Here is a 65,525-nt window from a genome sequence, read left to right as displayed (position 1 = left end):
TGAGGGCTCCCTTGGACAAAAAAATCAAGGACACCAGCCAGGAATACCAGAGCAAAACAGCAGCCAGTAGGCTTAGTCTTTATTGAAGACTGTCGCAACAGGACTCACGCCTGCCACAAGGTGGAACAAGATGGAAGCCCCGAACAAAAGAGCCCCCAAACTTTTATTAGCTGCTAATCCCCATGTTACACCCCCCAAACTACATCACTAATAAATAATAATAATAATAATAATAATAATAATAATAATAATAATAAAATTTTTTATTTATACCCCGCCCTCCCCAGCCAAGGCCGGGCTCAGAGCGGCTTACAAGCAATAATAAAAACAAGATGAATGATTACAATTTAAAAACAAAATTAAAATACAACATTAAAATAATGGAACATTAAAATATTAAAATGTAGCCTCATTGCAGGAGGAGAAGGAAAGGAAAAAAGAAAGAGAGGGAGGGAGGGAATCAGATTGGCTCCAAGCCAAAGGCCAGGCAGAACAACTCTGTCTTACAGGCCCTGCGGAAAGAAATCAGATCCTGCAGGGCCCTGGTCTCATGAGACAGAGCGTTCCACCAGGCTGGAGCCAGAGTTGAAAAGGCCCTGGCTCTGGTTGAAGCCAATCTAACTTCCTTAGGGCCTGGGACCACTAGGGTGTTGTTATTTATGGACCTTGAGGCTCTCCGTGGGGCATACCAGGAGAGGCGGTCCCGTAGGTACGAGGGTCCTAGGCCGTGAAGGGCTTTAAAGGTCAAAAGCAGCACCTTAAATCTGACCCTGTACTCCACCGGGAGCCAGTGCAGCTTGAAAAGCACTGGGTGAATATGCTCCCATGGCAGAGACCCCGTGAGGAGCCTCGCTGCAGCATTCTGTACCCGCTGGAGTTTCTGGGACAGCTTCAAGGGCAGCCCTGCGTAGAGCAAATTACAGTAGTCAAGCCTGGAGATGACCGTCGCATGGATCACTGTGGCCAGGTCGGGGCGGGAAAGGTAAGGGACCAACTGCTTGATGCGGCGAAGGTGGAAAAATGTCGCCTTGGCTGTTGCTGTAACTTGCGCCTCCATGGAAAGGGAGGCGTCAAGGATTACACCCAAACTCTTTATGGAAGGCAATGGCACTAACTGGGTCCCCGCAAGAGAAGGGAGTTGGTCCCTCATCCCCATGCCATCCCGACCTAGCCATAGGACCTCTGTCTTCGAAGGATTTAGTTTCAATCGGCTCCCACGAAACCATCCAGCCACAGCTTCCAAACATCTGGCCAGTATGTTCGGGGCCGAGTCGGTGTGGCCATCCATCAACAGATAGAGCTGAGTGTCATCAGCATATTGGTGACAGCCCAGCCCAAAGCTCCGGATAAGCTCTGGGAAAGGGGGCGCATAAAGATGTTAAAAAGCATCGGGGAGAGAATTGCGCCCTGTGGCACTCCACACACCAAGGAGTGGCGCGATGACATTTCCCTCCCTAGTGCCACCCTCTGTCCCCGACCAGAGATAAAAGAGCACAACCAGTTACGGGGTATGCCCTGTATCCCCACGTCTGCGAGGCGGTGGTCCAGAAGATCATGAGCGACCATGTCAAAGGCTGCTGACAAATCTAAAAGGATCAGCAGTCCTGACCCGCCTTGATCTAGTTGTCTACGGAGATCATCTGTTAGGGCAACCAGAGCCGTCTCCGTCCCAAAACCAGGACGAAAACCGGACTGAAATGGATCTAATGCCGATGTTTCCTCCAGAAACCTACCAAGCTGTTCAGCAACCGCTCTCTCAATTACCTTACCCAGGTATGGAAGATTTGAAACTGGGCGGTAATTGGATAGGTCTAAGGGATCTAATGAAGTTTTCTTTAAGAGTGGACACACCACTGCTTCCTTCAGTTCCCCTGGGAATGTCCCCGTGTCAAGGGACAAATTGATAATTTCAGCCAGGGCAGTCCGCACAACATCTGGACACTCCCTAATCAGCCAAGACGGGCACGGATCAAGGAGGCAGGTGGTGGGCCTATTAACTTGGAGGAATCTATCCACATCAGTAGGGAGTATCCGATCGAAATGGTCCAACACTGGACCCGAAGTCAGTTGAGGGGCCTCCAGTTCAGTCACTGTATCTAAATTGGCAGGGAGGTCACGGCGGAGCAACAGGACTTTCTCCGCAAAAAAGCTCGCGAATGCCTCACAGCTGTGGGTCGAATTTGTGCTTAAATTTGGTTGTCCTCCTAAGGACGTTAATGACCTAATTATTCTAAAAAGTTGTGCTGGGCGAGAGCTAGCGGATGCAATGGAAGCTGCAAAGTAAGATTTTTTAGCAGCTTTCATAGCCATCTCATAGGCTTTCATAAGCGTCCTATAACATGTTCTTGAGGCTCCGTCACGAGTCCGTCCCCATACTCGCTCTAGCCGTCTGAGATCCCGCTTCATTTTCCGGAGCTCCTCAGTAAACCAAGGTGCCCGGTTTCGACGGGGTCGCAGAGGGCGCTTAGGCGCGATCTCATCAATGGCTGCCAGGAGCCGGTTATTCCAGTCCTCAACAAGGTCATCTAATGAGTCGCCAGGAGGAGCAGGGTTCCGCAAGGCTTGTCGGAATCTATCAGGATCCATCAGTTTTCGCGGACGAGCCCAAATAGGTTCGCCACCCGAGCCAGGGAGGAGCGGGAAGTCAATCTTGGCTTTCAGAGCGTAGTGATCAGACCATGGCACTTCCACAGTGGGGAGCATGATCACATCTATGCCAGCCCCAAAGATCAGATCCAGCGTGTGGCCTGCTTGATGGGTGGGGCCCAAAACAAACTGGGAGAGCCCTAGTGTTGCCATGGAAGTCACTAGGTCCAGAGCCTGTGAGGAGGGAGTGGCATCGGCATGAACGTTGAAGTCTCCCAAAACCAGTAGCTTTGGGAACTGCAAGGCCCAGCCCGCCACCACCTCCAGCAGGTCTGACAGGGTGGCTGCAGGTGTACTGGGTGGTCGGTACACCAGCCAGACAGCCAAGCTCTCCTTGGTGCCCCACACGAGACCAATACATTCAATGCCGGAGATCGCCGGTGATGGCAGAGTTACATCATGGTTACATCATGAAAGGGGAGGTCTGGTGGCAGTAATCTGAGCATCCTGGACCCTGCCCCATGGTTCTCCTTGCCCTCCACCAAACACCCATCAAGTGTAACAAAAGAGATATTTACATTTCCCTGTTTCCCAGCCAAGTTAATCACACCCTTTTGTCTCCATCTTGGTTTGTTATTTCTGGAATGGCTACCTGTTTGGCACTCAGGTATCAGGATGCCAGGAATTATTACTCAGGCAGAGGGGCTGCTGAGTAGCTGAGCTCACATGTCTATATGAATTTCTGAAGTTTTCCTTGTGAGCCAGTGAATTGTTACATTTGGTATCGTGCAGCAAAGGCCCTTTGAATAGATAGGAAGAAACTGTGATGAAGTGTTTTGTGGGGACAAATCACAAAAGTCACAAAAGTGATTCTGCTGATTTTGGTAGTGGGCTGCATGTGCATGATATCTGCTGGAGGGGCAACCCCCCCAACCTATACATAAATTCCTGCAACATTTCTAGGAAGTGCTTTTCAGAAGCAGTGCTCCCTCCAACTGTGGAGACTGAGCATAACGATCATGGATAGCTGCCTTGGATAGGCCTCTCCTCCACGCAGTTGTCTCACCCTCTTTGAAAGCCATCTCATCCAAGATGCTCTGCGTCTGGTTCTCATTGGCTTCCTTACTCCTGCTCTGCTGAGAATGGCTGTGTGTTGTTGCTGTCTCACCCTGAACACAAACAGGGATGTCCAACTCCCAAGGGACTGAGATCTACTCACAGAAAAAAATACTGCCAGTGAGGTACCATTTTTTGGGGGGAGGGGAAGTCAAAGTTGTTGACCTTTTTTTCTTTTTCAAATAATCTTTATTAGTTTTTCAATTAGATACTCCACGTACACATATTGTATTACATTTTACATTTATACTTGCTCTCCAGAGCTGACTTCACTGCTTCCTTCTAGTTTTTTAATCACATGCAATTTTATCGCATTATTTTATTCCATTTTATATATTGTTATTCGTTTTCCATATTGGTCCATAGTGTATCCATAACAAAATAAGTCCTCATGTTTATACAATTCTTGTTGTCTGTCTGTATTCATTTACCACTACTGTTAGTTATATTAGTTTCCTTATACATTTTGCTTATTATTATTTTCATTATCCATCACTTTTCTTAATCTTTCTTAAGATTGCAGGAAGACTCTTCGCATAACAGCCTTGCTTGCGTCCCACGCTACATTGATGTGAGTACCTTTATTTAAGTTTAGTTCAAAATATGAATTTAGATGTTTCTTAGTTCTTTCAAATATCTCTGTATTGTCTGGCAGGCTGTCATTCATTCTTCACGTTAGCATTGTTAAATCTTTACTCTTCCATTCAATTACAGTGGCATCTTCTGTTTTAGCGATCATGCAAAAATGAAAAACACCACTAGGGGGCGGATAAATTCCTTCTATAGCCAGCGATCGACTGCTGTCACCCGGGGATCGATCTGTCGATCCCAATCAACCACTTGGACATCCCTGCACCACAGGATTGCCAGGATTCTCCAAGAATGTGAAAGTGGAGTGAGAAGTTATAAGGGTGCCAAGGGCTTATTTTTCGGCTTACACAGCGTTTGCGCCTCCAAACGTTGCAGGGGGCAATTTGCAGGTGATTGGCACCATTTCCGAGTGAATTGGATGACATCATATTTTGGCAAAAACCATGACACCGTTAGCTTATTATTATTATTATTATTATTATTTTATTTAAAAAATGGAAATGTGGGTAAACTTCTTTTTAAGGACTTCTTATTACTTGTGTCTTTATTTTTTTTAAGAGGGATCAAGGGGGACACCAGGAATAACCCATCTGGACCTAGGACCCTCGTACCTAAGGGACCGCCTCTCCCGGTATGCCCTACGGAGAGCCTCAAGGTCCACAAATAGCAATACTAGAGGTCCCGGGCCCTAAGGAAGTTAGATTAGCCTCAACCAGAGCCAGGGCCTTCTCAGCACTGGCTCCGGCCTCATGAGACCAGGGCCCTGCAGGATCTGCTTCCTTTCCACAGGGCCTGTAAGACAGAGTTGTTCCGTCTGGTCTTTGGCTTTGAGCCAATTTGATTCCCTCCCCCTCTTTCTTTTTTCTTTTCCTTTCTCCTCTTGCGATGAGGCTACATTTTAATATTTCAATGTTTCAATATTTCAATGTTGTATTTTACTTTTGTTTTTAAGTTGTAATCATTCATCTTGTTTTTATTATTGCTTGTAAGCCGCTCTGAGTCCGGCCTTGGCTGGGGAGGGCGGGGTATAAATAAATATCATCATCATCATCATCATCATCATCATCATCTGGCAAAGCCAGATTGGATTACTTAACTAAAGAGATTCAAGCGAATCTGCAAACTAGCTTCCTGCTATATTGAGGAATCTGCTTTGCCAGAGAAACCAAAAGAATGATGTTCTTGTGCCTTTCCCTATGTTTTAGCCAGTGCTTTTTTTCTGGGGGGGACGCATACTCCCAAACATTTTGTGAATCTAACTTTGGCCTCATTGAGGGGCAGTATTTCAAAATGAGTAGGAAAATGAGAGTACGCCTAAACATTTTTTTTAAAGAAAAAAAGCATTGGTTTTAGCTATAAGCACCTTTAAACAAAAAGCAAACAACCCCAGCAACTGTGTTTTTTGTTGTATTTTTGGAAGAGTTTGACAAACGTTTTCACTATGTCTGTCAAGAAAAGGCCACTCGACACAACAGCGAATGCTGGAGAAGAAAAACTTTGCTTGCTGCAGAAAGAGCGTCGGCTGAAAAGGATTGATTTTAGCTGCTGAAACATTGATTTATTTATTCTTTTCACTGGCTAAAGCCTTGCTCCTGCTTTATCCCACACTGCAGGGCTGGTTTGGTTTTTAAACCCAGGAGACTGTGTTTCCCTGGTTGGATATTTCTAATCTGTGTTTTTATTTTATTTTTTAAACCTTGTATTTCATGTCAATCCTTTGGAACTTTTAAAAGTTGCACTTGATATGGCTGTTCTTAAGGGTCTGTCAATAAAACACCAAGATTTTACAAAAAAACACTAGTATGATGGGCATAGGTGCTCTTAATGTTCTGAACTGCCAATTCTTAAAAGTGTAGAGAAATACGACCAATTCCATGTTCCATGTTCAGAAACAGCATCTGAATACCAGACTAGGAACCTCTAAAACGGTAGCTTCCTCTGTCTCATTTCCTTCTTTCAAGTTCAAGAAGTTGTGCAACCCTGGATTTCACCCCGCTGCAGAAATCCAAGGCTGTTACAGGAAAAACACACCTTGCACAGAAGAATCGAATTGCACAATTTGTGCACTGGGCTTGACCATGTGAAACTTGGCTTGTGGTTTTCTTTTCCTTGTGATCAGGGTGGAGTAAATATCATTCAGTCTTAAACGACTTGAGTAGGTTTGACATGTTAAATATGGCTTCTTCCACATTTGACATTATAATAGCCTTCAGAATTTTAGTATTATTATTATTATTTGTTTGCAAGCAGTAGCAGATCTTGGCATCTCAAATTTCAGATCCACCTATGTTGCAAGGCTTCCAGAAACTCTTTTGTCAAAATCTAGATGCCACTAGATACCAGAAGGCAAACCTGCGTTGTTTCATGAATTGAACTGGAACAACAGCACTCCTTCTCTGCCCTAAACCTTTCCTGTTCTTTGCTTGTAGGTTATTTTCACTAATATCTACATTTTTTAATGCACATTCCCCCCTAATACAGTGGTACCTCGCAAGACGAATGCCTCGCAAGATGAAAAACTCGCAAGACGAAAGAGTTTTTTGTTTTTTGAGTTGCTTCGCAAGACGAATTTCCCTATGGGCTTGCTTCGCAAGACGAAAACGTCTTGTGCCTTTTTAAAAAAACCGTCAATGCATTCCTATGGGAAACCGTCAATGCACAGTGGTGCTTCGCAAGATGAAAAAATTCACAAGACGAAAAAACTCGCAGAACGAATTAATTTCGTCTTGCGAGGCACCACTGTATATGCATTTTTGTGAACATTGTTTGGAGAGCTGTGTTGCAAAATTTGGAAAAGTGGATTTCAAAGGAAAGCTGTGCTGTGGTTCACACAGTGTTTCGGAAAGGGCAAAGTCAACAGATTTGGCTTCAAGTGTGTACTGAACTGAATTTCTCCTCTATTTCAGTAACTATTATTATAGTCTAATAGCTCATCATTTATATATTGCTGAGCTGTAAAAATGTGGTGTATTCAAAAATTGCCAGTTCACCGTGTCTGTGATTTTCCCCAGGCTTCTTTTGCTGTTGCGACTCTATAATGCAATATTTTCAGAGTCATATGCTCTCGGAGAATTGGCCGTTATACTCATCTTTTTCTAATTTGTTTTTAAAAGTACAGATAACGCCACAGGGTGGGGAGCAAAGTAGCAGAAAAAGCAGAGACTGGACTATAATGCTGAGAGAGTGTAATAGATCTGTCTGAAAATGACTTCCTGCATCTGAAGCTAGTATTACTGTTCTATTTTTTCAATAATTTTTTATTGGTTTTACATAATTTTATACATTTTAACTTTAACCATTTCAAAACATTAAAATAAAAAGGTTCTATCGAACCTTCGGACCTCCCCCCTCCTTCTATGGGTTCCATTTTCAAAGAAAATATATTCTTCTGCATTTTTTACAGTTGTCTATCTGTTTTATATTCATAGTTTCCAAAGTTCTTTTCACACTACAAGTGTCATGCCAATCATTTTAACAGTTTACAGTGGTCTTTTAAGTATGTTAAAAAGTTATTTCCAGTCTTTTAGAAATACTTGATCTTCCTGGTTTCTGATCTTTCCCCGTCAGTCTTGCCATCTCTGCTCTTATCTCTCTCTCTCTTAAAAAACCACAACTCCTTTAAACATTTCCAAAATTGCCCACAGTCATTGGAAAATATGTGGTTGAATTCTTTATCAGTCTTTCTTTCTGTACATCAGTTGCTACCAACTTTCATTGATTGATACAAAGAGTCATTTGGAACTAAAAACATTGCGATGGGAACATTGTATTGACCATCCGGATATGAAAATATTGCTCCATAATCATGTATTTGTTTGGAATGCAGGGCGCTGTGGGTTAAACCACAGAGTCTAGGACTTGCCGATCAGAAGGTCGGCGGTTCGAATCCCCGCGACAGGGTGAGCTCCCATTGCTCGGTCCCTGCTCCTGCCAAACTAGCAGTTCGAAAGCACGTCAAAGTGCAAGTAGATAAATAGATACCACTCCAGCGGGAAGGTAAACGGCGTTTCCGTGCGCTGCTCTGGTTCGCCAGAAGCGGCTTAGTCATGCTGGCCACATGACCTAGAAGCTGTATGCCGGCTTCCTCGGCCAATAAAGCGAGATGAGCACCGCAACCCCAGAGTCGGTCACGATTGGACCTAATGGTCAGGGGTCATTTTACCTTTACCTTACACACTTCTATTATTTCTGCACCCAGTGTGTACTCTGACAGCTGATTTGGGAAGAGAGCAGCATTCAAAACTCCCATTGTTCTGGGCGCATTTTGCGACAGGGAATTTCATTAGCGCGAGCCGTTTCTGAGCTCTGGGCGCAGTACTGCGCCTAATATTTCTGATTAAAACTGTAGAGTGGAAGGAAAGGAGGACCTTTTTCTGCCTCCCCATTTCCAGCTACTCTCTGAAGACCCTCTTAAGAATATTAGGGGGCTGAGCAGGGGAAGGACTAGACCATGTGATAGATGCACCACATAAATATCTCTGCCATTTCGATGCTTTTTGCAGATATTCTGCTGGCTCTGATGTGTGCTGTTGCTATGACAAGACTGGGTGGTATATTAGAAGCCTCTGATTGATCGATGAACCAAACCATCTGAGAGCAGCGAGCAGGGAGAAGGTGTATTTATTTAACGTGAAAGCTTTCCTGGGCATTGTCCAAGAGCCGCCAGCTGCCAGAATCAATTAATCATTTCCATAGCTTCTATCGGTGCGCTGCAGCTCGTCGGAGGGCAACAAGTGTGCTTTAAAAATAAGACCACCGGTAGCTGTGCTATAAGGAAAACTGCTCCCTTTACCTTATGGGTAAGAGGATAGGAGGAAATAACAGAAGCCAACCAGAGGATATTTGAGAAGCAAAGCGGCTAGGAAGCCTGATATTTATTCAAAGAACTGTTGCAACAGGGTCCTAATAATAATAATAATAATAATAATAATAATAATAATAATAATAATAATAAATTTATTTATTTATACCCCTCCCATCTGGCTGGGTTTCCCTAGCCACTCTTGGTGGCTCCAAGCAGAATATTAAAAACATAATAAAACATCAAACTTTTAAAACTTCCTTAAACAGGACTGCTTTCAGACGTCTTCTAAAATCAGGTAGTTGTTTATTTCCTTGACATCTGGTGGGAGGGCATTCCACAGGGCGGGTGCCACTACCGAGAAGGCCCTCTGCCTGGTTCCCTGTAACATCTCTTCTTGCAGGGCAGGCCCTCAGAGCTGGACCTCAGTGTCCGGGTTGACCAATGGGGGGTGGAGACACTCCTTCAGGGATACTGGGCCGAGGCCATTGAGGGCTTTAAAGGTCAGCACTAACACTTTGAATTGTGCTCTGAAATGTACTGGGAGCCAATGTAGGTCTTTAAGAGAGCAGAGCAATGGGTGTGACCCTTACCTTTGTGCAGCAGGTTACCTTCCAGCCCTGAAATAGTCTGCAAACACACATGACACTCCTCTCTCCATCCTCTTTCCAGGAAACAAAGGCACCCAGGAAGGTTGCAGCCTGTTGGAAGCGTGTATGGCTTGCAGAGAGTCCCGAGGTTCCCAACCCCTGTCATATAGATATATATGTGATATAGATATGTATCTCAGCTACATCTTCTCTATCTCTATTCTTTTATTGAACTTTGTGTTCAGTAGAAATCTGTGGGTGTTGCTACCAACAATGTGTTATCTGTATTTTGTAGTTAATTATTGAACAAGATTTCATTTCTCCTAGGTATATTTGGTTTTAGTGATGTTTTTATAGAATTATTGCCTTGGGTGGATACGCTGCTGACAACTTAACGTTCTCCAGTTTAACCTTTGAAGTTCTCATATTTTTTTGTCACGCAAAGATTTTTATTTTTATTTTATTTTCATTGAGAACACAACACGGAAGCAATCTCATTTCAGCAGGGCTCATTCACAAATCTGTTACCCAACTATGGAGGTACTGTAAATGGTGATAGGAACCAAAGTGTTTGTTTTGGGTCCCAGGGGGGAAAACAGTCTTGAGAGAATCAGAGCATGAAGCTAGAACCCTAAGCAACAGCTGATATGTATGGGCATATAAATTTAATAATAATAATAATAATAATAATAATAATAATAATATTCTAGGCTACAGTGTTTATCCTTTCCATAGTTTGCAGCAGCAAATGTTATGAACTGATAGCAATAATAATTGAATGAAGAGAGATCAAGAGCATTTCTACTGAACAAAATTTGGATCAGGTGGTTGTTATGTACTGAAGTTCCCACCCTGGGCCAGCAGGGGGATACTGTAGATAGTTATGCAAATAAGGGATCGAAAGTGACATTCAGTGATTGGATAATTTTAGAAAGTTGTTACAGTAACATTGTACTGGAGCTCTATATAAGCAGGCTGACTGAACCCTTCAGTTCAGTTCTGTTCTGGCCTGTGAATAAACAAGAGCTGTTTGAAGAATCGCTGTGTCGTCTGATATGTTCACCCACAACTTAACAGTGGTCATGATTTGGGGAAAATGGCTTCATGGGTCAAATTTGGATCCCAAATGGGCCAAGTTTGGCTCATGGGCTACAAGTACCCCACCCTTGTGCTACCTGATCCTTTTACCCAGAGATGACAGAATATGGGTCCTTCCTCATGCAGATCATGTGCTCCATTATTGAACAATGACCCCTTTTCAGAAAGGATCAAATTCGGTGAGTTTAAATCTTAATGCAAATTGATGGTCCAAAGTTTAACTGGGTGGCGCTGTGGTCTAAACCACTGAGCCTAGGGCTTGCTGCTTGGAAGGTCAGCGGTTCGAATCTCAGTGACAGGGTGAGCTCCTGTTGCTCGGTCCTAGCTCCTGCCAACCTAGCAGTTCGAAAGCACGTCAAAGTGCAAGCAGATAAATAGGTACCACTCTGGCGGGAAGGTAAATGGCGTTTCCGTGCACTGCTCTGGTTTCTGGTTTCTGTGCGCTGCTCTGGCTTAGTCATGCTGGCCACGTGGCCCAGAAAAACTGTCTGTGGACAAACGTCGGCTCCCTTGGCCAGTAAAGCGAGATGAACGCCGCAACCCCAGAGTCGTTCGCGACTGGACTTGACTGTCATGGGTCCTTTGCCTTTACAGAAAGGGGACCCATTTAAATTATTATTATTTGTTTTTTAAATATATTTTTTATTTGGTTTTTCAAATTAGAATTTTACAATCGCAAATACAACATACAAACAAGATTCCAAAGAATCTCCTGGACTTCCCTCCTCCCTTTTGTGGGTCCTATTGTTAATCATTTCCTCCTGCACCTTTTTATAATAATCCAAATCTTTTACATCTCCATTATATCCAAATTAAACTACAAGTGTTATTCCACTCCTACTAACGGTTTTAACTGTTTGCAATGGTTTTTAAGATAAATTATATATTTCCCCCATTCTTTATTAAAATGTTGTATTCTTCCTGATCTCTGAGTCTTCCAGTCATTTTGCTTCAGGTTTTTTAAATAAAAAAATATTTTAAACACCGCCCCCCAATTTTAGACCCATTTAAATTAAGGAACCTAATTTAGTTAGTCATGTCCATTAACATCCATGGGTCTGTTTTGAGTAGGACTAGTGCTGAATACCACCCAGAACAGGCATAGGCAAACTCGGCCCTCCAGATGTTTTGGGACTACAACTCCCATCACCCCTAGCTAACAGGATCAGTGGTCAGGGATGATAGGGGTTGTAGTCACAAAACATCTGGAGGGCCGAGTTTGCCTATGCCTGACCCAGAATTTCCACAGGAGGAAGGTCTCTTCATCCCGACCCTCCAATTTAAAATAGCTTCTTCTGCTTTGCCCATTTGGACATTATTGTTTCAAAATTAATTACCAGTGTATTTTCCCCATAGTGAAGAAGAAGAATCTATTATGCATGACTATATCTATAACCCATCCAATTGTTAATGGAGTTGGGCAGACTTGATTTCTTTTTTTCAAAAGGTCTCTTGATGGAAAAGTACAAATTCAGCAATTAATGGTTCGCATTAGTGCCCTCCCAAGGAGACGTATCAGAAGTCCTTTGAAGTTTGCCAAGGAAGCAAGCCTCAACACTTCTAAAAATGGACCCCAGCTAATGTCTGGAGACAGTGTAAGATTTATCTGCAAAAGTCTGAGCACTGAGCGATTGTGGCTTCAACCCTGTTTTATCCTAGCTAATTGCACCGTCATATCTGCACGAAGAAACAGAGACAGCAGAGGCAAAAAAAAAGCTGGTGTTTGGAGCTCTGACAGTCTGCACAACTACCTTCTGCACAACTAAGCCTCTGGGGCGTTAGATCAAGGCTTGAGTCCACCTCCAACAGGAAACGTGGGACTTCCTGAGTGCAACTCTTTGCTGCTTCGAGAGCTACAATGATGCTGTACTTGCACATGCAAATAGAGAGAAGATTTCACAGACGAGTGCAACCGTCCAGCAAACTAGGAAAAAGAACAAATGCAGCTTTCCAAGTGTGGGACCTCCCTCCACGATGTGCGCTCTGCTTTGCAACTTGTGTTTTTTATTCATTTATTAATGTTTACCCCCAGTTTTCGGCCAAGATTGCCTTCTGCAGCAGTTTAAAGCAATTAAGACCATAAAGATACAGTATTAGATCCTAGGGGACCACATGGGTATGTGTGTGTCTCTTTTGTTCTCTTTTTACCTTTAAATATCTAAAGAGGTTGGGGTTGTGGTTAGACCTGTGGTTCTCAACCCTTTTTTTGGCCATGCCCCACCTAAGCATCTCTAAAATCTTGATGCCCCCTCCCAGTGACATATAATTCTTATTATTCAAAAAGGGAACTCCTATTCATGTGGCGAAAGCCTAAAAGGCCACTCACTGTTAATAACTCATTCTCGAATTGCCTCCTGTGGGGCGTGTGCCCCATGTTGAGAACCACAGGGTTAGACTCAATGGGCTTTGGGATCTTCTGCAATCCTGTGATTTTATAGCTGTGAAATGGAATTGTGTTGGATAAAGGGGACTTCCAAAACGGTCAAACCAGTTAGTTTGTGAAGGAAATAGCCTCCCTGGGTTTGTGACACATCTGCTTTGTAATGTAAGCTAGGCAAAGTGTTGCTGCAGAAACTGATGATCTTTCTGCAAGGTGAGTGGAAAGGAATATGCCTTTGTCTCCCCTTCCTTCTCTAGGTGGAGGTGATGTCAGAAGACAATAGACCTCACCTGGAGCAAGCCTCATCTTGAACAGGACTGGGAAGAGAAATAGAGGCTTTCTTGCTATGGCTTTGATGCCCCCTCAAACCCTAAAGGGGGAGCAAAATCTGTTAATGTTTGCACCCTTCCACCTTATGTTCAGCCTGCATAAATGTAAAAATATACCTTATATCATGGAAAGTGCCACCAGTCTCCAGGGACCTCCATGCTAAAGAAACCAAACCCAAGGTATGCATTTCCACCACGAAACCTCCTAAATAGATAGATCTCCCCACACACTGTCAATTACAAAAAGTTTGCGAGGTTATTTCCTCCCCTGCAGCACGTAGGCAAACGAAACTCTCATGAGTCATTAGGCTAACAGTGTGACAAGGGCACAGTTCCTTTAAGCACGCAGAGGAGGAAATAAAGTCTTGCTGAATTATAGTTGCTTTTACAAAAGCACACAGATTGCAGTCTTGAACACCTGCCCCATAAAATTGATGCCGTGCATTCATGTGATTACAAATGTTCCTGGGACTATTTGGCCAAAGGACATTTTGCCCCATGGCCATAGCTGTCAACTTACAGATTTGAAAATAAGGGACCATCAGCCTCGAAAATAAGGGATCAGCAGCCAAAATAAGAGATTTTAGTCAACCAGCTGAAATATGAAGTTAAAAGGGACCTGATAATTTGGGAGAGCGCCGGTTTTTAGCCCTTCGTTTTCAGAGATTGCTGCTCAGGGACACCAGCTGATGAAACACTGCAATTAAATAACTACAAGCAGCAACCACTTTCCGCGCAAAACGAAGTCCAAGCTACGAAGATGCTGCTGCAGTTCTGTATCTTTTCTCGCGTGCTCCATCCGTGGCTCTCAGTTCCATCAGGCGGGGCAGGAGGAAGAGAGGGGGGTAAAAAAAGCGCCCAAAGTAAACCCGAGGCTGGTGAGAGGAGGCCGGAGGGGGGCAGGCCGGGCAGCCAAGCAACACAGTTGGAGCCTCCCTCCTCCCTGGCCGGCAGAGAGGGAGGGAGAGGAGCTGCTTCCTTTGAAACCCGGGAAATTTAAGGGACATCATCAATAAGGGACAGCAGCGGGACATGGCGCTGGGATAAGGGAGTTTCCCGCCAAATAAGGGACGGTTGACAGCTATGCCCATGGCTGCAGCCAAATAGGGGACGATAAGGTGCTGTCTTTCCTGACTCCCACATTGATCCTGTTTAATATCTTAGCAGTGAGACAAACCAGAAGCAGTATGTTGATCCAAACCATGACTTAGCTCATGGCAACATGGAGGGCTGGGGGACGAAGATACAGTGACTGCTACCTCTTCTCCAGAAACCAGTCTGCTTGTGCATTCATAGCGAGCCATGGCTTGGCTTAGTGTGACATGCAAAACAGGCCATTGTCTCATATCCATTTATGCCTGTGCAACTTCTGTGACATTTAGCCAGGTCACCTTTATTTACAGCACCTGCATTTCAGTACAAGGAAGCTTTTCAGTCAAATTCTATGCGTGGCAACATGAAATTAAGTCTGCATTCAATAGGACTCACGCCCAGGTTGCAGCAACCAGGTTGCAACCTGATATATTTCCCCCAAAAAGCCTGGAAAAAACCTTTAGACCTTGCAGTGAACCGCTCTTGAATTGCAGTAAGAATACTAAATTTAGCAACAATAAATCCCTTCCCAAACTACTTCTTCAGAAAGTGGTTCACTTTGAACAGAGAAACCAATTGATTTCGGACCGAAAGGTCAACCAAGGATAATGGATAGTGGCAAGTCACATGGTTGTGATGCTGAGCTAGCTTTTAACGTTTTTCCATTTTAAGAAAATGAAGAGTTGGTTCACCTAGCATGCTAGCAATTTAGCAATACCCTAAGTGTGTTTGTCCACCTGTGAACATCAAATGTAACATATGAGACAAGATCCTATGTATATGTCCTTACATGTGATATACCAGGGTATCAACTTGAATAAAACATTGGGTGGGTGGGTGGGTGGGTGGAGGTAAGCCCCACCACACATAATTGATCACATGACACGGTGCACACACCCTATTTGAATAGCAATGCCCATGTTATGTACTGAGTTGAATAGGATCCAAAGTGCAGCAGTCTGATTGGTCCTAGAACAATAGGATCCAAAATGCAGCAGTCTGATTGGTCCTAGGACAATAGCATTCAGAATACAGCAGTCTGATTGGTCCTAGAACAATGCAGCAGTCTGATTGGTCTGCAGGAACCACCCAATCCAGCTCCATATGGAAGGGAATCCACAACCTGATTGACCTACAGGAGAATTCCGGAATTAACCAATCACGTGCAGCCCATTGTGTAAATAATGTATATAAAGCAGATACTTTGGGGGAAATTCCATTCCCTCCTCACCACTATGAGCTGAATAAAGAGCATGAAATCCACTCTCGACTCTGAGTATATTTCAGCCCATTAACGGGGGCTGGGGGGGCTGGCCCCCTCTAATATTTTATGGTGGGGACTGAAGACCCCTAGCCCCCTAGGACTTGGCTCCTGTGGCACACACTCAATTCCTGCTTTAGGTCTAACTTACATTGCAAGTATAAATTATACACTTGCATTTTCTGAGTTCCAATCAGGTATGAAACCTTGTCCTCTTAGTTGAGGGAGACTCACAAGGTCATCTGGCTTGGATTATTTCCTCCTTAAAACAGTAGTGCCTTCACACGAGGGTCTATTGCAGAAGATCAGACACTTTACAATAGATCTGAGAACACTGATTTGAAGGACTACACATGAGAAAGAATTTATATTTATTGAGAACAAAAATGGTGCTGTGTGTAAAGAAGACATACTGGGCAGCTACAAGGATGGTTTACATCTAGTGAAGATTTTAAGTGGATTTTTTAAAAAATGAAAGTGGCAGCAACAGGAAGAGATGGACATATGTTTGTAACAGGAGCGGGAAACCTAATTACTTTGAAAAAATTGTATAAAATGTTAAATAATTTGGATCAATTTGTTAAAATTTGGAAACTAATAAAAACTAAATATTAAGAAAGATCGGACACTGCAGAGCAGTGGCAAACTTTAAGAATAAGAATAAGAATAAGAATAATTTTTATTTATACCCTGCCCTCCCCAGCCAAGGCCGGGCTCAGGGTGGCTAACAAGCAATAATAAAAACAAGTTGAATGATTACAACTTAAAAAACAAAATTAAAATACAACATTAAAATATTGAAACATTAAAATATTAAAATGTAGCCTCATCGCAGGAGGAGAAAGGAAAAGAAAAAAGAAAGAGAGGGAGGGAATCAAATTGGCTCCGAGCCAAAGGCCAGGCAGAACAACTCTGTCTTAGGCTCTCAGATTTCAGCAGCGCCCGGTTCGATGCTAACATTCGCCTCCTGCCTCTCGCACTCTCAACAGCACTGTTCTGGCGCCCCTTGCAGTGTGGTGGTGCCCAATGTGGTGGAACTGTTCGCAATACCTTATGACCATCTCTGCCTGACAGCTTCAGGTCCACAACCCTCTGCAACCTCTTGATTCAAGGGTGATGACACAGCTCCTACCATCCATGACCGATGGAAATTGTAGTGCAGCAACATACGTATGTTAAGACAGGGATGTGGTCCATCCCTGTCTTAACATGTTCTAAGGAGAGAACTAGCCACATTGGTGCATTCAGGTAATTTTAGACTTTTTGTACAGGGCTCAGTTGCATCATATGTTTAAAGCATTATCATACCACTTTAAAGAGTCACAGCTTCCCCAAAATAATACTAGGAACTGTGGCTTGTTAAGATGGCTGAGAGTTGTAAGCATAGCTGTCAAGCATCCCTTATTTGGAGGGACAGTCCCTTATTCCAGCACCATGTCCTGCTGCTGTCCGTTATTGATGGATGTCCCTTAAATGTCCCTTAAATTTCAAAGGAAGCAGCTCCTCTCCCTCCCTCCCTGCCAGCCAGGGAGGAGGGAGGCTCCAACTGTGTTGCTTGGTTGTGTTGCTCACCCAATAAGAAGTCTAAGAACGACTGGGGGGTGGAGCTTGCATGCCTTGTGCTGATCAAATCGGCTGCGTTGCCTGGGGACTCGCCTTTGCTCAGCACTTCCCAGCGGAGAGGTGACTGTGGTTTTCCTTGAGGCTTTGTTTGGATGCTGGCTGGGCTTTCTGCCTTTGGCTCAGAGGGGCTCAGAAGTTGAACATACCTGTGCTGAGTGCTTGGATCAGAATAGGATGGATACATCATCGACGGCCCACTGACCCTTGCCGGCGAAAAGATCTGTCTGGAGTGGGGGCACATGGTGGGGAAAAGGAAAGGAGATCTCATGGGGGGGGGGGCTTTTGAATTTGTTTTGGAGGCTGCTTCGATTGACTTATGGGGGAAAAGAAAGGAGCTGGTTGACTAAAATGGTGGGTGACTGGTGATCTCGTGGCGAGGGGGGGGGAGGCTGTGTGTGTGTGGCTAGTTAATGCAAGCTGAGGGGGTTTTTGAATGCTGGACGCCATTTTGTTGCATGTGCTGCTGCCAACTTTGCAATGCAAAGCCAGGCCGGGGAGCCATCTTAAGTTGAGGCTGCATAGGCCTTGTGGTGCATGTGATTCAGATTCTATTCTGTTGAACCTCTGGTTACAAAGTTGGTTGGACAGTGTTCTCGAAGCTACCCAGCATGAGTTTGACCAGACTGCAGGAGGACAGGAAGACTGGAGTGCCTGGAACAGGTGAGGCTGCAGGTCCCTTATTTTGGCTGCTGGTCCCTTATTTTCAAATCTGTAAGTTGACAGCTATGGTTGTAAGGAGATCCCTATCCCCCTCATAGAAATACGATTCCCCCCTGGTTCTTGATGTACTTCTTCACTCATCCCTTCTTCCTTGGTGCGGAGGGAGGTACTATTTTGCCTCAGGTGCTAAAAATGTATTGGGCTGATGCTGCTTCTCATCTATTTACCTGTATTGAAGCACCATTAGATGAACACACAGAGGTTGGAATCAGGGAACATATTAAGTTGTGGGTGAACATATCAGACGACACAGTGACTCTTCAAACAGCTCTTGTTTATTCACAGGCCCAGAACAGAACTGTGCTGAAGGGTTCAGCCAGCCTGCTTATATAGAGCTCCATTACAAAAGCAACAGTAAACACTTTCTGTAACTATCCAATCACTGAACGTCACTTTCAATTCCTTATTTGCATATGTGGACCTGAGTGAAAACTATCTACAGTATCCCCCTGCTGGCCCAGGATGAGAACGTCAGTACATAACAGAACAGGTGCAATCCCTCTGGACTCTCCAATTTAGCCTTGCAAGAAGTGTGCTTTGAACTGTTCAGGTGATCTATTTTCACTTTAAATAAGCACAAAAGAAGAGCCCTATTGGACCAAGCCAATGGCCTGTGTAGACTAGCATCCAGGCAGTTCAAGGGCTATAATGAAACACACAAGCAGGACCATAGTGCAACAGCTATCTCCCTCCGGCGGTTTCCAGCAATTGAGATTCGGAAGCATACAGTCTCTGGCAGTGAAGGAAGAACATTGCTATTACGGCTAGTAGCCATTCATAGCCTTATCGTGCACCGTGCAGAATTATATGCAGTGAGAGATTTTACTTTCTTGGGCTCCATGATCACTGCAGATGGTGACAGCAGCCACAAAATTAAAAGACGCCTGCTTCTTGGGAGAAAAGCAATGACAAACCTAGACAGCATCTTAAAAAGCAGAGACATCACCTTGTCAACAAAGGTCCGTATAGTTCAAGCTATGGTTTTCCCAGTAGTGATGTATGGAAGTGATAGCTGGACCATCAAGAAGGCTGATCGCCGAAGAATTGATGCTTTTGAATTATGGTGCTGGAGGAGACTCTTGAGAGTCCCATGGACTGCAAGAAGATCAAACCTATCTATTCTGAAGGAAATCAGCCCTGAGTGCTCACTGGAAGGACAGATCCTGAAGCTGAGGCTCCAATACTTTGGCCACCTCATGAGAGGAGAAGACTCCCTGGAAAAGACCCTGATGTTGGGAAAGATGGAGGGCACAAGGAGAAGGGGACGGCAGAGGACAAGATGGTTGGATAGTGTTCTCGAAGCTACCAGCATGAGTTTGACCAAACTGCGTGAGGCAGTGGAAGACAGAAGTGCCTGGCGTGCTCTGGTCCATGGGGTCACAAAGAGTCGGACACATCTAAACGACTAAACAACAACATTCTGATGGAGTCTGCTCTGTCAATCCAGCTGCAAGCTGATTGTTACGACCTAATTCCCACGAAGGTGTTATCTTGTGCTGAGCAACCACCAGGGGACTTTGGGCTAACTGTCCCACTCAAACTGTTTGACTTGCAAACTGACTTTCCAGAAATCAGAATATGAGCCTGGCCTTGTAAACAAACTCATTCAGGATGGTGTGCTATCTACAGCTGTGCAGGGCCTCAATTCTGTTGAGTCATGCTTGCTTGCTTTTTTAAAAAATAAAACGAACCCTAATGTTAATGCTGCAGCTGTAGACGATAAACAGATAACATGTCACCAGCAATGGTTTTTTTCCTTCCAAATAAAACATTGCAGTGGGGCAGCGGAAGTACCTAAATAAAAGCCTGGAGGGGAAGAGAGCAGCGCTGTCCGTTTGCAATTTTTAGTACAGAAAGTATTGATCTGATTTGTAGAGATCTTTCCTCTTCGACTTAGTTCAAGAGTGTTCTGGAAGGCTTCTTTCTATGTGTAAGAAACAGGCAGGTTTCTGACATTTGGGTTCTTTCGTTCGGGGAATCTGAGTGCAGCTGGTTTAAATTGGTTCTGTTATCCTGAGTCCTTTTTTCTGGGGGCGCAGGGATACGCTTACCCCTAAACATTTTGTGAATCTAAGTTTGGCCTCATTGAGGGGCAGTATTTCAATATGAGTAGGAAAATGAGAGTACCCCTAAACACTTTTTAAAGAAAAAAAAGCACTGGTTATTCTTTCTGTTGAGGTCATGCTGACTATAATAGTCAGGCCAGGAGGAGGCTGGGTTTCACTCTCTTTCTCTTTCTATCTCTTTGTTCTGGTGTGGTGTTCTGTTCTGTATGCTGTTAAGGTTTAGTCTTATTATAAGTTTTCGCTAAGTTTAAGTTAAGTCTACTGCAACTGGATTTCTTATGGACTATGTCAGTCCTGAATGTATTGGATTTGTGACCATTATGCTCATCCTTCAGTAGCGGGTGAAGCTCTGTTGGATGAAGTACAATGGCCTCTAGTCTATTTTATAATAATAATAATAATAATAATAATAATAATAATAATAATAATAATAATTTATACCCCGCCCATCTGGCAGGGTTTCCCCAGCCACTCTGGGTGTCTCCCAACAGAATATTAAAAACACAATACAATATCAAACATTAAAAACTTGCCTTCAGATGTCTTCTAAGAGTCAGATAGTTGTTTATTTCCTTGTCATCTGATGAGAGGGCGTTCCACAGGGCGGGCGCCACTACTGAGAAGGCCCTCTGTCTGGTTCCCTGTAACCTCACTTCTTACAGTGAGGGAACCGCCAGAAGGCCCTTGGAGCTGGGCCTTGGTGTCTGGGCTGGATGATGGGGGTGGAGACGCTCCTTCAGGTATACTGGACCGAGGCCATATAGGGCTTTAAAGCACCAACACTTTGAATTGTGCTCAGAAACGTACTGGGAGCCAATGTAGGTGTTTCAGCACTGGTGTTATATGGTCTCGGCGGGAACTGTGCAACATGTTCAAGTTACTTCCTCCACACACATGACAATAACCTCAGCCAACCAGTCCACGGTTACCTGCCTTCCTACTGCTTGCCAGTCTGGGGGGGCGGGGGCGGGTAGTACTGTCTATCAGCTCCTTCCTCCTCAGTATCTGTTGCTCAGCTTGCTGCCCTTCCAGACCCAATGGGAACCAGTCAACACTGCAAGCCAGTGTTCTCTCTGCTTCCGAATCAGAACTATTATTTAGTGTCTGCTTTGGCGTCACAGAGCCTAGGACTTGCTGATCAGAAGGTCAGCGGTTCGATTCCCCGCGACGGGGTGAGCTCCCGTTGCTCGGTCCCTGCTCCTGCCAACCTAGCAGTTCGAAAGCATATCAAAAGTGCAAGTAGATAAATAGGTACCGCTCCGATGGGAAGGTAAACGGCATTTCCATGCACTGCTCTGGTTCACCAGAAGCGGCTTAGTCATGCTGGCCACATGACCCGGAAACTGTACACCTGCTCCCTCGGCCAGTAAAGCAAGATGAGTGCCGCAACCCCAGTCGGCCACGACTGGACCTAATGGTCAGGAGTCCCTTTACTTTGCTTGTGCTTCAGACATGAACCTACAGCATGACACAATGATCTATCTTTTAGTGACTTAGGGCTTACGTAATTGTTCTGCCACACTTCCCCAATCTACATGGAAGCCGCTTTCTTTTGCAAGCCAATGTTCTACCAGGTTGTTGTTGTTTTTTTTGCAAACTGTTTTTTGGTTTTTGGTTTTGCAAAGCTGGATCTCCTTTGCCATTCTGTGGTAAATTAAGGTTACTAGATTTTTTTCAATGAATCTGGGGACAGTTATTGTTTGCTATGCACAGGTGAATACTGAGAAAGCTGTAAATCCGGGGACCGTCCCTGGGAAATGGGGACATCTGGTAACCTTATGCTAAATACCCATTTAAGATGAAATAAAAAGTGGGAGGGTCGCTGAAATATACTCAGAGTCGCAAAGTGATTTCATGCTCTTTATTCAGCTCATAGTGGTGAGGAGGAATGAATGGAAGTCCCCTCAAGGTGTCTGCTTTATATACATTATTTACACAATGGGCTGCACATGATTGGCTAATTCTGGAATTCTACTGTAAGCCAATCAGGTTGTGGATTCACTTATATCTGGAGCATGATTGGGTGGTTCCTGCCAACCAATCAGACTGCTGCATTGTTCTAGGACCAATCAGACCGATGCATTCTGAATCCTATTGTTCTAGGACCAATCAGACTGCTGCAATTTGGATCCTATTGTTCTAGGACCAATCAGACTGCTGCAGTTTGGATCCTATTCAACTCAGTACATAACAGTCGCACAACATGGAAAGTGGGGGGTGCTTGGTCACAGTATTCTAAAAATCATGTACAGTGGTGCCTCGCAAGACGAAATTAATCCGTTCCACGAGTCTCTTCGTCTTGCGGTTTTTTCGTCTTGCGAAGCACGGCTATTAGCGGCTTAGCGGCTATTAACGGCTTAGCGGCTTTAAGAAAAAGGAAACAAACTCGCAAGAACTCGCAAGACGTTTCGTCTTGCGAAGCAAGCCCGTAGGGAAATTCGTCTTGCGGAACGACTCAAAAAAGGAAAACTATTTCGTATAGCGAGTTTTTCGTCTTGCGAGGCATTCGTCTTGCGGGGCACCACTGTACATGTATGTGCAGATTCACAGCTCTACAGACAGTTAAGGCATTACCATGCATTAACTGCCTGCAGACAGCCATCTCACCATTAACTTTCATAGGCACTTATTTCCACTTATGGTGGAAATGTCAACCAGCAGCAGAATTTTAGAAGATGCCGTTCCTAGAAATTACCATATTTTTCCATGTATAAGACTCAACCATGTATAAGACAACCCCTATTTTTTTGAACCCAGAATTAAGAAAACAATTTTTTAAACATCAAACAGGGCGGTGGGTGGGGGTGGGAGCCAAAGTTTTTTGACTGATTATTTTAGCCAAAAAACATGGGAAAAAATAAGGTAATTTAATAACAGAACAAGAAATTATACCAATCATTTCATTAGCATTAGTGGGTACACGGGGTGAGCCAAATGAGTAAGATTTTGATTTTAAAAGAAGGCTGTGTTTAATGTTACCTGCCAGGATGGTTATCACAAGAAAACAGAAATATCCACAGGGTTGAAAAAAAAGATTATGGTATATAATTGTTTTAACTAAAATATTTTAGGTATACCATGGTTTGCTGCTCTTGGGGCATACAGTATGTAACACAATTCTGTATTGTATCTCCTTTGTTTATAATGTCATTCTGTGCTATATGCCTGTGTGAGGTGCAGTAAAAAGTGGGAAGGTCACACAACACGGTGAGTGGTCACATTATTTTAAAATTCACGTACAGCTCCCCACCTGTGCCAACAGTTAATGCACATGAATGGAAAGGGCAAACTCTCTGTTGACTTTCATAGGTGGAGGAATAATGAAGATCGCAAGAAATGCCTGGGAGAGGAGAAATTTTACCCTGCTTGCAAGAACTCTCTTAGCCCAAGGGACTTCGTTCATGTGCATGTGTGAAATTTGCCTCCCACTGTTTTTCCTAGGGATACAGTCTTCCCCTTCCCATGCAGGTTAATGTAGGGATCGCTTTCTTCCAATGAAAGTTCATCGAAGAAGTTAGATGAGACTGGATCCAGAGAAATGGCTGTCCCAGAACTCCTGCGGTAAAGAGGTCCTTGCTCAGAGGTCAGCAAACAGTACGTTTCTGAGCACAATTCAAAGTGTTGGTGTTGACTTTTAAAGCCCTAAACGGCCTTGGCCCAGTATACCTGAAGGAGCGTCTCCACCCCCCTCGTTCTGCCCAGCGCCGAGGGCCTTCTGGCGGTTCCCACATTGCGAGAAGCAAAACTACAGGGAACCAGGCAGAGGGCCTTCTCGGTGGTGTCGCCCTCCCTGTGGAACGCCCTCCCACCAGATGTCAAAGAGATAAACAACTACATGACATTCAGAAGACATCTTAAGGCAGCCCTGTTCAGGGAAGTTTTTAATGTGTGACATCTAACTGATTTTTTAGTCCTTGTGGAAGACGCCCAGAGTGGCTGGGGAAACCCAGCCAGATGGGGGGGTACAAAAAATCATCATCATCATCATCATTATTATTATTGTTATTGATTGATTTTTTCCAGTAGGGGACCAGTCCACTGTCCCTCAGACCTTGTGGGGGGCCGGACTATATTTTGGAAAAAAATAATGAACAAATTCCTATGCCCCACAAATAACCCAGAGATGCATTTGAAATAAAAGGACACATTCTACTCATGTAAAAACACGCTGAAATCCAGACCGTCCGCAGGCTGGATTTAGAAGGCGATTGGGCCGGATCCAGCCCCCGGACCTTAGTTTGCCTACCCATGTCCTTGCTGGAGGAGAGATTTTTCTCCAGCAATTTCTGGAGTCCCACCACAAAAGCATTCCCAGCATTGCTGCTCTGATCAAATGGTAGTGTTCCCTCTGTTTGCTTTGAAGCAAAACCAACTTGTTAGGAGATAAGGAGCATAGATCTCCCGCACATAACCTGTCTGCTTTCTACTGAGTTGAATAGGATCCAAAATGCAGCAGTCTGATTGGTCCTAGAACAATAGGATTCAGAATGCAGCAGTCTGATTGGTCCTAGAATAGGACCCAGAATGTAGCAGTTTGATTGGTCCACAGGAGCCACCCAATCTAGCTCCAGGTGGAAATGAATCCTCAACCTGATTGGCCTACAGGAGAATCCCAGAATTAGCCAATCACCTGGGGCCCGTTGTGTAAATAATGTATATAAGGCAGACATTCTGGGGGAACTTCCATTCCTCCTCACCACTATGAACTGAATAAGGAGCATGAAATACACTCTCGACTCTGAATATATTTCACTGTCGTTTGGCTCCCACACATTTGACTATCTCACTAACATGCTATGAATTGGATTTAAAACAAGTGAACAGAAACAAAACAGAGAAGAATGAGAAATATACCAGGGAGGTAAAGGTACCCCTGCCCGTACGGGCCAGTCTTGCCAGACTCTAGGGTTGTGAGCTCATCTCACTCTATAGGCCGGGAGCCAGCGCTGTCCGCAGACACTTCCAGGTCATGTGGCCAGCGTGACAAGCTGCATCTGGCGAGCCAGCGCAGCACAAGGTACGCCGGTTACCTTCCTGCTGGTAAGCGGTCCCTATTTATCTACTTGCACCCGGGGGTGCTTTCGAACTGCTAGGTTGGCAGGCGCTGGGACCGAACGACGGGAGCGCACCCCGCCGCGGGGATTCAAACCGCCGACCATGCGATCGGCAAGTCCTAGGCGCGGAGGTTTTATCCACAGCGCCACCCGCGTCATACCGGGGAGAGTACCACCCAAAAAGAATAAAATAAAATAAAAATCAGGTGTCCATAATTACACCATTCAAAATGCTGGGTATTATTGGCGCAATCAAAATATTATTATTTATTAAAATTGTACACTGGCCTTCATCCAAAGTTCACAGGGCGCTTCATAACATAAAAATAAAAAATGAGAACACAAAATGCATAATAAAACAAAAACAAAACAACCTCACTCCTACATTTAAAAAGCCATAGACTGTTAAACAGCTCAATGCCTGGTTGAAGAGAAAAGTTTTCGCCTGGCGCCTAATGTAAGGGTGGTGCCAAGCAAGTGTCCCGGGAGAGAGCATTTCACAAATGGGGAGCCACCACAGAAAAGGCCTCTTATCGTGTTGCCAGTTTCCAAACCTCTCATGAAGGGGTTCCTCTTGAAGGGCTTCAGATGATGATTGCAGGGAATTTTTTTTTCCTGGGGGGGGGCACAGGGGTACGCATACCCCTAAACATTTTGAGAATCTTTGTATTTTACTGTATTTATTTTTCCTGATTTGAACTATAAAATGGTGATTTTCTAGAGTCAAAATGAGAGTACCCCTAAACATTTTTTAAAGAAAAAAAGCACTGATTCCAGGGTCCAGGTTGGTTCAAATGCAGAGAGGCAGTCTTTGAGTTCCAAATAGGAAGTCAAAATATGAAGAAAACATTTATGTTGGAACTAGTGTTTTTTTTCCTTAAAAAAATGTTTAGGGGTACTCTCATTTTGACCCAAGAAAACCACCATTTTATAGTTCAAATCAGGGAAAATAAATACACTAAATGGACAAAAGTACAACGAGTCACAAAATGTTTAGGTGTATGCGTACCCCTGCGTCCCCCCCAGGAAAAAAAACATTCCGTGGTTGTAACACATTTCTGGGTAAGTGTGCTTAGCTTCCTAGCTCGAGGCTGTTTTTGCATGACCGGTGGAAACAGTATAAGAGCTACCAGACCAAATCCTGAACTTTCCTGAGCATATTATGGTATGTTTGCCTGAGGTGAAAGCTGTGAAACCGAAAAGGAAATTCCGTTTACTGTACTAACTTCAACTTTCGATTCCAGGTTTATTGAAAATATATATTACAGCATTATTTCGGAGAAAAATAAGACAACTCTTTTCAAAGTTCACAAGGGGACAGCATATAGATCGCCGGACACAGTGCTTCAAAGCAAACGGGGCTGTCGCAAGTGTGAGCCAACCTCTATTTTTGGACTGTGTGGATGTATACACGGTAACTTACTAAGGCCAACAGTAAAAGTCCTTAATCCAGAGTCCAAAAAATTGGAGGGAGACCCTAGAAATGTAGCAGAAGCATTTCCGCACACTGGTTTCGATAATCTAGTTTGTGCAGAAATGATTCCACTAGATTCATAGAGTGTTGTTTGGAGGGGGTGACACCTCATCGCTTCGTCATTTCTCGAACTGTCTCCAGTTCTTCTATGGGCTTCCATTGCTGGTTGATTGTTAGATGCTACCAGGCATTTTAAGACAAAAACAGGGGAAAAGAGCAAAGTGTTAAAACAAACCCAACCCAAACTCAAAGCATATCATGTAGCAATTTCTCCCCAAATACCAGTTATGTTGTACATTCATGATTTTCATTACAAGGGCAGCTAACCGTAGAAGCAAGCCATCGTTCTCCTTATCGTATTATTCAGATGAGCAGTTGAGCATTTTGCATAGTACTCCTTTAAAAATCTGGATTTTAATTTATTTTACCTGTTTCTATTTTATCTTGTTGCTAAGTCACTTTGAGACTATTTGTATTAAGGGACAAATAAATGCACTTAATCGTCATCGTATAAACTATATATTTACTAGATGCAAAGCTTTTTTTCAGCCATTGCCATTATAAGAGGGCAAGGGAGGTGTTCATGGTGAGTTCCGGCACTTGTTTTTTCTAGAAAAATAGCACTGGAATGTAAATCTTTGTCATAATTATGAGCATGATTTATCACACTTTTAAACTGCCCTTCATCAAGAACGATCACATTGCAGTTCACAAACATTAAACGTGGCATTGGGTCCAGATCTTTATTATTTAGCCAAAAGCCATCAATTGTACAAAATAAAAGAATAAATTGCTCAGAGCATGATACAAACAAAAGTGTATTTTTGGCTGAAGGGTGATTTCCACCTAGCTCATACTCACAAGTAAATTCACTGACATAAATGAATCTATTCTGAGCAGCATTAATGTTAGAGAGCATTCTTACAGTGCAATTCTATCCTTGTCTATGCAGAAATATGTCTTCTTGCATTTTAATGAGGTTTGTTCTCATGTAAGAGGGATTAGGATTGCAGCCGCAGTAAAATAAAATAATGGGAAAGAGCAAAGTACATGCTATGTGGCGCTTATTTTTTCATGGATTGTGTCCTCTATTTTAAAGGAGGAAGGAGCAGGCACCTGGTCATTTTCTTAATGGAGAAGTCACTCAAAATTTTTGGAGGCTGATAGAATACTAAATTATATTACAAAAAAAATAATAATATTATGTTGCCAGAGCAGTTTAAATTTATGAGAAAATTTTAATAAAAGCAACAAAAAACCAATTCCATTCAATTTTAATGTTCTTCTTTTGTTTTCGGCAGGTGCAAGATTCCTTTGCTCAAACAAGCCTTATGGAAAAATTATTATGAGGCTAGTAATTTACAAATTAGTTTACGTTTTCCATAACCAAAATTTCCACTCGAAATAAGTTGCAGAATTTTGAAACGCAGGTGCAAATAGTGCCTAAGTTAATACTTTAACTCAATGCTCCTCTATATACTACAATTCTGTTGACACATTAGCAATTCTTTAAAAAAATCAACCACACACCCGGCTAATAGTTCTGTACAAAACCCCACCATTTACTTAGGGACTAAATGCCCTATAATAATTAATTTCTTGGTCAAGTATTTTCATTACCTTCTGGGGTTTGGTAGGATCCACATATTGCCACGGTTCTGGGTCAGACTTGCTTAAACTAAAAATGAAATGTCATGATCAGAAATGACGCCCTGTAATTAATTGTATTTTTAAAGGTTTCTTTAAATAAAAAATTAGTGCATTTCCACGAAACAGGATCTTATAGCCCCGTTTAAAACACATCTACTCGGAAATAAAACTCCCGAATTCAAAGTTCAGCTAAGCTGAAGGAAGAATGAGCTTACATCAAATCGGGTTTTCTCAGCGCGTTCCAGCCAGCGAAGGTAGCTCCGAATCCAGCAAAACTCACAAACCCGATCAGAGGAATAAGCTGGAAGACAGGAGAAAGTCAGGGGTGTTTCCCCACCCCCCCAAATAATTTAGTAAGGTCTGGGCGATGCATAAGCAAATCCTTAAAAGTTAAGCTCCGTCTCTGCTCTCCAAAGATGCGCTTGGAAAGGATGGCGAGGGGGGAGGGGCAGATGCTTAGCCAAAAGCCTCTTTTCCCAGCGCCTCCTCGCAAGGAGAAGGATTTATCCGTCCATCCCAAGGATGCTCCATCTTCTCCTTGGCCAGACTCCATCCGTCTGGCACCAGCATCCCTGCATCTGCTCTTAAACTTACTTCCTTCTTCTTCATCAGCAGCTGGAAGAATCCCTTGTTCGCCATGGTGAGATGCAGGCGCACACCTGGGAGAAAAAAGCAAGGTCCATCAGCATCAGTCAGCATCCTGGGTACCACTCAGGGCGAGAGGGGCCCGCATCCCCCTTCCCAATTTAATACGTCCGTTCAGGTGCAACACCATACGCACCCGCAATGATAACCTGGCTGGCTGGATCCGCACTGAAGTTCAGGAGGACGCAGCTTCCCCTTTATATAGCCCGCTAACGCCCAAAGGGCTGGATGTGGCCCAAGTCACGTAGTCCGGACGAGACACCCAGCGCAGGAACCGCACCGGGATCCTGCCAATGGGTTGCGCGTTGCGCAGGGGTGGGGCGCCCCCTGCTGGATTCGTGCAGCTGCGCCACTGGAGGAGGGAGCCTGATTCCCACCCCGGTAATCGGAGGGAGATGAAGTGCCCCTTGTTGCAGGAAGCGATGGGGCACTTAGATTACCTGGCCCTCCATTAAATTAATAGGCACGTTGGTTTTGGTTTTGTTCATATTGTGATTTTAGATTTGTGAACCGGCCTAAGATCTAGGCATGTAAAATAACCATAATAATAAATGTGCATTACTTCACCAAAGGTCCGTATAGTTAAAGCTATGGTTTTCCCAGTAGTGATGTATGGAAGTGAGAGCTGGACCATAAAGAAGACTGATCGCAGAAGAAATGATGCTTTTGAATTATGGTGCTGGAGGAGACTCTTGAGAGTCCCATGGACTGCAAGAAGATCAAACCTCTCCATTCTTAAGGAAATCAGCCCTGAGTGCTCACTGGAAGGACAGAGCGTGAAGCTGAGGCTCCAATACTTTGGCCACCTCATGAGAAGAGAAGACTCCCTGGAAAAGACCCAGATGTTGGGAAAGATGGAGGGCACAAGGAGAAGGGGACGGCAGAGGACAAGATGGTTGGACAGTGTTCTCGAAGCTACCAGCATGAGTTTGATGAAACTGTGGGAGGCAGTGGAAGACAGGAGTGCCTGGCGTGCTCTGGTCCATGGGGTCACGAAGTGTCGGTCATGACTAAACAACTAAACAACAACTACAACTTCAACATGTGGGGTTCCTCTTGCTGCTTCTGCCCCTAAGCCTTGCAACACTGGCACTCCCTACACATAAGGGTTGCGGGTGGCGCTGTGGTCTAAACCACTGAGCCTCTTGGGCTTGCTGATCAGAAGGTTGGTGGTTCGAATCCGTGTGACGGGGTGAGCTCCCGTTGCTCTGTCCCAGGTCCTGCCAACCTAGCAGTTCGAAAGCACGTCAAAGTGCAAGTAGATAAATAGGTACCGCTGTGGCAGGAAGGTAAACGGTGTTTCTGTGTGCTCTGGTTTCCGTCACAGTGTCCTGTTGCGCCAGAAGTGGTTTAGTCCTGCTGGCCACATGACCTGAAAAGCTGTCTGTGGACAAACAATGGCTCCCTTGGCCTGAAAGCGAGATGAGTGCTGCAACCCCATAGTCGCAAGCACAATTCCCAGGTTTCTTTGGAGGAAGCCCTGTGCTTTGAAATGCACGGTGTGTGCCGCCCAAGTCTCAAGTGCAATTATCCTCCCCCTGGCAAGGTTTATAAGCCAGTTTTTAAAAATTGACTAATAGTCTGGAAAGAGCTATATCGAAACTTACTGGAAGAAATGGCTAAACTTGCCGGAAGAATAATAAATCAAGATAACAAACTTTTAATAAAAGAATGGAAATGGTTTATTGAATATTTAAAGGTCAATTGTAAACAGATAAGAACATTGGCAGGATTATTGATAACCTGCTGTTTCATAAGAGTATATATTAAATAAAGTAGATGAAAAACAGAGCAAATTAAGTTAATTTGGATATGCAGAAGATTTTAAAAATAAATTTAAGGAAACGCAGAAAGAGGGGGAAGGAGGTCAAGTTTTGAAATGTTAAAGTAATTGTAAAATTAGTGAAAGCTATAAACCTGAAAAGCATAAATAAATTTTTTTAAAATTATGGAAAGAGTTTTGCCTAGTTGGAGAAATTGCCTGGAGATCATTAGATTGCCTGGAGATATTTTATTTTAACATCTTTATTGAAAGTTCAAAAGCATAATTATATGTGCACTAAACATTGTGAGACGTAAATTAAAGAGAGAAAAAGAAAAAGAGAAACAGAACCCGTGTAGAAGGGAAAATATAAAGGGGGGGGGGACCCAGAGACCCCCTTGTTATAGCAGTTAAAACAGTTTCCCACTGAGCACACAAACAGGATTTGAGTGACAGTTGTCTCCCCTCCTGCAGTTTTCAGCAATTGTTGTTCAGAGGCTTCCTACCTCTACCATAGAGGCAGAGCATAGCCACCAGGGAAATATAGCCTTGCCCTCCATGAATCTGTGCCATGCAAAAGGGCCCATTGTCTCATACCCATTTTGGGCTGTGTGCCTGCATGCTGGAGTTTCCCTTACTTCAGAGGTATAACTTTATTATTTAGTACCTGTTTTGCTTGTGCTTCAGACATTCCTCATAAAGCATGACACAATCGCAGGATGAATCTTTATTTATTTATTTTAGGTCTCTTACTGCAGGCACGTCCAACAGGTAGATCGTGATCTACCAGTAGATCAACGTAACTGTAATAACTTTCTGTAACTACCCAATCACTGAACATCACTTTCAATCCCTTATTTGCATATGTGGACCTGAGTGAAAACTATCTACAGTATTCCCCTGCTGGCCCACGGTGAGAACTTCAGTACATAACACTTGTGGTCAAGCGGTTGTTGCTGGGGGGGGGGGGAGGAGATTCCTCCCTTCTCCGATCAAATGTTAATGCCCTGTATATTTTCTCTGAAGTAAATATCAACTTGTCAGGAGAATAGATCTCCCACACATAACATGTCGTTCGGCTCTCAAGCCTGTGCCTATCCCTCTAACATGCTCTGAACTGCATAAAAAAATACATGAGAATAAAAAAAAAGAGTGCAGAAAAATGAGCAATATATTGGGGAAACTACCACCTAGAAAGAAGGCAGCAAAAAAACCCCAAAAAAACAAAACCAATCCAGGTGCCAAGAATTCTCGGATTCAAAATGTACACATGCTGAATTTGCAGAATATTTTCTGTATGTTTGGATTACTGATATGTTTTTTTCTCAGCACTGACTTGATGTTGCTGTTGAATATGAGCTCTGAGCCACAAGGACATTTTCGTTTCTAATCTCAGTTCAGCTATGTGCTCAATAAATAGGCTTAGGATCCAATTAAACCAAATACCAGTAGCGGTGGCAAGGCAATTTTGGTCAAAGCAGTAATCAAGATTGGGCAGTGTGGCTGTAGTTAGGATGTTGGACTAGGACCTGTCAGACCAGGGTGTGAATCCCCATGCAGAGCTCATCCAGACTTCAGCTTTTCCCATCAAATTTCCCAGGGGAAATCCATTCTTTACGCTGAATTGGAGCAAATGTCAACTGCATTTTCCACGGATTGATGTTCGCTCCGATTCAGCACTAAAGAGCAGGTTTTCCTGTGGAATTTGGTGGGGCAAACAGAAAACTATGGGAGAAGCAGGAAATTGCTTGGACTTATTTATTATTATTATTATTATTATTATTAGAATTTATATACCACCCTATACCCAGAGGTCTCAGGGCGGTTCACAGAATAAAATATAAAACAAACCAATAACACCCTCCCCCCCACCACAAAACATTTAAAAAGGGCATAAGATGTCAAATCAAATCAACCAAATGCCTGGTTAAAAATGAACATTTTTGCCTGGCAGTTCTAAATGTGCTTCTGATGCATTTTGATTATTGTCTGAAACTAGCTTTTTTTTTTAATTACTTTGTATGGTGCTTTAAGATGGGACGCGGGTGGCGCTGTGGGTTAAACCACAGAGCCTAGGGCTTGCCGATCAGAAGGTCGGCGGTTCGAATCCACGTGACGGGGTGAGCTCCTGTTGTTCGGTCCCTGCTCCTGCCAACCTAGGGGTTCGAAAGCACGTGAAAGTGCAAGTAGATAAATAGGTACCACACCGGCGGGAAGGTAAACGGTGTTTCTGTGCGCTGCTCTGGTTCTCCAGAAGCGGCTTAGTCATGCTGGCCACATGACCCGGAAGCTGTATGCCGGCTCCCTTGGCCAGTAAAGCAAGATGAGCGCCGCAAACCCAGAGTCAGTCATGACTGGACCTAATGGTCAGAGCTCCCTTTACCTTTATGATGCTTTAAACACTGGGAGCTGCCTTGAATCCCAGTTTGGGGAAAAGAGGGGATATAAAATTATAGAGAGTTGGAAGGGACCTCAGGAGTCATATAGCCCAACCTCTTGCGATGAAAAAATCTCAACACATGGTTCCCCATCCAATCTGAAACCATACCAGACCCTGCTTAGCTTTAGCTAAATAAATGAACTCCACTTAGGACTTACAAGAAAGGGAGCAGGGAGTGAACTAATCCTTTTCTGCCTATGCATCACATTTCTTTGGGTTGTTTTAATAGTTTCTGCAGAGAGGACTGAGCCAGTTTTTCTTATTAAACAGAAGCAGGTGCTTAAGGCTGAAAGGCTGATTTTCCAGCTGGTTATGTGGTTTGCTTTCAAGGCATGGAACAAGTGGAACTGGGCATGAGCCATCAGCTGGACATCATCTTGGGTTGGTTGTGGTGGGTCAGTGTTGTTGTGTGGATAAAATGTGGAGAGGGAGAATTCTGTGCACCACTAAGCAACTAAGAGGAAAAGCAGACGCCTTTCCTCCGCTCTTGCAGTCCTGACAAAAATTGTCCCCATCTCTCGTGGCTGTTATTAAACTCCTCAAGGAAACGTTCCGTGGGTTGAAATAGAAAGCTCCTTCCAGGGACTGGAAGCAGTTGTGGGGTAAATCAATTTTTGTGCATTTTGTGATTGTGCATTTTCTTATCTCACGTGGAAAAAAACTGGGAGAATGAAATTTGTTCTTTTTAAGTATTTTCTAAAAAGGAAAGTGTATCAACACAAAGGCAGGTAGAAAGAAACCCAGATATGTCTCCAAAGAAAAGATTAAAGAGACTCAGTCAGCTGAAGTTAGAGAACTAATTTAAGAGCCCCTGCTCCGCAGTATAATAATAATAATAATAATAATAATAATAATAATAATAATAATAATAATAGATTGCAACCATGGTAGGATTGATCTTTGCCCCTGTTAACCAAAAAAGAAATTCTGTTTGCTGACCTAACTTTAAACTGAAACTCCAAGTTTATTGAAAAGGTAAATTACAGTATTCTTTAAGAGAAAAATAAGCCAACTCTTTTTAAAGTTCACAAATCGATAGAATAAAGTTCACTGAGCTCCACGCTTCAAAGCAATGACATCTCATCCCTTTGTTATTTTTCTTACTTTCTCCAGCTCTTCGATGGGCTTCCATTGCTGGTTTAATGTTATATGCTACCAGGCATTTCAAGACATAGAGACAAAAGAGCAACACGTTAAAAAATGCAAACACCCCCACCCCAATTATCTAGTTGCAATTCCCCCCAAAATATTGGGTAATTTGTACATTCATGATTTTCATTACACAGGAAGCTATATATGGAGTAAGCCATTGCTCTTCATACTGTATTGTTGGATGAGCAATTTAGGAAGTTTGTAATGTATAGTTTGTTTTTTAATAAATAAATGAATTTGGCTTTTAATACAGTACATTTTTCCTGTTTGCATTTTACCTTCTTATTAAGTCGCTTGGAGACGTTTATATATACATAAAAAGACCAACAAATGCAGTAATTAAAACATTATAAACTAGATCTTTACTACATAAACCATTCAAATAATATTGGCCATGAGATAGCCAAAGTCAAGCCCTTCTTCACTTTATCACACGAAAACCATCCTTTGTCAAGCGAGATTGCACTGCAGTTTACAAACATTAAAGGTGGCATTGTGTCCAAATCTCTATTATTTAGCATAATAATAATAATAATAATAATAATAATAATAATAATAATAATAATTATTTATTTATTTATACCCCGTCCATCTGGCTGGGTCCCCCCCAGCCACTCTGGGCGGCTTCCAACAAAACACTAAAATACAATAACCTATTAAACATTAAAAGCTTCCCTAAACAGAGCTGCCTTTAGATGTCTTCTAAAAGTTTGGTAGTTATTTTTCTCTTTGACATCTGGTGGGAGGGCGTTCCACAGGGCGGGCTCCACTGCCGAGAAGGCCCTCTGCCTGGTTCCCTGTAACTTGGCTTCTTGCAGCGAGGGAACTCCCAGAAGGCCCTCGGCGCTGGACCTCAGTGTCTGGGTGGAACGATGGGGGTGGAGACGCTCCTTCAGGTATACAGGACCAAGGCCATTTAGGGCTTTACCATTTAGAGCATGCACCACTCTGGCGAGACAGTCCGCGGGCAGGTAGGGTCTCAGCCTGCGTACCAGATGGAGCTGATAAACAGCTGCCCTGGACACAGAATTGACCTGTGCCTCCATGGACAGCTGTGAGTCCAGAATAACTCCCAGGCTGCGCACCTGGTCCTTCAGGGGCACAGTTACCCCATTCAGGACCAGGGAGTCTTCCGTACCTGCCCGTCTCCTGTCCCCCAAAAACAGTACTTCTGTCTTGTCAGGATTCAGCCTCAAAAGTTCAACAGTTGTACAGCCACTATATTAACACATCAGCCTACATTAAAAATCACTAATATTTCTGAATGAAACCCCACAATATACTTAGGAACTATAACCATTCGTTTCTTGGTCAAGTATTTTCATTACCTTCTGGGGCTTGGTAAAATCCACATCTTGCCATGGTTCTTGGTTGCCAGACTTATTAAAACTAAAAATGAAATGTATTGATGATCAGATATGCTGAAATGACATCTTGTACTTATCTGTATTATTACAGCCCCCCCCCCTTTAATCACTTTTACAAAACTGGTCCTTACAGCCCAGTTTAAAATACATCTACTTGGAAATAAGCTCCCAAGCCGACATTTAAAAAATCCTGTAGCTGATTTAAGATGAAAGAAGGGCTGTGTTGCTTACACTACATCAGGTTTTCTCAGAGAGTGCCAGCTGGAATAGATTGCGAAGCATCCAGCAAGTCCCGCAAATCCAATCAGAGGAATCAGCTGGAAGACAGAAGTAAGACAGAGATTTCTCTTGGCAACATCAAGGTGAAGTATTGGTGTTACTCATATAAAGTGCCATCCCTCCTCTAAAGACGAGTTTGAAAGGATGACAAGTGAGGAGGAGATGACTCTCAGAAAATCTCTCTCCCCAGTGCTTGCATTCTCCTTGCTTGGCTCAATGAAGAACCTTATACAGTGGTACCTTGGTTCTCAAACTTAATCCGTTCCGGAAGTCCGTTCCAAAACCAAAGCGTTCCAAAACCAAGGCATGCTTTCCCATAGAAAGTAATGCAAAATGGGTTAATCCGTTCCAGACATTTAAAAACCCCTAAAACAGAAATTTAACATGAATTTTACTATCTAATGAGACCATTGATCCATAAAATGAAAACAATAATCAATGTACTGTACTATAAAATAAATAAAACAGTATTGTAGATGATAAAAATAAAAATTATTTTTTTTTTCTTACCTGCCTGATGATAGTCATTGTGGATATCCATTTCCACAGTCACACAATCAATCAATCAATCAATCAATCAATCAATCAATAGCTGAACTGGGTTCCACACAGTCACAAAAACAAATGAACCAAAAAAGCCTCAAAATCAAAAACGCCAAATAAATAGCAAAAACAAAAGCGCCAAACTTAATCCATTCTGGAAGTCTGTTTGACTTCTGAAATTTTAGAAAACCAAGGCGCGGCTTCTGATTGGTGCAGGCGCCCCAGAAAAAATAGCCGACAGCTGGATCTGACATTCGGCTTCTGAAAAACGTTCGCAAACCGGAACACTTACTTTTGGGTTTTCGCCGTTTGGGAACCAAGGTGCCACTGTATGCTTATATGCTTATATGCAGAGGAACGGATGATAACCCAGACTCCATCCACCTGGCATCAGTCCTGCATCTGCTCTAAAACTTACCTCCTTCTTCTTCATCAGCAGCTCGAAGAATCCCATATTCGCCATGGTAACAAGCAGGGGCAGACCTGGGGGGAAAACCAAATTCCAGAGATACCTTCAGTAAGCATCCTTGGGTACCACCCAGGTAAGAGGTATGCACTGCTTGACACTCCAGCTTTTTTATATACACTTCTCCGTCCCAAGATTTAATAAGTCAGTTCTAGTGCTTTCCCCACAAGGACAAACTGGCTGTTTGGATCTGCTCCGAAATTCAGCAGGAGGCAGTTTCCCCTTTATATAGCCTGCTAAGCGATGACAAACCTAGACATCACCTTGCCGACAAAGGTCCGTATAGTTAAAGCTATGGTTTTCCCAGTAGTGATGTATGGAAATGAGAGCTGGACAATAAAGAAGGCTGATCACTGAAGAATTGATGCTTTTGAATTATGGTGCTGGAAAAGACTCTTGAGAGTCCCATGGACTGCAAGAAGATCAAACCTATCAATTCTTAAGGAAGTCAGCCCTGAGTGCTCACTGGAAGGACAGATCCTGAAGCTGAGGCTCCAATACTTTGGCACCTCATGAGAAGAGAAGACTCCCTGGAAAAGACCCTGATGTTGGGAAAGATGGAGGGCACAAGGAGAAGGGAACGACAAAGGACAAGATGGTTGGACAGTGTTCTCGAAGCTACCAGCATGAGTCTGACCAAACTGCGGGAGGCAGTGGAAGACAGGAGTGCCTGGCATGCTCTGGTCCATGGGGTCACAAAGAGTCAGACACGACTAAATGACTAAACAACAACAACAACACCTGACAGCTGGATGTGTCCCAAGTCACATAGCCTGGAGGAGACACACAGTAGAACAGGGGTAGGCAACATAAGGTTCAGGGACCGGATGCGGCCCAAATCGCCTTCTCAATCCGGCCCACGGACGGTCTGGGAATCAGTGTGTTTTTACATGAGTAGAATGTGTCCTTTTATTTATAATGCATCTCTGGGTTATTTGTGGGGCATAGGAATTCGTTCATTCCCCCCCCTCCAAAATATAGTCGGGCCCACCACATGGTCTGAGGGACGGTGGACCGGCCCACAACTGAAAAAGGTTGCTGACCCCTGCAGTAGAGGAACTGCACCCCGAACCTGCCAATATATATATTTATACCCCAAACCTGCCAATACATATATTTATACCCCACCCATCTGACTGGGTTGCCCCCAGCCACTCTGGGCGGCTTCCAACATATATTAAAACATAATAAAACATCGAACAATAAAAAGCTTCCCTATACAGTTTCCCTGTAGTTCCTTATCTCCTTGGCTCAGGGGTCACATAACTGCATACCCTCCAACATCTCTCCCATGAAAATAAGGGCGTCCTAAGGAAAAACGGGACTTTGGGGATCAAATCAGAAACCGACATGGCTTCTGTAAATCCGGGACTGTCCTTGGAAAATAGGGACACTTGGACGGGCCCTGATCCAGCAGCGCTCTTCTTATGTCCAAGACAATTAATCCAAAACAATATTGGGCCTTCTCTGCAGCGACTCCCCGTCTGTGGAATGCTCTCCCAGGGAAGTTCACCTGATGCCTTCATTATACACCTTTTAATTTTTATTTTATTTTATATATTGTAGTTTTTATGTTGATCTTTTCTGTGAACCGCCCTGAGACCTCTGGGTATAGGGTGATATATTATTTTTATTAATAATAATAATATCATCAACAGGGTCTAAAATCCTCTCTTCACACAACGGAGAAAATACACACCCTTAAATCTCAACAACACCCCCCCAAATATATATATATATAGAGAGAGAGAGAGGTTTGCAGAAAAGGCTGCTTTAGGAAGGGGAATGTAGGACAATGAGTGAGTAACCCCCCCCCCCTTTCTTCAACAAAGGTTTCTTGGCATAAAAACAGACCCACCCCCCAAGATCTGGGAGGGCAGAACAACTACACAGCCAGACCCCCAAACCTAGTGCCATCCCAGCGACGCCAGTAGTTCCCAACCTTTTATTTGGCCGTGCCCCACCTAAGCATCTCTAAAATCCTGATGCCCCCCCCCGCCATCTAATTCTTATTATTCAAAAAGCGAACTCCTATTCACCTGGAGGAAGCCTAAAAGGCCCTTCACTTGGTCTAACCCATTCTCAAATTGCCCCCCTTAAAAATCAAATTGCCCCCCCCCGGTGGTGGGGCGTGCGCCCCACATTGGGAACCCCGGCGCTAGGCCCAAAGCAGCCTGGAAATAACCGACGCCCGGCATCTCTTTGCTTCTTTAGCTCCACTTGGATTATGGCATGCCAGGCTTTTGAACCCGGCTGCATGGCGGGCCATTGAATAGGACTAGGCCAGGATCCCCTAAACACACGGTTGTTGTTGGCGCTTAACAGATGCCCCCTCTGGCCATGTTTTATTCCTGTCTCCATCCTCCCATTTTGCAGCCGCCATCCACTCTCTGTGCCCCCAGCGGACTAGGCCTGCCAGGCTCAATTTCACGCTCAATTCCTCCCCCCGTTCTCTTCACTTCTCTCACCGGAACCGGTGGTTTATTTTTAAGACCCTTGACAGCTAGGAGTGGCGGAAAGTGATGGAGTGGAATGGTCCGTCTCTCTTTTCCACCTGCAATGCAAAGAGCAATACACCAAGCTGGGCAAGGCTGCTTGTCCCAAGGTGATGTTGCAAGCGAGAATTGCAGAGGCAGCGTCCCATAGGCTAAAAGGAAGCCAACCAAGTTGCTGCAGGGGGAGGATAATATTTTAAGGGATGGGGGCTGCAGAGTATGGGATGCTCGTTTTTGAGTGGCTTTGAAAAGAGGAAGATCAAAGTGTTCTGGGGCTTAATTTACGAGGAGTTGAAAAAAATGTTTGGAATAACTTTTTTAAAAAGACCAGAGGCATTTCTGTCAAGCATTGTTGGCAGGGTCATCCCGAAGGCCTTTAGGGAGGTATTCTTATTTGCAACGGCCGCAGCTCGGACTTTGGTGGCAAAGGGGTGGAAGGAACAAGAAGCCCCGACAATAACGGACTGGCATTACAAGCTACAAGAATTTGCTGAAATGGCACAGCTAACAAATACCCTGAGAGGCAATTCAAAACAAAAAATTATGGAAAAGTGGGATATAAAACATATGTTCAAAAATACAGTAAAGGTTCGCTATCTGTGCTAGTGTTTGATTGACGTTGGAGTGAGACTGAGTTGAGAAATAATACATATTGATATAGGAATGTATTAGATACTATGTTAAGAAAAATACAATAATAAGAGTACATTCATTTGTAAAAAAGGAATATACAACGGGAAAGACAGGAAGTCTAGTGTGTTGGTATGTATATGATTTGGGGGGGGGTTGTTTTTTCTCTTTGTTCTTTCTTTTTGTTTGTTTCATTTTCTTTCTAGGTATATAAAATTTGTATATAATTTTTGTATACATGTTGGAAATTATATCATAGTAAGTCCTGTAATGTAATATGACAACGTTTACCGATGTAATATAAGAATGTTAACAAATAAATAAAATGCAAATTCAAAAATAAAGGAGAAAAAGAAAAAGCACGATTTTTTCCTAATTTTACCATCATCATCATCATCGTTCCACTTCCCATTCAAAAGCAATTTACAGTATAATAAAATATTAATAACAATAACAATAAACTTTTATTTGTATCCCGCCCTCCCCGGCCGAAACTGCGCTCAGGGCGGCTAACATCAAATATATAACACTGGTATAAAATCAAACAAGAATCAAATTACCTCCTAAAAACAAGTCAGGATCAAATTAAAATGTGAGCAGTTTTATATACAAATCAGTTACACATACAAAAACATTGGAATGAAGTTATATGGCTTTAGTAGAAATGTTATAAGGATTTAAGTATAAATAGATTAATGGAATTTTAAAGGTAAAATAAGGTTAGAATGTGTTAAGATAATTATACAACAGATAACAGAGGAAGATGGAAAGGAATTGCTGAAACATTTGACAGAAGTGGAATACAAAGAGGGAGGTGTGAGGAGGTCGGTGAAATAAGTGAATGAAAGATAAGATATTGAAATTGTTTGAGTGTTTTAAATTGTTTTTGTTTGGTTTTGTTAGTTTAATGTGTTTAGTGTTATGTAGTATCTTTATATTGTATTGTATTGTTTTTTCCCCTGTTTTTGTTTGGTTTTGTAGTGTTTAAATTGTTCAAAAAGCAATAAATATTATTAAAAAAAAGCATTTGGGCATATATCAGTACACGATTTACATCTGTATATAAACATATACATGCACTATCTCCCCCCCACCGCAAAAAGTAAGAGGGTTTTAAACAGAAGCAGACCATACATAAAACTAATTGTGGCCTCCCTGTGGAATGCCCTCCCATCAGGTGTCAAGGAAATAAAAAACTATCTGACTTTTAGAGGACATCTGAAGACAGCCCTGTTTAGGGAAGTTTTTAATGTTTGATCACATTATTATTATTATTATTATTATTATTATTATTATTATTATTATTATTATTATCATCATCCTGTTGAGAGCCGCCCAGAGTGGCTGAGGAAACCCAGGCAGAGGGGTGGGGTATAAATAATAAATTGTTGTTGCTAATAAATTGTTGTTGTCGCTATTATTATTATTATTATTCAAATGCAATACAGATGCCGGCTGAGAAGACTATATCCGTTTATATAGGTTTGTCTTTAGTGGGCACAGAAAATACAAGAGAGAATGTGCTTGTCTGATATGTAATGGAAGGGAGTTCCACAGGGTATGCACCACCACAATAAAGTCCCAATTCTGACCTCACTCAGGATGCTTAGCTGCAGGATGCAGTAATCAGTTGGTTACACAGTAAGACAATCCTTCGGGTATTCTCGTCCCCAGCAGTATAGGGCTTTGTATCCCAGCACCAGCGCTTTGCAATTCACTTTGGTCTTGGTAAAAGTCCATACACACAATGCACCAATCTTAATACTGTAACCCAATATTTGTACCATTATGTACTTTTTATTCCCAACCTGCAAATATCTGTTAGTGATAATAAAATAAGTAATAATAATTTTATTATTTATACCCCGCCCATCTGGTTGGGTTTCGCCAGCCACTCTGAGCGGCTTACAGCATATATAAAAAATTGTAAAACATCAGACATTAAAAATTTCCCGATACATACCTAATGAAACCAAACCCCAAACCTCCCTTTCCAGCAAAAGGAATTATAATTATTGTTTCCATTGTTCAAGATAAATGGAGTAAATGAAGAACGCCCCCAGAAATCCACCCCAAACTGATAAAGTCCTATTTCTCCTATGTGCTAAGTACACAAAACTCCAGTATAATCTTATAGATCTTCAACAGTTATCAGAGACAAGGGGAAATTATATCAGGTTAATTCTTGGATGTTTTTTCAAAGATTTATTTATACTTTTCAAATTTATACATTTCATTAATTTTACAATCATTTTAACATTTCCAAGTTTGACTTCCTTCCTTTCTGCAGTTTCTTAAATTTATTTTTTTAGTATCTTCTGCATCTCCAAATTAATTTAATTTGCTCATTTAATTATCTAATTTAAATGTAAACTGCAGGTTATTAAAATAACCCTGCCAATGTTTATCTGTTTGCAATTTATCTGTAAATATTCAATAAACCATTTCCATTCTTTTATAAGAAGTTTGTTCTCTTGATTTCTTATTCTTCCATTCTTCTTGCCATTTCTGCATATTCCGTAAGTTTTCGTATCCATTCTTCCTTTGCTGGGACAGGCTAATTAATGGTTTAAGATAGGGGACTGTATCACAGTGGCACAGCCAATAAGCAATGAAAGAATGAAAAAAGGAAAAATCCACACTTCATTACAAAATTGGATACCTTTATTGAATATTACGATACAAATCAGCTATATTCAGTTATAAAAACACATTTTAACTTATTATGAGATGATTAAATTATTTATGTAAAGAAAGAGCAGAAATGTGACTGTAATTGACTCTTGGAAGAATTTTTCATTTTATAAATATGTAGAATTTAACAGCACTGTGGTAAATATCCCAGAGCAGTTTGACAGCACTTCAAATTCTGGGCACCACTCAGCGTTACGTCACTCAGTGTTAAGCCAAGCTCCATGGCTACAGTCTTTATTGGACCTGGAAAAGCTGATCGAATATATGGTAGGCACATAAAAAAAACACAATCTTGGGACCACTCTGAAAATATACTCACAGCATTTTCTTTATATGCACAAAAGGAAACTGGTCCTGCCAGTTTGCTCAGCTGCTGTCCATAATGTCACCAAGAAACCTCTCCCCACAGAATAGGATTTTTTTTTTTTTTAATTCAGTTTCACAATTAAGATTATGACTTGTATGCAAATGTTAAGTATATAGCATTCCCTAAGTAGCTTATAAAGTAATCTCCTAAGTAGCTTATAAATTCCCCCCGCTCTGTATTAAAGCTTTTGTCTTCTTGGTTTCTAATTCTCCCGGTCATTTTCGCCATTTCGGCATAGTCCATCATCTTTATCAGCCAATCTTCTCTGGTAGGGACTTCTATCATTAGGATCTAAATTTCACTGTAATCCCAAGTGAAACCTCTGTCATGCATATGAGCTCCCTTGAAAAAGTCTGAAGAGAAATTTACACTCTAAATAAATGAAAAACCAACCACATCCCCTCGGTTCTCTTTACAGATGTGTTGAATTAATTGCCAAGAGTTGTTGCTTATGTCAATGTGGATAATAAGCCCCTACTGTTTTCACAAGAATCATTCTCGATTTCTAAACATTTTTTCATAAAATTCCAGCTCTTCGTTGGTTAGCGACGGTTTGACGATCTCCAAGGATTTTTCAAAATGTTTCTGCTTCACAGGTGTTGCTTCAACTTTGTTCTCTTGCAATGCCAATAAAGCAGCCTAAGGGGTAGGGGAGGAGAAACCGACATGAACGAAGCTTAGTTAATGAACAGAATTAAGTAAAGGCCAATCATTTCCATACGCCGACTCTGAGCACAAAACTTAACTGACTACCATCCATTATTTCTACTCCAGGTATGGGATACCTCCAGCTCATGGACCTACTTAGGGTTTCAATTTGGCCTACAAAGCTGTTTTCCCCAAACCAGACACACCTCCCATGCACCTGATGCCATGGGTGAAATCAGACGTGGGAGAGACAAACCTGTGGTTGCTAATACTAATACTAATAATAATATATTTATACCCCTGCCACTCTGGGCGGTTCCCAACAGAATATTAAAAACACAATAAAACATCAAACATTAAAAACTTCCCCAATCAGGGCTGCCTTCAGATGTCTTCTAAAAGTCAGATAGTTGTGTATTTCCGTGACATCTGATGGGAGGGCGTTCCACAGGGTGGGCGCCACTACTGAGAAGCCCTCTGCCTGCTCCCCTGCAACCTCAATTCTCGCAGTGAGGAAACCACCAGAAGGCCCTCGGAGCTGGACCTCAGTTTCCGGGCTGAACGATGGGAGTGGAGACGCTCTTTCAGGTATACTGGGCCGAGGCTGTTTAGGGCTTTAAAGGTCAGCACCAACACTTTGAATTGTGCTCGGAAACGTACTGGGAACCAATGTAGGTCTTTCAGGACTGGTGTTATGTGGTCTCGGCAGCCACTCCCAGTCACCAGTCTAGCTGCCGCATTCTGGATTAGTTGTATTTTCTGGGCCACCTTCAAAGGTAGCCGCACGTAGAGCGCATTGCAGTAGTCCAAGCAGGAGATAACTAGAGCATGCACCACTCTCGTGAGACAGTCCATGGGCAGGTAGGGTCTCAGCCTGCGTACCAGATGGAGCTGGTAGACAGCTGCCCTGGACATAGAATTGACCTGCGCCTCCATGGGCAGCTGTGAGTCCATAATGACTCGCAGGCTGCACACCTGGTCCTTCAGGGGCACAGTTACCCCAGCTCATGGACCTACTTAGGGTTTCGATTTGGCCCATGAGGCTGTTTTCCCCAAACCACACCCACCTGCCCTGCACCTGATGCCATGGGTGAAATCAGACATGGGAGAGACAGGCCTACGGTTGCCAATGCACAACCTTGGGAGCCTTAAAATGTGCTTCTGATTGTGCATTGGCAAACGATCAGAGGAGTGGCGGTCAGAGCAAACCTGCTGGGATCAGGCAGGATACTGCGTTCACAGGGAACTCAGTAGTGCAGATGACCTCTGTCCAAAGCAGGACATGGAGAAGTCCAGAAGGTTTGAAATTACTGCCTATCAGCCGAAAGGTGATGACTCCAAGCCTGCTGCATTGGCCTTGTGACCTATTTGCCTGAGGGAATATCCCTCTGGTTAGGTGGTAACTCCAGGCCTTGCTTGACTTTATTTTTTGCCATGCTGCGAAGGGAAAATTGGTCGCCTGATGTCAGTAAGATAGGTGGCAAAGTGGGGAATCCATCTACCCACTCCTGACCTATGTAATCTTACTATCAGGGGCTGTAACGACCATTGACATGATCCTGTAAAATCTTCTTAGATTAGGAATGGAACACCAGAACGATCTGGGAGCCATTTCAATATACATTGCCTGTGTATGTCCTCATGGAAAGCAGTGACTCTGGTGCTATTCACAATGGCATGAAAATTGTGAAGCCATTTGCATTTCCCAGTTGAGATCTTCCAAGGCAAAAACAATCAAATAGCATGTAATTATTTGCAATGCTAGATTTCGTCTCTTCCTTACAAACACAAAGTTCACTTCAAGTTGAGATTTTACTTCTCTCTCAAGCTTACATGAAGCCTTTCCCCCTTAATTAGGAAAAAATAGAACATTTCAGAAAACTCTCCCAAGACTAATTAGGACTAATTAGGAAAATTAAAAGCCTTACCTCCTTGCAAAGGTTTTCAAGGTCAGCTCCAGAGAACAGATTAGCACGAGCTGCTATATCCTCTAGAGAAACATCGGGATCAACGGGAATTTTTTCAGTGCAGATTTTCAAAATAGAAAGCTTTCCCTAATATAAAACAGAAAAGAAAGGGTCAGAGTTACATATTTGTAAGAAAGAAGGCAGACAGTTGGGGAGGCTAGCTGAGAGCAGAATGATGTTTTCCTTAATGGATCACTACACATCAGATTTCAGGAACGGCATAAAATATATACACCCTCCCAAAGCAGATACAGTGGTGCCTCGCAAGACGAAAAGAATCCGTTCCGTGAGTCTCTTCGTCTAGCGGTTTTTTCGTCTTGCGAAGCAAGCCCATTAGCGGATTAGCGGTTTAGCAGCTATTAGCGGCTATTAAAGGCTTAAGGGATTAGCGGATTAGCTGCTAAAAGGCTATTAGCAGCTTAGTGCCTTAGATAAAGGGGGTGGGGAGCGGAAAAAAACCCCCAGGAATCGCAAGACATTTTCGTCTTGCGAAGCAAGCCCATAGCAAATTCGTCCCGCGAAGCACCTCCAAAACGGAAAACCCTTTCGCCTAGCGGGTTTTCCGTCTTGCGAGGCATTCATCTTGCGGGGCACCACTGTAGAAGTACCGTATTTTTCGCCCTATAAGACGCACTTTTCTCCCTCCAAAAATGAAGGGGAAATGTGTGTGCGTCTTATGGGGCGAATGCAGGCTCATTGGCTTCAGCGATAGCAACGCGAAGCCTCCGAAGCCTGCGCTCTTTGAGAGTCTGCTCTTTGAGGCTGGCGGTGGGGGAAAGCAGCGCCTCCTCCATCGCCAGCCCCAGAGGATGGGGGGCAGCGGGAAGGCGCGCGACACCTTCCTGCTACTCTCCGACCCGGCTTTGAGGCTGGCGGGGGGGAAAGCAGCGCTTCCCCCATTGCCAGCCCCAGAGGATGGGGGGCAGCAGGAAGGCGCGCGACACTTTCCTGCTACTCTCCGACCCGGCTTTGAGGCTGGCGGGGGGGGGGGGGAAGCAGCGCTTCCCCCATTGCCAGCCCCAGAGGATGGGGGGCAGTGGGAAGGCGCGCGATGCCTTCCCGCTACTCTCCAACCCGGGTTGGAGGCTGGCGGGGGGGGAAAGCAGCGCTTCCCCCATGGCCAGCCCCAGAGGATGGGGGGCAGTGGGAAGGCGCGCGATGCCTTCCCGCTACTCTCCAACCCGGGTTGGAGGCTGGCGGGGGGGGAAAGCAGCGCTTCCCCCATGGCCAGCCCCAGAGGATGGGGGGCAGCGGGAAGGCGTGCGACGCCATCCCACTACTCTCCAACCCTCCTGTGGGCTTTTGCGGGAGATGGGGGATTTCCCCCACCTCCCGCAAAAGCAGGCAAAAGCCGCACGCTCTTTACAGGGGCTCCGCGGCTTCTGCTGGCTTTTCTAGGAGGTGGGGGAATTCCCCCACCTCGTAGAAAAGCCCGCAGGAGCCGCGAACCCTTTAAAGAGCGTGCCGCTCTTGGGGGCTTTTCCCCAAGGAGGGAGAAGGGACTGACTGGCTGAGTCCGTCCCTTCTCCCTCCTGTGGGCTTTTGCGGGAGATGGGGGGATTCCCCCACCTCCCGCAAAAGGAGGCAAAAGCCACCCACTTTTTAAAGGGGCTCCCTGGCTTCTGCTGCCTTTTCTAGGAGGTGGGGGAATTCCCCCACCTCGTAGAAAAGCCAGCAGGAGCCACGAACCCTTTGAAGAGCGTGCCACTCTTGGGGGCTTTTCCCCGAGGAGGGAGAAGGGACTGACTGGCCATTTCAGTCCCTTTTCCCTCCTGGTCGAAAAGCCCGTAGGAGTCGCGCACGGCTCCTGTGGGCTTTTGCGGGAGGTGGGGGAATTCTGTCACCTCCCACAAAAGCAGGGAGAAGGTCTTGGAGTAGCGCACAGGCTGCGTGCAGCCTGTCCGCTGCTCCCAGAGCTGCGGGGGGGAAATAATATTTTTTCCCCCTGATTTCCCCCCCTGAAAACTAGGTGCGTCCTATGGGCCGGTGCGTCCAATAGGGCGAAAAATACGGTATTTGCCCATTTTAGACATCTTCCCAAATTCCCTTATAGTGGCAAAAAGAGAAATGGCAAACAAACTACCTATAAAGGGCATTTATTCCCTGTTACTGATCTTTTCACCATGAAACCTCTGAAAAGTTTCTAAGGAACCCCAGACCTCCCTGGAACACAGTTTGAAAGCCAGTATTCTGCAGCATTAAAGTACAAGTCCAGTCTACTCTGAAATAGGTTTAACACTTTTTTTTTTTTAAAAAAAGAACAATTATGATATACACTGCTGCATTCAGATACAGCACCGAACCATGGACTGGCCTTATATCGAAACTTAGCAACGTACTATGGTTTGCAAAGGGCTGTCAAACTGGGAACTCACATCTACTATTTTGTAATTTATTTCACAAAATTTATTCGCCACTTAATTGTGTTATTATTTTTACAAAGTAGCATGCTAACTGCAGCCTGCTGCTGTGTGTCTCAGAAGGGAGATGCATCTTTAGAACGGCACAAACTTGGGAATCTGAGTTCTAAGTGGATGGAATATGAAAGCAGATAATCACCTCTAAACCCTGGCTTGCCTGCTAAATATCTGGAAGTTTAAACCCAAGTCTCAACAGGCTTCATATACCTTTCTTTGTGAAAAACGGAATGCTCGTAATTGCCTATCCCTGCGGTTTAAAATTCACCTCTGCATTTGTGCCCTACCTTCCGATCTGGAGGTGGAATATAGATGATCTTGTCAAACCGTCCAGGACGCAACAAGGCATCGTCCAACATGTCTGGTCTGTTGGTTGCAGCGACAACGACGACATCTTTGTTGAAAACCTCCTGAAATTCCAGCTAGAAAGTTGGCAAAAATTAAACGCTTGAAAAACAAGCACTTGCACATTAACTGTCTGTCTGTCTGTCTGTCTATCTATCTATCTATCATCTATATCTATCTATCTATCTATCATCTATATCTATCTATCTATCTATCTATCTATCTATCTATCTATCTATCATCTATCTAATTTTTATTAAATTTTCTGTTTTACAATTTAAAATATTCATTTTACCTCCTTAAGGTATCAATGACTTCCCTTCTTCTCTTTCCATGGTTCATTTTACCTATCATAAATCCCCGCATATTTTACAAAAACTATACCATTCAGTATTCCATTATTGGATCCATCAAAACTTATTTACACTGTTGAATTTATCTTAATGCTACCAGTGTTTTCAGCTGTACACAATTATTTCCCATATATTCAATAAATGTTTTCCAATATTCCTTAAACATATGTTCTTCTTGTTCTCTTATTCTGTATGTTCAAATCCCTGCGACGGGGTGAGCTCCCGTTGCTCGGTCCCTGCTCCTGCTAACCTAGTAGTTCAAAAGCATGTCAAGTGTATGTAGATAAATAGGTACCGCTCCGACGGGAAGGTAAACGGCGTTTCCGTGTGCTGCTCTGGTTCGCCAGAAGCAGCTTAGTCATGCCAGCCACATGACCCAGAAGCTGTACGCTGGCTCCCTCGGCCAATAAAGCGAGATGAGCGCCGCAACCCCAGAGTTGGTCATGACTGGACTTAATGGTCAGGGGTCCCTTTAACTTTAACAACTCTCAGGACCCTTAACAAACTACAGTTCCCAGAATTCCTTGCAGGAAGCCATGACTGTTTAAAGTGGTACGATACTGCTTAAACTGTACAGTGCATAAGGGGCTTGTGTCTAATGTTTGCAACCTAGGTTTCTGCGTTTATGCCATAACAGATTCAGCAGATAGAAATGAGCTCATCTATGAAAGCAAAAGGATGAAAAACATGAGAACTAGATACCTCTCTATCATTTTCTGTTTGTTCTCGACTGTCATTTTCCAGCTCGACTTTATTTCCTCTCCTCTCCGTTAACTTCAGCCCAACGCCATCCAATTCATTAAGGAGGACAGAAAGAACTCTCTCCTGGACGCCATGCCCTGTTTTACTGACTGACCGAGATCCCAGGATAGAGTCGATCTCATCAAGGAACACAATTGCAGGCGTATTGGCTCTTGCTTGACGAAATACCTTGAATAAGTAAAATTAAGCGGTGGGTAGGGGAGATAGGTAGAAATCATATATCTGTGCAGAATGCATAATTTAAGTCAAATAGGGGGGAAGACATGAATTTCCCCCCTATGTTCAAATGAAGTGTAAATTCTTCTTAAATGCCTTAGTACTCAAAAAACGTGGAACCCAAAAACTGCAAACCCGGCAGTGTTCTGGTTTGCAAACTTTTTTCGGAAGCCAAACATGCTCTGTTTTGAGTGTTACGCTTCCGATTTTAGTGCCACGCTTCCGTTTTGAGTGTCTGTCTGTTTTTGCTATTTATTTTGCATTTTTGCGGCTTTTTTTGTTTTGTTTTCATGACTGTGTGGAAACCAGTTCAGCTTAATTGTGTGCCTGCAGTACATTGTTTAATGCTTTCGTTTTATGGATCAATGGTCTTGTTAGATAGTAAAATTCATGTTAAATTTCTGTTTTAGGGGTTGTTTATATAAGTTTGGAACGGATTAATCCATTTTGCATTACTTTCTACGGGAAAGTGCACTTTGGTTTTGGAACGCTTTGGTTTTGGAACGGACTTCCAGAACGGATTAAGTTTGAGAACCAAGATAGCACTATACTTGCTGAAGCCAACTATATACCCAGCAGATCACTCTGATTTGTAGGAGAGCTTCTTTTGCATGATATAAAGATCTCAGAAGCTTGCTCTGCAGTAACTCAAAGCACTGCTTTTGGTGTGGCTGTCTCTGTTCTGTGTTTCTGTTGATCTTCGACAGGCAACCACAATCTGCACTTTCACAAAAAAACTGAAGAATTTATATTTCTGACAGGATTTCCCTGCTGGATAAATAGGTATTTACCATGAGTGTCTATTTTGTTATGGTTTTATTTATTTACTTAGCTTTTTATTAATTCTTTTCAAATTTATACATTTCATTAGTTTTACGATCAATTTCACGTTTCAAAATTCGACTTCCTTCCCCCCCTTTCTGCGGTTCCTTAAATTTATTTTTTAATATCTTCTGCAAATCCAAATTCATTTAACTTGCTCATTTAATTATCTACTGTAAATATATACTCTTATAAGACTGCAGGTTATTACAGCGATCCTGCTAATGTTTTTTTTCTGTTTCTGTTTAACTGTTTTTAATTCTCTTACGTGCAAATCGCTTTGAGGTGGTTGTTTGGAAGGTGATTAATAAACTACCACCAACAATTTTTAAAGGCATAAAAAGTCAGCCCTGCCACACTGAGAGATAAATGGAAATCTGTGAAAAAGGCTCAATACAAAAATTTAGCATCGTGTTGAAAGGTACTTCAATTAGCATGGCTTGTCTGAAGTTACGATGTATACAGAGTGCGACGGTAGCCCTTAATAATGAAAGTGTAGAAATAATAATAATAATAATAATATATATATACCCCACCCATCCAGCTAGGTTTCCCAAGTCACTCTGGGCAGCTCCCAACAGATTATATTATTAATTCTTCTTCTTACTATTATTATTAGTGATAAAAGATTTAAAAATTCCCTAAGCTAAAATTCAGACAGTTGTTTATTTCCTTGAAATCTGATAGGAAGGCATTCCACATGGTGGGTGCCACTATCGAGAAGGCCCTCTGCCTGGTTTTTATGTTTAACTGTTTTTTATTATCTTAAATTATCTTATTCTGTGGACACACTGTCACCTCAGATGCAAAAAAGTCGGCATAATAAAATGAGTTCTGTGCCTGCGTGCTCTTTCCTGCCTTCTCTAGCACACTGTAACAGAAAACTTAAACCATTTCTGAAACCACCATTTCTTCTTGTACCCAAACCAGGAAACCAAAGTTTAATCTCAGTCTATCAGCCACAATATAAAACTTGAATCTAGCTATGGGTTATTAAAGCAGGGTGGCTAGGTCTGAACGGGCCAACTATTTAACATGGTCCATTTTCACCCAAGGACTGTAGACTACGAGGAGAATAAAAACCAAACCTGAGACAAAATCTTCTCCGAATCTCCAACGTAAGGCGAGAAAAGGTCGGCGCCGCTCACAGACAGAAAGGAACAGTGACAGCTTGTGGCTGCTGCTTTTACAAGCGTAGTTTTGGCGCAACCTGATGGTCCGTACAAAAGGATGCCCTTTGGGCGGGCAAGCCCCATTCTCACAAAAGCCTCTGGGAATTTTATAGGCCATTCAATGCTCTGCAAATACAAAAAAGCCATAGAAACTTCCATTAATTCCTTATAGCATTAGATCATACAAAGCAACACTGAATGGGACAACTGTGCCCCTGAAGGATCAGGTGTGCAGCCTGGGTGTCATTTTGGACTCACAGCTGTCCATGGAGGCGCAGGTCAAGTCTGTGTCCAGGGCAGCTGTCTACCAGCTCCATCGGGTATGCAGGCTGAGACCCAGCTGCCCACAGACGGTCTCGCCAGAGTGGTGCATGCTCTGGTTATCTCCCTCTTGGACTACTGCAATGCGCTCTACGTGGGGATACCTTTGAAGGTGACCCGGAAACTGCAACTAATGCAGAATGCGGCAGCTAGACTGGTGACTGGGAGTGGCCACCGAGACAGTATAACATCAGTCCTGAAAGACCTGCATTGGCTCCCAGTACGTTTCTGAGCACAATTCAAAGTGTTGGTGCTGACCTTTAAAGCCCTAAATGGCCTCGGCCCAGCTGAGACGGGAAACCCAGCCAGATGGGCAGGGTAGAAAGAATAAATTCAATCAATCAATTTCCTTTATTCGACCGATAGTCAGAAATAAAAACTATTATTACACCTGAAGGTGCGTCTCCACCCCCATCGTTCAGTCTGAACACTGAGGTCCAGCTCCAAGGGCCTTCTGGTGGTTCCCTCCCTGCAAGTGAGGTTATAGGGAAGCAGGCAGAGGGCCTTCTTGGTAGTGGCGCCCGCCCTGTGGAATGCCCTCCCTTCAGATGTCAAGGAAATAAACAACGATCTGACTTTTAGAAGGCATCTGAAGGCAGCCCTGTTTGGGGAAGTTTTTAATGTTTGATGTTTTATTGTGTTTTTAATAATTTTTTAATATTCTGTTGGGAGCTGCCCAGAGTGGCTGAGGATCCTAGTCAGATGGGGAGGTATAAATAATAATTTATTATTTGTATTACAACTTCAGATCAATGTACTTGTCACCCCACAGTGCTACACTGATAACAGAGATGGACCCACAATCCAAAGAGAAATAACTCTTAAACATCATTAAATAAACAAACATCATTCCTGGTTTTGAGTTTCCTTTAAGACTTTGAGCTGATAACTTTCTCTGCACTCAACTTCACTGAGCGTAGGGGCCTTCTCTGCAGTGGCTCCCCATCTGTGGAATGCTCTCCCCAGGGAAGTTTGCCTAGTGCCTTCATTTAGGCACCAGGCAAAAATGTTAGGCGCCAGGTAAAAACGTTCCTCTTTAACCAGGCCTTTGGCTGATTGATATCCGATGCCCTTTTAAAATGTGTTGAGGGGTGTTAATTGGGTTGTTTTTGTTTTTATTATGCATTTTGTGTTTTTATATTGCAGTTTTATGTTGTAACCACCCTGAGACCTGTGCGTATAGGGCAGTATACAAAAAATTAACAAATTATTATTATTATTATTAATAATAATAATAAATGCTCCTTATAACATTTCTAGTCTGGTCCCAGGTTATGGTCTGAAGGCAGTAAACCAGCTTGCAGAAGAAAGTTCCCCTCTGCTCCATTTCCTCTGTCATGTAGAGAAATAATTCTCACAAAACTAACAAAGCATTTTGAACCCTCTAAATAAGCATAAGGAACCTGTGGTCCTCTGGATACTGGTGGATTCAAATTTCCACCAGCCCCTACCAGCATCAACAATGGTCAGGATCGAGCAACCACTTGGAGGGCCACCATTTCCTGATTCCTGGTTTAAGCAGTCATCTAAATCTGGCTACAATCTTACATGTTATTTTGTCTCTACATCAATAGTGCTATAAACATCTCCCCAATGATAAATAAAGTAATAACTGCAGAATCCAAGACCTGTGAATGTATAGCCGCCCTTGAAATCCGTCTCTGTAACGCTACCTGTTTTAACTTGAGTTTCACATCTTCAAGGCCACCAATCTGATCCCAGGCGACGGGCCTGAAGTCTGCAAGCCCAACTCCACTTCGAACAGAGGATGGCCGAATCTTTTTCAATGCTTCACGGAAGTCCGACATGTGCACTGTGTCAATTGAATCCTGAAGAAATGTATGTACAAGCAGAGGGGAAAAAAAGGTTTGTTTGCTTTTAATGCCCCAAACCCTGAAGTCACCTGTGAGAAGTCTTAGCAGCCCTACCAAAGAACAATCAGTCCGTATATCTGGGTCCACAACTTACATTTATATACTGCTTTCTGACAAGGGACCCAGAGCAGTTTACAATGGCAAAATACTAAAGCAAATAAATGATATAAATTGTAGGTGTAAGGGTAAAGGACCCCTGAAAGGTTAAGTCCAGTCAAAGGCGACTATGGGGTTGCGGTGGTCATCTCGCTTTCAGGCCGAGGGAGCCAGTGTTTGTCTACAGACAGCTTTTCAGGTCATGTGGCCAGCAGGACTAAACCACTTCTGGCGCAACGGAACACTGTGACAGAAACCAGAGCGCACGGAAATGTCGTTTGCCTTCCCACTGCAGTGGTACCTATTTATCTACTTGAACTGGCATGCTTTCGAACTGCTAGGTTGGCAGGAGCTGGGGCAGAGCAACGGGAGCTCACCCCATCACGGGGATTCGAACTGCCGACCTTCTGATCGGCAAGCCCAAGAGGCTCAATGGTTTAGACCACAGCGCCACCTGTGTCCCCACTACTAATTGTACAGTTGGGCAGGGAGGGGACAGTTTGACAGGCGCTGTCTCTTTGCCTGTTTGCCTCACTTTTCCCTTCTTTCCCACAGGGCAAATAGTGTCTGTTACAACATTCAAGTTATAATGTTTTACAACACTCCGATTCTACAGAGACATGCAACTCTGCTATGATTTCCAGGAGCTTGTGATAACACAGCTACAGAGGCCTCCTAGGGGAAGCAACTGTGGCTATGTGAAATTAATAATTACTAGCAACCTAGCAGCCCAAAAGCAAACCAGCGAAAGCTAAACAAGTAAGTGGATAGATAAATAGGTACTGCTGCGGAGGGAAGGTAAACAGCGTTTCCGTGCGCTCTGGTTTCCGTCACAGTGTTCTGTTGCGCCAGAAGCGGTTTAGTCCTGCTGGCCACATGACCCGGAAAGCTGTCTGTGGACAAACGCCAGCTCCCTCGGCCTGAAAGCGAGATGAGCGCCACAACCCTAGTTGCCTTTGTTAGGACTTAACCGTCCAGGGGTCCTTTACTTTACGAGCAAAAATACCCATTGTTGAGTGGGGGAACTGAGAAAGGTCCTGTGAACTGTAGAATATGGGTCTATTCAGTGGGATTGGCCAGAAAGACTGCCTCTCCCTGACACCCAGCTCAAATTGTCTCTCTGACACTGTGTTTACAGAGATGGCTGGAGCGAAGCAGGCACCTATAACCATATACAGTGGTACCTTGGTTCTCGAACGTCTCCGTTGACAAATGGTTCGGAACCCGAACACTGAAAACCTGGAAGTAAATGCTTCCTTTTTCGAATGCGCCTCAGAAGTCGAATGGCTTCCACTGCGTGTTTTTCAATTTTCTCAACTGAATTTGCAGACAGTCCTTTGTGCCTCAGTTTTTGAATGTTTTAGAACTCAAATGGTCTTCTGGAAAGGATTATGTTTGATAACTGAGGTACCACTGCATTGCTAATCTCAATGCAGCAAGCATTCCTCAATCCCTGATAGCAGCTCATTTTACTTTGTGCTCTAGAATGTAATGGGGATCACTGAGAAATGAGCTTGACTGTAAATGTCTCGGCCTAGGTTGCGTTCCTTGGCCATATTACAGGGTGTGAAAGGCACGGATTCCAGAAATAGGCACACATATGATATACCACCGCACACAGAGTGGATCTGCAGCAAAACATTGCAGTGGAGAGTATTGCTTCTCATGATTCCAGTTGCTCCCTTATCTGCCACCTCGAACAGTCAGTTGGTATTCCATGGCCATTGTGCAAAATTTGGAGGGTCCCCTTCTTAGGGTTTTCCTCGCCAGATATCTTGTACTTTTGCAAAGCTCAACAACAACAACAAAAAAGCTCATCAACTTTTGGTGTGTGCTGGTTGTTACTTTTTGAAATATGGCAACCCCAGTTATAACCCCTTCCTGAGTTTGGGTGGTATCAGTTAATGGTACCCACTGCCTGAACATCAGAAAAAGAGGGAAGGGTACATATCAGGCATGCAGAGTTTGGCCACTGTTGCCAACTCTATGATGGGCAAACAAGTTATTTCCAGTGTTATCATCTCAGTCTCTTCTGCATCCCAGGTGTGTGAATCATTGATATCTAGTAAAGGGGGGTACACAATGACACAGACACTCAATTGCACCTGTATAACTGACACAAGTCCTCCAAGCCAGTTCTCCACTCCACCTTAGATGTTGTGCGGGCCCAGCAACTCAAAACAGGCAGCCCTGTATTTAATGCTGTATTGTTTTTAACACTTGATTGGAAGCCGCCCAGAGTGGAAACTCAGCCAGATGGGTGGGGTATGAATAATAAAATTATTATTATTATTATTATTATTATTATTATTATTATTATTATTATTATTATACCAAGCTATGTCTATTTGCAGCCACAATGTCACACAGGCTAAAGCTGCTGAGCATTTAACACAAAGCGGGGCAGAGGGGAGAGGGCACGGGGGGAGACCCCCCCAGTGCACGAAAATGTTCTGGACTGGCATCTGAAATAATTCCTTACTGAAGAGGCACGAAACACAGCCTGCATTGCAGCCTCTCTGCAGAGCGCCGTAAGGTCAGCTCCAACATAACCGGTGGTTATTTCTGCAAGTTCAAACAAATTAACATCGTTCGACACAGGCATGCCAGCAGTAATCAGCTGCAGAATAGACCTCCTTTGCTTCACGGTCGGCGTCCCGATTATAACCTAAGAAAAGAGCAAATGTAAAGAAATGTGTTGCTATCTTGGTGTAATCTGGCAATTCACAACCTGTATTAACCGTAGGCAACGCAGGGCTTATCCGAAGCAAATCTCAGGCCAATTTTGAGTGCAAAGGTTTCAATCAGGAATGGGCAATCTCTAGCCTGACAGGTGATGTGGGACTCCAACTCCCATCATCCCTCCTCGCTGCACAGACTGACTGGGGCAGATGGGAATTGTAGTCCGGCAAAATATGAATCATAGAATCATAGAATCATAGAGTTGGAAGAGACCACAAGGGTCATCGAGTCCAACCCCCTGCCAAGCAGGAAACACCATCAGAGCACTCCTGACATATGGTTGTCAAGCCTCTGCTTAAAGACCTCCAAAGAAGGAGACTCCACCACACTCCTTGGCAGCAAATTCCACTGTCAAACAGCTCTTACTGTCAGGAAGTTCTTCCTAATGTTTAGGTGGAATCTTCTTTCTTGTAGTTTGTATCCATTGCTCCGTGTCCGCTTCTCTGGAGCAGCAGAAAACAACCTTTCTCCCTCCTCTATGTGACATCCTTTTATATATTTGAACATGGCTATCATATCACCCCTTAACCTCCTCTTCTCCAGGCTAAACATGCCCAGCTCCCTTAGCCGATCCTCATAAGGCATTGTTTCCAGGCCTTTGACCATTTTGGTTGCCCTCCTCTGGACACGTTCCAGTTTGTCAGTGTCCTTCTTGAACTGTGGTGCCCAGAACTGGACACAGTACTCCAGGTGAGGTCTGACCAGAGCAGAATACAGTGGCACTATAACTTCCCTTGATCTAGATGCTATACTCCTATTGATGCAGGCATGACGGTTCTGCAACCCTGTGCTAGATGGGCTAAACCCCAGACCTGAGCTTCTTCATAATGTTCTTCTCCAACCAACTCAGATGGCTTTGAAAGACACCCTCCAATGTCCACATAATGAGCAAATTCTACAAAGAAACCCCAATGTGTAAGCGTCACTGTAAATTTATTTATCACCCCGTTTTCTATCACTCCAACTACGGGGCAGGACTGGAACTGCCCATTTCTAAATATTACCACGTGGAACAAAAGAAGTCTGCGAAATGTACTTCTGAAAATGTGCCAGATGATAAAAGAGTTCTCTCGCAGGAACTACAACTCTACAGTCCTTTGAGGAAAGCCATGACACCCCAAGGTCATTGAGAGGGCTCCGCCTTCCTTTTCTTTCCATAATTTTTATCAAATTTTCTGTTTTACATTTTAGAATACAGTGGTACCTTGGTTTTTGAGCATCTCGGAAGCCGAACGTTTGAGTTTTTGAACGCCTAAAACCCGGAAGTCAACGCTTCCGTTTTCGAACGCGCCTCAGAAGTTGAACGGCTTCCGCTGAGGGTTTTTTCCCAACTTTCTCCATTGAATTTGCAGAGAGCCCTTTGCGCCTCGGTTTTCAAACGCCTCAGAAGTTGAACGGTCTTCTGGAACGGATTACGTTCGAAAACCGAGGTACCACTGTATTCATTTAAACAACCTTAAAATATCAATGACTTCCCTTCCTCTCTTTCCATGGTTTGTTTTGCCTAACATAAATCCCTGCATATTTTACATAAACTAAACTATTCAGTATTCCATTATTACATCCATCAAAACTTATTTTCACTGCTGAATTTATCCTAATGCTGCCAACATTTTCCAGTGTACACAATTTCCCTCCATATAATCAATAAACGTTTTCCAATCTTCTTTAAATGTATGTTAGTTGGGACCTTGCTCGTTTTCCATTTTTGGGCTCAGAAAACACGGGCTGCAGTAGTAGCAAAAAATAAAAAATAAAAAGGGCTCCCCCTTCCTAAATGAAGCAGTAAACAGCAATCACAAGTAACAAGTAAGATATAATTTACAATCACCTCTCGGTCCAGTCTGCCTGGCCTCCTAAGTGCAGGGTCCAGGGCATCGGGTCGATTTGTCGCCGCCACAATCACTACATCATTTTCTCCCCCGATGCCATCTAGAAGAGTTAGCAATTGAGCCACCAAACGATTTTCTGGGGCATTACTTGAACTTCCCCGTTTAGGGCACAACGAGTCAATCTCGTCAATAAAAAGAACAACCGGTCCTTCGCTGGACAATTCTCTTGCTTGTTCAAAAACTCGCCGCAAGTTCTCCTCGCTTTCGCCGGGCCTCGAACCGTAGATTATAGGGCCGTCAATGCAAAGCAAGCTGGCTCCAATTCCCCTGGTGACCGATTTCACCAGAAGTGTTTTGCCCACTCCTGGAGGCCCCACCAAAAGCACTCCTCTAGGGACAGAAAGGCCCAGCTTCTGGAAGGTTTTTGGAAATCGCAAGGGCAAGTTGATCATCTCCTTTAAGGAGGTGCTAGCGTCGTTCATGCCCGCCACCAGGATTTTGGCGCTGTCCTCCGTCGAATGGTTGTGCCAATCTTGTGTGACTGCCTCTTTGACAGTTACACCAGTTTTGAGGGTGACCAAACCGGCTTCTTCTGCGGTGGCAGGCTCCATGGACAATATTTCAACCCATGCCAATGGATTGCCCGGAATTGGTGCAAAGGTAACAACGTGATGGGGAGAAACGTAGGTCTTTCTCAGAAGTTCCTTGACCACATCCTGCACCATGGTTTTCGGAGTGGATTTTTTCAAGGCACGGTTCTTAAAGATGACTTTGACTGTCACTCTCCTGAGCTTACAAGAAGGCAGGAGCTTCAATTGGTCCATGCTGACTGTGAGATTTTGGGGCTGGCACTCCTTTAAGCCCAAAGTTCTGCACTTGAGATCGACCTGCAAATAGCCATCGGCCAAATCGTGCCTCGGCCAGGCGGTACAGAGACAGCTGCCAGTAGGGAGGGTGATCTTCACTGGGGAGCCCAGTGTGGCACCCAGGGCAGAGAATACAGCAGGCCCCAGCCTGCACCTTTGGGTGCCTTCATCTTCGGGAACCTGCGGCAACAGCTTTAACAAAGCCATCTTCACGGCGAGCCGCTGGGTTGCAAATCATACACACAGATGTTTCTCTGAACAGTTTAGAATGAAGAGAAAAAAAGAAAATAAAATTAGCTGATTTTATTTAACAACAGTGTGTGCAGGTTTTAGGAAGGGGGGAAATAGATTTCAGGGAGAGGTGCAAGTTTCATAGAAAGGTTCATAGTTCTTGGATGCATTCAAGAATAAATTACAAGACAGCTGTACATCTGAAGAGCCTTTCTGTTATCATTCTATACATAAAATTCGGCTGAAAAAGAAATACTTTTCTGAATCACAGAATGTGAAGAGGTCTGCCTTCCCTGAATAGTTTATCTAAGACATGGATGGAGGACCTCAAACTGAGAGGACCAATGGCCCTCCAAGCCTCTTTATATGGCCCTCAGACAATTCCTAGCCCCAGTCCTTCTCCCCAGGCCACATCCTTCACCTGCTTTACACCCTCCCCAAGTTCTTTTGCCTGGCTAGAATGTGCCCTTGACCCCAGATTATATTTTTTGCTTGCCAGGAGGCAGGAGAAAGAGGGATTTAAGAATGTATGTAGAAACAGGCGTACTGTAGTAGTAGTAGTAGTAGTAGTAGTAGTAATAATCTTTAAATTTATATCCCGCCCATCTGGCTGGGTCTCCCCAACCACTCTGGGTGGCTTGCAACATATAAAACGCAAAACATCAAACATTAAAAAACAAGGTATCCTATACATGCAACATGCAAACCAATGAAAACCAACAACAACAACAAGTTTACAAAAATGAAACAGAGGAACCAAAATTACCTTTTACAAATGTAAAAATTACTGTTCCACCCACTTTTGCTTCTGGACATGTATCCCCTGGGAGGTTGCCTATTAGGAAATGTAGCCCTTAGAAAAATATATATATATGTATGTGTATGTATGTGTATGTGTGTGTGTGTGTGTGTGTGTGTATACATACATACATACATACATACACACCTGGTAAAATAAGGTGATTATACGATCTTCATGCACGTAATGTTGCCTATTTATATACACTGCACTGTTCCTCTACCAACATAACCAACGTAGAGGCAGCAGCGCTCACTGTGAATCTGTCCTCTGCCCTGAAACCCGTTTGAACTACCAATCCACAATTCAGAAGCAAGAGAAGCTGGTCCTTGGAAACATGCAAAAGACCTTCCCCTCGTTGTTATGGGCAGCCAGCTGCCACAATATGGTGGGGCAAGAGGCCACAATTGCTAGGTAGCCTTAGCAGGCCTTTTGTTGACTAGCTCTCAACCCAGCCAGTAGTTATAGGAAGCCAGTAAAGCCCATTGCTAGAGCCTAGGCTTTTCATACAGAAGGTTACAAGTTCAATCCCAGCTAAAAGCATCAAGTAGCTGGAGAAGCATCGGGTGAAGCTGCTGCCAGTCCGAGTAGGCAATGCTGGCCTAGATGGAGCAATAGCCTGACAATGGCTTAACCAGCTTCTTATAACCTATCTTCCAATACACAAATTTGCTTTCAATTCTGAAAGCAAAATGCTCAAGGATAAAGGTAAAGGGACCCCTGACTATTAGGTCCAGTCGTGGCCGACTCTGGTGTTGCGGCGCTCATCTCGCTTTAAAGGTCGAGGGAGATGGCGTACAGCTTCCGGGTCTTGTGGCCAGCATGACTAAGCTGCTTCTGGCAAACCAGAGCAGCGCACGGAAATGCTGTTTACCTTCCCATCAGAGCAGTACCTATTTATCTACTTGCACTTTGACGTGCTTTTGAACTGCTAGGTTGGGAGGAGCAGGGACCGAGCCACGGGAGCTCACCTCGTCGCGGGGATTTGAACTGCCAACCTTCTGATCAACAAGTCCTAGGCTCTGTGGTTTAACCCACAGCGCCACCCGCATCCCTATGCTCAAGGATAGGTACGAAATTATTTCATCAAATTTATATCCTGCTTTATTGTTTTTAAAAACTCCCAGTAAACACAAAGGAATAAACACAAAAGAACCCATTCACAGAGACAGGAATTCCAAGCCATACATGAAACACACAACCACAATAAGCAACAGTTTAATTTCTAAAAGCAGGATTTTCCCTCAGGTGGGAGATACACACACACACACACACACACACACAAAACAGAGTAACTGAACTAAGACTTTCTAAAATATATATATATTATGCATTTTATATTCTCATTTTGTTCTGTTTTTTCTGTCGTGAGCTGCCCTGGGCTATTCGGTTGAAAGGCAGTATACAAATTTAATACCTAATTAAGATACGACGATTGCTCTACCCGGCATTTTAGGGCAGCATTCGGATTAATGATAATTATTTCCCATTGTCTTGCTGCCCCATTTATCTGGTGGGATTTATGGATGCGGCTGAGAAATGTGAATAATCAAGCATTATTTTAGAAGGGATAAAATAAAGATGAAAGCCATGCAAGTTTCTGATGAAACAAAGGAGAAAAGCGCCCGCATATCTCAGGTAGACAGGTATAATAAGACTGCAGCCTAAACACTCACCAGGCACCAGCGACTTAAAGGCATTTTCTCCTTCTTTGCAAGGAAGCAAAGGGAAAGGGGGGGGGGAATTGTACAGTGCAGCCCGCTAATTGGCTAACAGGCCTGCCAATCAATTCTCCCCGCAAAAGAAGGCAACCAGACGAACCCTTGGAGCGAGTCGCTTTTCCTCCGGTCCCATCGAAAGCGGATGTGGAGTGGAAGGTTCCAATCAGAGAACTGGGGTGGTGGTAGTGGGTGGGACAAAGGAAAGAGGAACAGGCTTCTGGTTGGACGCTGGGTGGCGCATAGTTGCAAAAAGGGAGGTGTCTATTTTATTGAGAGAGGCGTGGGAGCAGTTGTGTTAGGAAGCTTTGTGAGGTTTATTTTTTTGGGGGGGGGGGAACTTAATTTTTGCAACTTTATTCAATTAAAATATGTTTTTGGGTGCGAGAAATTCAAATCTGCTACTATTTTTCAGATTGCGCAGCATTTAGTTTGGTAAACCTAGGTCGTATTAAAAAGCACATAACTGTTCTCTGAAAACCAAGGAATTTTAATTTTACCTTCTGAAAATGTCAAGTAATGCTTAATAATAATAATAATAATACTATATGCTCTTATGAAAGTGCAGGTTATTACAATAATTCTGCCAATGTCCTTACCTGTTTATAATTTATCTGTAAATATTAAACAAATCATTTCCACTCTATTATTTTTAAAAAATGTCATCTTGATTTCTTATTCTTCCGGTAATTTTCGCCATTTCTGCATATTCCATACGTTTTCGTATCCATTCTTCCTTTGCTGGGACTTCTGCTTCTTTCCATTTTGGGGCTAGTGACATTCTTGCAGAAGGTATTAAAAATAAATTTAAGGAACCGCAGAAAGGGGGGGGGCAGGAAGTGAAGTTTTGAAATGTTAAAATGATAGTAAAATCAGTGAAATGTATAAACCTGAAATGTGTAAAAAAATTAAAATAATAATAATATAAAAAACTGCAAGTACTTGGCAATCATTTTTAATGCCTTCTATGCAATTTTGCACAGATTTTACATACTAAGCAAAATAAATTACATTAATTGCAACAAAATATCTTTGAATTCCCAAGTCACGTTAAAACGTTCAAGTACCCCTCATTTTTGGCATTTGAAAAATTCAACATGCCCCATCGAGGGAGCAAGTCCTGTTGGTCTCAGTAGGACTTCTAAATAAATGTCATTAGGATTTTTATACACACGAGTATACAGTGCAATGCTAACCGGACCTGTTCAGAAGTGAGTAAATTCATTGGGGGCTTACTCCAGGTTTGCTCAGGTTAGGATTTCAGCTTTATAAATAGAAAAATACTCACCTTTTCCTCAAAGGAGCTCAAGATGACATACATATTTCTCTTCCTTCTCATTTAATCCCAACAATCCTGAGGTATTTTAGGGTGAGAGGCAGTAACTGGCCCAAGGTCACCCAGTGATTTGAACCCCAAACCCCCAGATCCTTGTCTTAACATTCTAACCACTACACCACAGAGGTGCTCCTAATAATATTTCCTCTCATCTCTCTTTTAGATTATAAAGTGAAGTTATATTGATTTATTATTATCGCAGAATACAATGGAAGGGACTGAGAGGGACATGTGGTCCAACCCTCTGCAATGCAGGAATCTTTTGTCTTGAACCCACAACTGTGAGATTAAGAGTCTCATGCTCTACCGATTGAACAATCCCAGCTACTCACAAAGACCCAAAGACCAAAACTTTAATAAAGAATGGGGGGGGGGGGGATTACAGTTTACTTGAGAGACCAGTGTAAGCAGATGAAAACACAATAGCAAGATTGCAATAACACTGGTAATGTAGAAACTACTATGGACCAAATGGAGACACATAAAACTTGTTGGATGATGAAATAATATGCAGTTGGGAAGGTTCATAATAGGGCCTGTGGAGGGGAAGGTGGGAAGTCTAGAGATTCAGAGAAATCTCTAAATATGTGTAATGTATTTGGTATTATAATCTTATGTTTCTAAAATCAAATAAAAATTATTTCCAAAAAAAAGAGAGCAATCCCAGCTACAATACTTGCTCTCGCACTCATGCAGAATAAAATGACAGGGCTAGGTCTGTGAGGAACAGTACAGGAAAAGAGAGAACGGGGGGGGGGGGGGGTGTTGTTCTGCTTAAGACACTTCTAGGGTCCTGACCAGAGAGGAATAGCAAACTAAGCGGATGGACTATGCCGAAATGTCAAAACTGACCGGAAAGCTCAGGAACCAAGAAGACAAAAACTTTAAGAAAGAATGGGAAAAATTATAATATACAGTGGTACCTTGGAAGTAGGACGGAATCCGTTCCGGAAGTCTGTTTGACTTCCAAAACATTCAGGAACCAAGGTTCCTGCGACCAATCAGAAGTCATGTCGAACATTTGGGTTCCAAAGAACATTAGAAAACTGGAACACTCCCTTTCAGATTTCAATCGTTCGGGATCCAAAACGTTCGACTCCCAAGGCATTTGAAAACCAAAGTACGACTGTACTTAGGAGACCACTGTAAGCAGATGAAAATATTAGCAGGATTTTAATAACACTTGTAACAATTAGAGTCAAACCTTGGTTCCCAAATGCCTCTGTTTTGGAATGTTTCGGCTCCTGAACGCTGAAAACCCGGAAGTAAGTGTTCCTGTTTTTGAAAGTTTTTTGGAAGCTGAACGTCCGATGCGGGAAGTGCAGGAAGTGCCTGCAGCCAATCGGAAGCCGCACCTCGGTTGTCGAACATTTCGGAAGCCAAATGGGTTCTGGAATGGCATTGGACAACCGAGGTTTGACTGTACAATATGGATAGATGCAAAACATAGATCACGAAACTATGCAGTTGAAAAGGTTCGAAATAAGACCCAAAAAAGTAGAGACATCACCTTGCCAACAAAGGTCCGTATAGTAAAAGCTATGGTTTTCCCGGTAGTGATGTATGGAAGTGAGAGCTGGACCATAAAGAAGGCTGATCGCCGAAGAATTGACGCTTTTGAATTCTGGTGCTGGAGGAGACTCTTGAGAGTCCCATGGACTGCAAGAAGATCAAACGCATCCATTCTTAAGGAAATCAGCCCTGAGTGCTCACTGGAAGGACAGATTGTGAAGCTGA

The 65,525-nt window shown here is 43.4% G+C and overlaps 3 protein-coding genes across 4 annotated transcripts; all 3 read right to left on the bottom strand.

The window, feature by feature from the left end:
• Positions 1-26,533: 26,533 nt before the first annotated feature.
• LOC310663873 (normal mucosa of esophagus-specific gene 1 protein-like) lies at positions 26,534-29,297 on the bottom strand. The gene is made up of 5 exons (XM_083412361.1): positions 29,213-29,297; positions 29,026-29,090; positions 28,647-28,732; positions 28,402-28,459; positions 26,534-26,961 (listed from the first exon to the last, which is right to left on the bottom strand). The coding sequence occupies exons 2-5, from the start codon at positions 29,068-29,070 to the stop codon at positions 26,890-26,892; spliced, it is 261 nt and encodes an 86-aa protein (XP_083268487.1). The 5' UTR covers positions 29,071-29,090; positions 29,213-29,297; the 3' UTR covers positions 26,534-26,889.
• A 4,925-nt stretch (positions 29,298-34,222) lies between these two features.
• Positions 34,223-39,715, bottom strand: LOC310663872 (normal mucosa of esophagus-specific gene 1 protein). Of its 2 annotated transcripts, none has more exons than XM_083412359.1 (5): positions 39,554-39,715; positions 37,038-37,102; positions 36,029-36,114; positions 35,759-35,819; positions 34,223-34,430 (listed from the first exon to the last, which is right to left on the bottom strand). In XM_083412359.1, exons 2-5 carry the CDS (start codon positions 37,080-37,082, stop codon positions 34,359-34,361), a joined length of 264 nt encoding a protein of 87 aa, XP_083268485.1. In that variant the 5' UTR covers positions 37,083-37,102; positions 39,554-39,715; the 3' UTR covers positions 34,223-34,358. The 2 variants fall into 2 exon arrangements, with proteins under 2 accessions (XP_083268485.1, XP_083268486.1); XM_083412360.1 differs by lacking the exon at positions 39,554-39,715 and adding an exon at positions 39,125-39,493.
• A 3,137-nt stretch (positions 39,716-42,852) lies between these two features.
• On the bottom strand, positions 42,853-62,487 carry AFG2B (AFG2 AAA ATPase homolog B). Its single transcript, XM_083411993.1, has 9 exons — positions 62,411-62,487; positions 58,838-59,958; positions 56,747-56,932; positions 53,968-54,123; positions 51,890-52,099; positions 49,704-49,931; positions 48,591-48,725; positions 45,848-45,973; positions 42,853-43,910 (listed from the first exon to the last, which is right to left on the bottom strand). The coding sequence occupies exons 2-9, from the start codon at positions 59,909-59,911 to the stop codon at positions 43,764-43,766; spliced, it is 2,262 nt and encodes a 753-aa protein (XP_083268119.1). The 5' UTR covers positions 59,912-59,958; positions 62,411-62,487; the 3' UTR covers positions 42,853-43,763.
• Positions 62,488-65,525: the final 3,038 nt, after the last annotated feature.

Source organism: Podarcis tiliguerta, assembly GCF_965153285.1.
Source record: "Podarcis tiliguerta genome assembly, chromosome: 14".
Taxonomy (NCBI): domain Eukaryota; kingdom Metazoa; phylum Chordata; class Lepidosauria; order Squamata; family Lacertidae; genus Podarcis; species Podarcis tiliguerta.
The sequence above is the reverse complement of the archived record's forward strand: the minus strand, read 5'-3'. Positions and strand labels throughout refer to the sequence as shown.

What these genes read in the sequence shown, in the direction of transcription:
- LOC310663873 (XM_083412361.1), bottom strand. Translation starts at nt 29,070, where the DNA reads ATGGCGAACAAGGGATTCTTCCAGCTGCTGATGAAGAAGAAGGAA. An exon ending in TGCTGATGAAGAAGAAGGAA is followed by an intron (nt 28,733 to 29,025) that starts GTAAGTTTAAGA and finishes CCTGTCTTCCAG; the next exon opens with CTTATTCCTCTGATCGGGTT. An exon ending in CTGAGAAAACCCGATTTGAT is followed by an intron (nt 28,460 to 28,646) that starts GTAAGCTCATTC and finishes TTTCATTTTTAG; the next exon opens with TTTAAGCAAGTCTGACCCAG.
- LOC310663872 (XM_083412359.1), bottom strand. Translation starts at nt 37,082, where the DNA reads ATGGCGAATATGGGATTCTTCGAGCTGCTGATGAAGAAGAAGGAG. An exon ending in TGCTGATGAAGAAGAAGGAG is followed by an intron (nt 36,115 to 37,037) that starts GTAAGTTTTAGA and finishes TCTGTCTTCCAG; the next exon opens with CTGATTCCTCTGATTGGATT. An exon ending in ATTTTACCAAGCCCCAGAAG is followed by an intron (nt 34,431 to 35,758) that starts GTAATGAAAATA and finishes AATGCCTGGTAG; the next exon opens with CATATAACATTAAACCAGCA.
- AFG2B (XM_083411993.1), bottom strand. Translation starts at nt 59,911, where the DNA reads ATGGCTTTGTTAAAGCTGTTGCCGCAGGTTCCCGAAGATGAAGGCACC. An exon ending in CGGAGAAGATTTTGTCTCAG is followed by an intron (nt 49,932 to 51,889) that starts GTTTGGTTTTTA and finishes TACTTATTCAAG; the next exon opens with GTATTTCGTCAAGCAAGAGC. An exon ending in TTGAAAACCTTTGCAAGGAG is followed by an intron (nt 43,911 to 45,847) that starts GTAAGGCTTTTA and finishes CCTACCCCTTAG; the next exon opens with GCTGCTTTATTGGCATTGCA.